Below are 72089 nucleotides of genomic sequence, written 5' to 3'. Positions count from 1 at the left end.
ACAGGCGGGTTTAATAGGAATTTTTATATAAATATTTTCTTATTTATATGAAATTTGAAATATTAAATTTTTATAGATTTAGTTATCTTCTGGGTTTTTTTATTAAATAAATATTACTTATAAATTGTTATTTTGTAGTGCAGGGTCAAATACTTTTTACTGTAGAAAAAGCTGGCTATACTGGCTATGCGTGCATGCTAAGTAGCTTCAGTCGTGTCCAACTCTACGACCACTATGGACCGTAGTCTGCAAAACTCTTCTGTCCATCGGATTCTCTAGGCAAGAATACTGGAGTGGGTTGCCATGCCCTCCTCCAAGGGATCTTCCTGACCCAGAAATCAAACATGCATCTCCTGTGGCTCCTGCACTGCAGGCAGATTCTTTACTACTGAGCTACTGGGGAAGTCGCTATACTGGCTATCAGTTCAGTTCAGTCGCTCAGTCGTGTCCGACTCTCTGCAACCCCATGAATTGCAGCATGCCAGGCCTCTCTGTCCATCACTAACTCCCGGAGTCTACCCAAACCCATGTTCATCGAGTCGGTGATGCCATCCAACCATCTCATCCTCTGTCGTCCCCTTCTCCTCCCGCCCCCAATCCTACCCAGCATTAGGGTCTTTTCCAATGAGTCAACCCTTCGCATGAGGTGGCCAAAGTATTGGAGCTTCAGCTTCAACATCAGACCTTCCAATGAACACCCAGGATTGATCTCTTTTAGGATGGATTGATTGGATCTCCTTGCAGTCCAAGGGACTCTCAAGTCTTCTCCAGCACCACAGTTCAAAAGCATCAATTCTGCGGCGCTCAGCTTTTTTCACCATCCAACTCTCACATCCATACATGACCACTGGAAAAACCATAGCCTTGACTAGATGGACTTTTGTTGGCAAAGTAATGTCTCTGCTTTTAAATATGCTATCTAGGTTGGCCATAACCTTCCTTCCAAGGAGTAAGCGTCTTTTAATTTCATGGCTGCAGTCACCATCAGCAGTGATTCTGGAGCCCAAAAAAGTAAAGTCTGACACTGTTTCCACTGTTTCCCCATCTATTTCCCATGGAGTGATGGGACCAGATGCCATGATCTTCGTTTTCTGAACGTTGAGCTTTAAGCCAACTTTTTCACTCTCCTCTTTCACTTTCATCAAGAGGCTCTTTAGTTCTTCTTCACTTTCTGCCATAAGGGTGGTGTCATCCGCATATCTGAGGTTATTGATATTTCTCCCGGCAATCTTGAGTCCAGCTTGTGTTTCTTCTAGCCCAGCGTTTCTCATGATGTACTCTGCATATAAGTTAAATAAGCAGGGTGACAATATACAGCCTTGACGTACTCTTTTTCCTATTTGGAACCAGTCTGTTGTTCCATGTCCATTTCTAACTGTTGCTTCCTGACCTGCATACAGGTTTCTCAAGAGACAGGTCAGATGGTCTGGTATTCCCATCTCTTTCAGAATTTTCCACAGTTTATTGTGATCCACACAGTCAAAGGCTTTGGCATAGTCAATAAAGCAGAAATAGATGTTTTTCTGGAACTCTCTTGCTTTTTCGATGATCCAGCGGATATTGGAAATTTGATCTCTGGTTCCTCTGCCTTTTCTAAAACCAGCTTGAACATCTGGAAGTTCACGGTTCACGTATTGCTGAAGCCTGGCTTGGAGAATTTTGAGCATTACTTTACTAGCATGTGAGATGAGTGCAATTGTGCGGTAGTTTGAGCATTCTTTGGCATTGCCTTTATCACTCATTAAAATTGACTTCACATTATTTTTTAAAAATCTTATAAATTTTTATACTCCATTTAGAGAAAAGAAAAAAACACAAACAAAATTGATATTGTTGTAGGAAATGGTTATAGAACCAACGCCTTTTGTAAAAAACTCCTGGATTTTAGAGCTATGTCATGGTGCCTTTAAAATGAGTTTCAAGGAAGAGAGAAACAAACATCTGTGTAAGGGAACTCTAATTCTTGACCTTAAGATTAGGCAAAGTAAAGTTTACATTTAAATTTACATCTCTCTATATATTTATATCTTCAAGTCTTGCAGACTCTTAACAGACTACATATTTTATTTGGTGTCATCTTAAAAACCTCTGCCCAAGCTTCTCTTAGAGAAGGGTTAGAAAAATTGTGTCTACTTAAGCTTAAAAAGTAAACAAAATTCACATTATTGTGGATTTTCAATAAAATTCCAATAAAATTCTAAGAGAAGAAGAGAGAACAAGAAAAACATTATTTCTGATTTTGCTTCATTGTGGCCTAATGCATATTTAGGGGTTGATATATGAAAGTAAATTGAACATTAATCATCACAAGATTTTCAAAATTTCCTTCAGCATGCAACCTGAGGCACCAGTAAGAGTTGAGCGGTTGTGAAGGGGTAGCAGTGTTTCCTAAAGGCAAACAGCCACCACTCTTTTCTCAACTTTTCTTTCCTTCCCCGAGTAAACCTCCTTCAACTCCCATTTCCATACCACTGTAGAGCAGTTAATGCTTGTAATATCCGGCTATACTTGCAACAGCCAGTGTCATGGAGTTCTATTTCAGTACCATGCCCCAAGCCTCTGTTCTTATGAAAATCTCCTGGAGAGCAGCATGGAAGCCATTTCTGCTTTCTAACTCAAAACCACCAAATAGCTGAGGCTATCTCTACACTCACTTTTGCCAATTTTCCAGAGTTTTGTATTTCTTGTGTTATAGCTGCTCTCTGTCCTTACTTTGCTCTAAGTTGTTTGAGCCAACACACAAACACACACATGGGTTAGACACATAAACACATCTGTATTATCCCAGCTTTCAAATATACTCTCATGTATATTACTAATTTGAAAGTATAAACACTAATTTGGCTGTATATTAATCATTTAAAAGGGATGGGCCTCAGGCTTGGCCTTTGAATTTCAAAATGTTTCCAGCCTGTAACATCATCAAAAAATGATGCTTTTGGCTAGAACTCATAGTCTTTCATTGCACTGTGGGCGTAAGACAAAAACGACTTGTGACCCAAGGACTATAAACCATCTGTATCTGACACACTGCAGCTCTTAGAGGTTCTCTTGGCAGTTGCTACTTTGATACCTGATCCCACTTCTTTGAGAGTTTGTCAGAGGCTCTGCAAGGTTGTCACAGGCAACTGTTAAAATGGAGAAAAAAATTAACTGAGAGGGGTTATAATTCTACCTATTTCACTTCTTGTTCTCTCAGCCTGAAGGAGAAAAAAGAAATACAAAACCATATTTAACCTTTATCATTCATTTAGCATATCTTGCTAGCTGACAAGGAGAGGTATAATGTTCTGAGAAGTGGAAATGTACCTAGAGTTGAAAGTTTTAGCAGCCATGACATAACATCATATGGTTCTCAGAAGGGTGGGAGTGTTCAGAGAAACTGTAGATTAGAGTAATTTATTACAATGTCTGTTAGAAAGTCATACCCTCTTTAATTGCACAAGCTCTAGTTAAGTCTAAAGGAAGGGAAGCTGTTGCCCTCTTTCAGCTCCACCTCATCAGTACTTTTCAGTTTTATAGATTAGAATTTCAAATCTTTATTGGCCAAATGCCAGGATAATTTAAGACACCATAATCACAGGGCTTTGAACTTTCAGAGGAATTAATGATCACCACGAAGAGTATGAATCAAAGCTTGGAGAGGCAGGGTTATGGACCTGTTCCCTTTCTTTACGGATGTACAGTTCATTTTCCTTCCTTCACTTTTTCCCGTTTGGATTCTTTTAAATCCTAAATGCTGGTCTTGAGACAAGCCTGAGGCCAGTACTTGGTTCCCTAGCCTGGGAAAACTGCTTTCAGTGATTAGAATTTTACAAGGAGCTAAAAGTACAAACGCATGTGTATATACTCTTCTCACTTCATAAACTTTCTCAGGGTCTGTGATCCCAGCCAATGTGCCCAAGGAAGGAAGCTCAGGAGAGCTCTGTTCTAAGCAGTGGGATTAGCTTTCCTTTTCTGCTTAATGTTCTCATTCACACATTCACTCAGGATAGGTAATTAGAGTTAGATTCAGGTTTGATTTTCTGTTTGTGACTAGGCAAAGGAGGCCTGTTTTGCATCTAGGCACTCAAAACCTTGGCTTCGCAGGTGACGCTAGTGGTAAAGAACTTGCCTGCCAATGCAGGAAACGTAAGATATGCAGGTTTGATCCCTGGGTCTGGAAGATCACCTGGCGGAGGGCACAGCAACCTACTCCAGTATTCTTGCCTGGAGAATCCCGTGGACAGATGACCTGGTGGGCTACCGTTCATAGGGCTGCACAGAGTTAGACACAACTGAAGCAACTTAGCAAGCATGCACACACTCAAGGCCTATGTTGTTTAGGGAGTAAGATCTCTTCTGCTTAGTTTACTAGCATTTTATATTAAAGAATGGAGTTTTACCTAGTAATAAAGTGGTAATCTGCCCTGAATTTTTCCTCAGGGATATTGAGAAACTGTCAAGTAAAGGATAAGAAAATTCCTATGTATCATGGTTTGTCTTGAATACTTGAATACTCTGTAAATGGAATTTTACAGAGATGTCACCTGAAGGAAGCCATGTTATCCATTCCAACTCCTTAACAAATGGCTCCAACTGTGAGCTCTTTCAAAGTCAGTTTGAGTAGAAGAGAGCCTCTTCTCTCCAGATCATGCCCTTCCTTGGGCAGCCTATATCTAGTCACTGAGGAAGGCAAAGATACAGAGGTCTGGACATTTCTACCAGACATGGGCACTCTGACTGGCAGTATTATCTCTAGAGCTGCCCTCTAGGTTTCTTGGGGCTTTGTTAGTCTTGCATCACCATTCACCATTTCCTCTGCCTGACACTGCTTCCTTTCACTCCCCTTTAAAGACTTTTATTTCCAATAAACATCTTGAACCTCAAACTCTATGTCAGCCTCCATTCTGGGGAACCCAATCTGTGATATAAATAAATAAGCAAATAAAATATATCTATTTGTGTGTGTGTAAGGAGCTCTTTTGCCCATTTCTACTCCCCTCAAACATAGAAATGAGATCACTATGTAACAGTTAACCTAACTCCTGATTTATGTTCTACTGAATGTGCACAGAACTTTGTCTAACCTGTTGATTCCTTTCCTACACTAAAAGAAGTAGGAATGAAAAATTAAATAGTGAAAGAATGACTAGCTCTCTACTTACTCCCTGGAGACAGACCATGTGGTCAAGATAACATCTGAAGAAAGATTATGAGAAGCCAACCTGTACACAATGGAAAATGTCACAGAACCTAACCTGTCTGAGCGATTAAGATTACTTCCTGTTTTTATCCCTTTAGAACTGTCATAGCTCAGCAGAATCTCTGAAGTTGGTTTTGGAATATGAGTCTGCCTTTTCCTCAGATTTTCTGATTAAAGCAATTTTCTTTACTACCAATCCTTGCCTCTAGAGTATTGGCTTTTGAGTGGTGGGCAGCTGAATCTGAGTTCAGTAGCGTGTGTGTGGTTTCTAGTAGAAAACAGAGAAATGGACTTCTTGCCCTTGGTTTTCTTAGTTAAGGTTCTAGTTAAGGTACTGTAGGACATAGGCAATAAACCAATTCAAGCATTTCTGTTTCTTCAAGTTTTAAATTACTTCCTCTGCATTATTTCAAAGGATTTAGAGATTGCTCGATCTTTGGTTACATTAGCTACCCCAGACAATGGTCAGAGCAATAAAAGGCTTAAGCGTTACCATATTCAATAGAGACTTAGCTTTTTTGAGACAACTCCTGTTGTGAGAAGGTATAATAGCTTGAAGCCACTTAAGCATGGGAGATAAAGGGAATGTCTCATGGTCATCTGATTAACGAGAACTGGGAGAGGAAAATTAGCATGGTCACATCTGTTCGCTTATGAAAATATCTATTCTACTAGATCTGGTTCAAAAGCTAGTAATTCTTTCTAATATGCTGCTGACAGTAGCTATTTATAGGTACTTGTGAATGTAAGTCAGCAAGAAGGATGGGGCTGGAGGCAGAGAGAAAGAGAGAGAGAAAGGAAGGGAGAAAAGAGATGGGAGATGGATGTTGAGGCTTTGAGGGTTGATTAATCTGTAAGGGTCACCAGGACCATTAGCTATTACCCACAGATTCCTATAATAGCTATGTCATTGCTCATTTATGACCATTTATAAACAACTGTAGAACCTGACAGTAATTCTCCTACATCAGTCATATAATAACCACAAAACATTAGTAGCTAAATTTTAAAAATTGCTCCAGGTCTTTGATACCTCACCATTTCTCTCTGTGAAGTATATATTCTCCTCTGTTAACTGGATAGAGAGGTTTTTATGGTGATTAATTAAATCTGTACAATAAACAACACAGTATATATTACACTCTCAATAATTGGTAGCTATTAATATACTGATATTATATTATTGATGCAATTATCCCCTTTTTACTCTCTTAACTTTCTGAGTGCCTCTATTCTGCTACCTTCTGGAATTCTTCCACCTTCTAAATCAATATGATTATATGGGATAGAAATATTATATTATTCTCCTGATTTTCTCCTGTACTCATTTTCCCTCCACTCCCTTTATACCTTCCCCTTTCTTCTTTCCTCTTCTCTCCTAATCTTCTCTGTTTTATGGTATAAACTACTTTCTCTAATTAATTATTTTCCAACCAAATCATGGCTTCTAACTTGTTCTCCAGTTCTGCATATCTCTAAATGCTGAAATTTATTTTCTGATAGTTAGTAAAATAGAATATGGAAATGATGTGTGCTAAGGTGCTGAACTGATTGGTTCATCTCCCACTGCCCTTTTCATTAAAAAAAAAAAATTTCACTGGGAGGCAGAGGAAAAACTATTATTTTGCCCTCTAAAATCACAGTAATTAACAATTAATGATAATTTTCAGTTTGCTGTGGACTTTTCATGCCTTATGGTTCTACTCACCCCATGTTAATGATGAAGAAGCAAATATTCAGAGAGGCTGAGCACCTTAGTATGCAGATGGAACAGGATCTGGTGTTCATTCCATTTGAAACCAAGATTGATCTGTGTAAAGAAATAAAATATGAAATCACTTAAAGCTGCCTCTGTTTCTGTCAGCTGTAAATCAGGGTCTATGGCTACTATAATCATCAACATCAGGTAATTACTAAGCTACAGTGAAAAGGACACATACTTATGGGTTAAACTGATGTGGGTTCAAATCCCCTCCTACCAATTACTCATTGAATGAAATTGGGCAGATTATTTACCTTTTTCTGAGCCACAGATTCTTTGTGTATTGTTTATATTACTACTCTTTGTATCTCAGCAAAAAGTATTTTTTTAAACTATTACTAGCCTTGTAAGGGAAAAATGTAGTACTGTCAGTTTTTGATACTACTACTACTTTGTCTTGATTAACATTTTCATAAATATTTTGTTGATATATACCTATATATTCCTATTTACACTTTGTTCATTTATTTCTTCTATTTTATACATTTATTTTTAAATAAAATACACAAAATTTTAGAAAAAAATATATTCATGTATCCATAAAGACTAAAGAAATATTAATATTTTTATATTTTTCAGATGTGTATATTTCTTTTCAAGAAATAAAACATTGACATATAGTTAAAGCTTTATTCTCCATATCTTTGTATTTCTTTCCTTCCCAGAGATAATGACATTTAACTGTATTAATGCCATGCATATTTTTATTCATCAAATATGCTACTATTTGATATGTTTCTTCAGAGTTTAATAGAATTAGTCTGAAAAACAGCTATGTCTGTGGTTAGACTTTTACTTACCAATTAAATATTTATGTCAGTTTTATATATATTTTTAAAATATTTGAAGTTCAGTTCAGTCGCTCAGTCATGTCCAACTCTTTGTGACCCCATGGACTGCAGCATGCCAGGCCTCCCTGTCCATCACCAGTTCCCGGAGTTTATTCAAACTCATGTCCGTTGAGTCAGTGATGCCATCCAACCATCTCGTCCTCTGTTGTCCCCTTCTCCTCCTGCCTTCAATCTTTCCCAACATCAGGGTCTATAACATGAGTCAGTTCTTCACATCAGTTGGCCAAAGTATTGGAATTTCAGCTTCAGCATCAGTTCTTCCAATGAATATTCAGGACTGATTTCCTTTAGGATGGATTGGTTTGATCTCCTTACAGTCCAAGTAACTCTCAACAGTCTTCTCCAACACCACAGTTCAAATTATTCATTTTTTGAATCATTAAATTCAAATGATTTCATAATTTTAAATGAATAAAATAGTTCATTTTCCTAATAAATGTTTGGCTAACTTTTTACTACAATGGGCATAATTTTATGTGATTTTTTTCTCACTCCGTCTGTAGTTGTACTCTTTCAATCCCACTGTTTGTTGTTGTTGTTCAGCTGCTCAGTCATGTGTGACTGTTTGCAACCACATGGACTGCAGCACACCAGTCTTCCCTATCCTTCACCCTCTCCTGGAGCTTGCTCATACTCATGTCCATTGAGTCAGTGATGACATCCAACTATCTCATCCTCTATTGTCCCCTTCTCTTTCTGCCTTCAGTCTTTCCCAGCATCAGAGTCTTTTGTAATGAGTCAGCTCTTAGCATCAGGTAGCCAAAATATTGGGTTTTCAGCTTAAGCTGTGACATCCCACTGTTACTTTTCTATAATTTTTCTTCTTTAGTCAAAATTATAGATTATGTTATTATTCTTAAATTTGTAGATTATAGTTTTGACAATATTGTATTTGATTTCTTTACTTTCTATTTTATAAGTTTATTTTTTATATATTCATCACTTTTTAAAATTTGCTATATTTTCAGATTGTATGAGCTAAATGCTTAAGTCACTCTTTATATATATTTTTTATTTTCTAATATGTAAATGTGCTGTTGCAATGTACTTTTCCTCAAAGTCAAATTTTGTTTGATCTCTCCTATAGAAATGTATAATATTTTCATTTTCCTTCAATTCTATTTATTTCACTTCAATTAACTTTTAATTTAATTTACATTGCCTATTAGTTATTTAAAAACATGTTTTGATAATTCCAAATGAAAGGGTTTGGATATAATATTTTTGCCATTGCATTGGCATCACAGTAATATCTCTGTAATATTGAGTAATTTGCATTTTTTGAGCCTTTCATTTTGGCTTAGTAGATTGGCAACTTCTTGTAAATATACCTCAGGTGCTTGAAATAGGTGTTCATTTTCTAACTATTCTGTGCAGTGTTCTACTGTGCCCGTTAGAGGAGGATTAGTGTTCATATTTTTTATATCTTGACTATTGCTAAAGCTGAGCGCCAAAGAATTGATGCTTTTGAACTGTGGTGTTGGACAAGACTCTTGAGAGTCCCTTGGACTGCAAGGAGATCCAACCAGTCTATCCTAAAGGAAATCGGTCCTGGGTGTTCATTGGACGGACTGATGTTGAAGCTGAAACTCCAATACTTTGGCCACTTGATGCGAAGAGCTGACTCATTGGAAAAGACCCTAATGCTGGGAAGGATTGGGGACAGGAGGAGAAGGGGACAACAGAGGATGAGATGGTTGGATGGTATCACCGACTCGATGGACATGAGTTTGGATAAACTCCGGGAGTTGGTAATGGACAAGAAGTCCTGACGTGCTGTGATTCATGGGGTCGCAAAGAGTTGGACACGACTGAGCAACTGAACTGAACTGAACTGATAGTCTCTTTGAATGGCTATTGAGAAAGGTATATATTCAGCTTTAATTGAGTTGGATTTGTCCATTTATTATTGTAATTCTGTCATATCTTGCTTTATGTATTTTGAGAATATGTAATTCGTGGCATATTTCTTGATAAATGATAGAACCCATAATGCATTTTTTCTTTTCTTATCTAACTACATTGTTATTTGAAATATTATTTTTGCTTTAAATTCTATTTCATGTGTTATTATTTATCTTTTGATTAGTTTTGAATATCATATTTCTTTTTTCATCTCTTTACTTTCTACCTGCTTTATTTTGCTTCAGATGTATATCATTTAAATACATATAGCTGTTTTGTTTTTCTTAAAATTGTCATTTTTACATGATGAATTAAACAGTTCATTTCTTTATGTGTGATGATTGCTGATATATTTAACTTCATTTATACATTATTTAATTTTTTAATTATCCATTTTCTGAGTTTAGCTTTTTATTCTGTAATGTTTTATTAGCTTATCTATTTATCTTTCTTAACATTACTGATTTGAAAATGCTTTATCTTATGTTTATTCTTTTCCAAATATTTAACATGCCAAAAATAAAAAAGTATTAATATTATTTTAAGATAATCAATCTCTTACTTTTTGAGAGCAACAACAAAAAACATTTAGAATGTTTTAAGTCTAAATTCTCCATCCTATATTATATTGCAATTTTCCCTTGTCATTTTATTATGTATTATGCTGCCCTCCTCCAAATTTAGTATTATTGCTGTTGCTTTATATTTAATATACTTAAGATAATCTCAATATTTAAGAATTTGTTATATTTTTAAAATTATTTTACCTCACTTATTCACTCTGAATAATAAATTATTTTAAGTTTCAAAAGACAATTTTATATTTTTCAGCCAATGAATCTTATTCATTGTTAATTGTTTGTGTATACATGTGTGTGTTTGACCTCACTTTTTAAAAGCAAAAAAGCTTTTTATTTTGTACTGGGGTATAGCTGATTGACAATATTGTGATAGTTTTAGGTGAACAGCAAAGTTACTCAGACATACATATACATGTAACCAGTCTCCCCCAAACTCCCCTCTCATTCAGGATGCCACATAAAATTGAGCAGAGTTCTATGTGCTGTACAGTAGGTCATTGTTGGTTATCCATTTTAAATATAGCAGTGTGTCCATGTCCATCCCAAACTCCCTAACTATCCCTTCCCTCCTCACCACCAGCAACCATAAGTTTGTTCTCTTTCTGTTTTGTAAATCCATTACTATCATTTCTTTTTAGACTCCACATATAAGGGATGTAAATCAGACACAGAAGAAATATTGTATGACCTCATTTTTAGTGGAGCTTTTTTGTTAGTAGGTTCTATGCCCTGGCTAGACATAGGAAGTTCCCTCAATCTGAATTTGCCTGATCTTTGGGATATCTGAGTTGACTGATATTTTCCAATGCATCTGATGTTTTCATTGTGTTACTTAATCTTCTATATAAGTTCAATAGAAGTTGATGTAACATGCTAGCATTTTTTTCCACCAGGATAGCATTTCTGCTTTCAAAATTAACATAAACGTTTTTAGAAAAATGTAGCAATGAACTATAATAAATCAAATTCAGTTGTGGTGTTACAGGTCATTATAAATCCCAATAAAATTGTTATTTTTCCTAATGAAAACATTATTGAAAACAATGACTCAATCTTATTGCTTTGCCCATGGAGGCATGAAAAACAATATTAAAAATAAAATTATTTTTCTGCTTTGCTAGTATTTATTTTCAAAATCCAATTACAAAAAACTTGGACTATGAAAAAGTAAAAACGCATATTAATTTATCAGTAACAGCTTGTCCAACTCTGTAGTAATAAAGTTTTCATTCCTGAAAGAGGAAGTTTTCATTATTAAAATTATAAGGCTATAGCAATAGAATTTTAATTTAATAAATATTTATCAAGTGCCTAGTTCAACTCCAGAATTATGTTAAGACAATAGGCAGGCAGTCAGACATTGCTTCTGTTCTCAGAAAGTTTTATAATGTAATGATTGTAATGAGAGAAGTATGTATAGATTTTCAAGGTTGTACAAAGGAGTAGGCTTTAATTCTGTTCCAGGAGTGAAATAACTATCAGTTCAGTTCAGTTCAGTCACTCAGTCATGTCCAACTCTTTGTGACCCCATGGACTGCAGCATACCAGGCCTCACTGTACATGACCAACTCTCGGAGTTTACTCAAACTCATGTCCATTGAGTCAGTGATGACATCCAACCATCGCATCCTCTGTGATCCCCTTTTCCTCCTGCCTTCAATCTTTCCCACCATCAGGGTCTTTTCCAATGAGTCAGTTTTTTGCATCAGGTGGCAAAAGTATTGAGTTTCAGCTTCAGAATCAGTCCTTCCAATGAATATTTAGGACTGATTTCCTTTAGGATTGACTGGTTGGATCTCCTTGCAGTTCAAGGAACTCTCAAGAGTCTTCTCCAACACGACAGTTCAAAAGCACTTCACAAATTTATAAAAAACAACAACAACAACAAAAGCATCAATTCTTCAGCACTCAGTTTTCTTTATAATCCAACTCTCACATCCATACATGAAAACAGTAAATAAATGAAACATACAGTTTCATTTATCTACTGGAAAAACCATAGCTTTAACTAGATGGACCTTTATTGACAAAGTAATGTCTCTGCTTTTTAATAAGCTGTCTAGGTTGGTCATAATTTTCCTTCCAAGGAGTACATGTCTTTTAATTTCATGGCAGCAGTTGCCATCTGCAGTGATTTTGTATCCCCAAAACATAAAGTCTGTTACTGTTTCCACTGATTCCTCATCTATTCGCCATGAAGTGATGGGACCAAATGCATAATCTTAATTTTCAGAATGTTGAGTTTTAAGCCAACATTTTCACTCTCCTCTTTCACTTTCATCAGAGGCTCTTCAGTTCTTCACTTTCTGCCATAAAGGTGGTGTCATCTGCATATCTGAGGTTATTGATATTTCTCCCAGCAATCCTGATTCCAGCTTGTGCTTCATACAGCCAAGCATTTCTCATGATGTACTCTGAATATAAGTTAAATAAGCAGGGTGACAATATACAGCCTTGATGTACTTCTTTCCCTATTCGGGACCAGTCTGTTGTTCCATGTCCAGTTCTAACTGTTGCTTCCTGAACTGCATACAGATTTCTCAAGAGGCAGGTCAGGTGGCCTTGTATTCCCATCTCATGAAGAATTTTCCACAGTTTATTGTGATCCACACAGCCAAAGACTTTGGCAGAGTCAATAAAGCAGAAATAGATGTTTTTCTGGAACTCTCTGGCTTTTTTGATGATCCAGCAGATGTTGGCAATTTGATCTCTTGTTTCTCTGCATTTCTAAATCCAGCTTGAACATCTGGAAGTCATGGTTCATGTACTGTTGAAGTCTGGCTTGGAGAATTTTGAATGTTACTTTGCTAGCGTGTGAAATGGGTGCAATTGTGCAGTAGTTGGAGCATTCTTTGGCATTGCCTTTCTTTGGGATTGGAATGAAAATTGACCTTTTCCAGTCCTGTGGCCACTGCTGCGTTTTCCAAATTTGATGGCATATTGAGTGTATCACTTTCACAGCATCATCTTTTAGGATTTGAAATAGCTCAACTGAAATTCCTTCACCTCCACGAGCTTTGTCCCTAGTAATGCTTCCTAAGGCCCACTTGACTTCACACTCCAGGATGTCTGGCTCTAGGTGAGTGATCACACTACCATGATTCTCTGGATCATGAAGATCTTTTTTGTACAGTTCTTCTGTGTATTCTTGCCACTTCTTCTTAATATCTTCTGCTTCTGTTAGGTCCCTACCATTTCTGTCCTTTATTGAGCCCATCTTTGCATGAAATGTTCCCTTGGTATCTCTAATTTTCTTGAAGAGATCTCTATCTTTCCCATTGTACTGTTTTCCTCCATTTCTTTACACTGATTCCTGAGGAAGGCTTTATTATCTCTCCTTGCTATTATTTGGAACTCTGCATTCAAATGGGTATATCTTTCCTTTTCTCTTTTGCTTTTGGGTTCTCTTCTTTTCCCAGCTATCTGTAAGGCTTCCTCAGACAGCCATTTTGCTTTTTTGCATTTCTTTTTCTTGGGGATGGTCTTGATCCCTGTCTCCTGTACAGTGTCATGAACTTCCATCCATAGTTCTTCAGGCACTCTGTGTATCAGATCTAATCCCTTGAATCTATTTCTCATTTCCACTGTATAATCATAAGGGATTTGATTTAGGTCATACCCGAATTGTCTCATGGTTTCCCCACTTTCTTCAATTTAAGTCTGAATTTGGCAATAAGGAAATATCTATAGATAATCACAAAAAAAGCAATTTGCCTCCTAGAAGTGGTTTGTAAAGTTATTTCCAGGAGAAAAAAGGTAAAAACGCACAGAGACATGTATCATTATGACATAGCAGGTGAAATAAAGTCATGTGATGTTGCTTGATATATGGATGAGTGGGAAGCTCTAACAGATGAATTTGGAAAGAGGGTATGTGGCCATACCTTGTAAGTGATAATTTGAGGGCATGACAGGTCATAAGGAGCTTCTCCAGGTTAAATCACAATTTTATAGTCGGCCATTTGACAGTATATATTCAAGGTACTGAGAACAGAAGAAGAAAACTCATAAATTATTTCGAGAAGAAATGTTGATAGTAATTTGGCGCACATTTAACAAAATTTGAAAGTATTCTCTGATAGTTATAGAAATGACTGCAGAGGCTGACCAAATATTTCCCAGGACTGATAATCTTTGACCAAAAGGCATTTCATAGCATGCCTGGTAACAATTGACAAGGTGCAGATTGTGGAATCTACATTTTTGGTACTCAATTAGAGATTAAAGCATACTAGTAAAATGATGTCAGCCTATTTTAGATACACTCATCTATTAGAAGAATGTGTCTGAGATCAGAATAAAATCATGTTTTTAATAATTTATTTTCTTCATTCATTTAATATTTTGAGTATTTACATTCCATTAATATGTATCACATATATTAATATGGATGGATTTAGTCTTTGCTAGTATTAATTTTGTACTGTTTAAAAGCATGGGCTCTGTAAATAGGAATCCCAGAGTTTAAATTTTGGCCTTGCCATTTGTTAAGTATATGAATTTGAACAAGTACTTTCATTTTCCTTAATTTCAATTTTTTCATTTTTTCAATAGGGATACATGTAAAATGTCACTTCCTTGTCCAAGACATAGCAAATACTGATTGTTCCTGTTTTTTTAATAGTCCTATTTTCATCATTAAGGTTTTGTACAGAAAGCACTTTACCAGTCTTACCAATGATCTACTACCAAAAACCATGTATAAGTGGAGGACAATATTTTATTACTTGCTCACACCATGTGTAAAAAGAAAATAACTTTATGAATATTCTCTATTTGCCCATTTCTGTGCCCATTAATCTCTTTTTTAAACCTTCTACATGTACTCCTACAATGCCATCTCAAAGGACATTAGAGAATATAAAAGATACTGTTTATAAATTCTATTTCAGTCATTTTGATAATCTTTGGGAGCTACCTTTTTATCAAGTTTTAATGAATTATTCATATTACCTTAATATGGCTAATAAAATTCCTACTCTTGTGGTAAGAGAAATTTCAACTCTTTTTTGTTTATCTTTCCAATTTTAGCACTATCTCTAATCTTCAGTTTCTTTTAAGAGACCTATGTCCATTTGGTATGAGTGAACTTAGGTAAAATTAAATAGCATAATATATATATATATATATAATATATCAAATTAATTAGCACTCCTGAAAGCAGTAATATATAGCCATATGCTGAAAGTTAATACATGAGTATGTTATTCTTGATTCCTCTTTGATTTTTCATTCATTCAGAAGTATTTCTTGTGTGCCTATTAGATGCTTGGAATGCTTTTAGACTCTAGCATTGAAACAACATGAAATCTATTGGGCAGAATCAGATCATTAGAAAACAGAAATAAAAGATCTAATATGTTAGAAGGACTTAAGTACCATTAAGAAAAATAGAACCAGGGGAAATAGAGAGGGAAGATGTTCTTGGTGGTGTTGGCAGAAATGAGAGATGGTGAAGAGCAACTTTGAATAAGGAGATCAGGGAAGAACTCCCTGAGAAAATAACACTTAAGATCTGAAGAACATAAGGGAATAAGCCTTATGAATAGCTGAGAGAAGAAGTAATGTAAGATGCCTCAGTGTGGTATACCGTGGATGTTTTTGAAATACAAGCTCAGTGGTTGCAGGTAGAGGAGTAGGAAGCAGGATCAAAGGGTCATAGGGAGAGATGATGAAAAGCCTTTCAGGGTACTATAATGACTGGTTTCACAACATTGTTAGGAAACTTTCTCAAAAGATCCTTATATACCATCTGGGCTGCATGATCATATGACATTTGGACCCATTAAGAGAGGCAGTATGAATATAATAAACAGTAGAAAATGCAAGAAATTATTGTGTAGATAAAAATTAGATATAGATTTTTTGATTTCTTTGTTTAGGTGCTAAGTCGTGTCTGACTCTCTTGCAACCCCATGGACTGTAGCCCACCAGGCTCCACTGTCCATGGGATTTCTCAGGCAAGAATACTGAAATGTGGGCTGCCATTTCCTTCTGCAAGGGGATCTTCCTGACCCAGGAATCAAACCCATGTGTCCTGCATTAGTAGGCGGATTCTTTACCACTGAACCACCAGAGTTGTATTTTCTAGCTTACTATGTAATTGCTATACACAGTGAAGTGAGCAGTGTGTGTGTGTCACTCTGCAGAAACTACGTAGCAATGGAAAACACAAAAGTACTTTGCTGTGAGCCATGCTAAATTCTCTTACTGCCAAAGATGAAGGGGATAACAGAGGCAAAATAATAGTAGACATTTTAGAGATCATTAAAAAAGTCAAAATTAAATCTGCAGACTACACAAACTCCTATTTTCACCCTTCCACAAACATTTCTTCAACAAATAATTGTTTTGTCTTAGTCTATAAGAGTAAGGATAAGAAAGAAACCCTTGCCAACAACAATCAGATAAAGGGATAAAGTAACTCAAGCAAAGGCTGAACCATTTGTGAAATCAATCAAAAAAAAAAAATGGAGGAAGACGTTAGATAAGCATGTTACTTAGTTTCAAAGAAATAACAATTGATATCTTTTTTCTAAAGAGAGTCTAAAAGTTCATAAAAGAATTTGTAAGAGAAGGGCCTTAAAGCAAACCATCCATTTGGGAAAAAATAAAAGAAAAAAATGTTTTAGTGATGAAATTCATTAATGCACCAAAAATAGAAAAAAGAGAGTGAGAACATGTAAATGGCATGAGGAGAGGCTTGAATAAATTGTAAAGAATGAAATGGGAAATAACAGTGATTATAAAATAATTATAAAGAAGATGATGTGTATGGAAGACAAACAAAAGTGACATAGCCACCCACGGTGAATCTGAACAAGAAAACAGAGTAGGGAAAATATCCAAAATATAATAAAATAAATCTTTTCTGGACAAAAAAACAAACAAACAAAAAACTGAATTTGTGTATAGATAGGACATGGAGTAAGCCAGAAAAAGAATCATGCAGAATGATTAACTTAAGCACATATTAGGACAAATTTACTGTATTTTTAGGATGAATAAAATGTTATGACTTGCAGAAGAAAAGTGAGCCATGCAGAAGGAAACCTCAAGAAGACCTCAGGCTTCTCCACACCTATCCAGAAGAGGTCTACTGAGGTCTGGGGAAGGATGTGTTTCAAGCACTGTTTTCCTAGTAGTTTTTCAAGTATAAAGCAAAAAGTTTTTTTATATATCCACAAAATCCAGGGAATGAAGTACTCATGATTTCTACCTGGAAAACTACTAGAAATAGTAACAGATCAAATAGGCAAATCAAAATAAGCAATTTAATAATAGAGGTGTTGTAATAAAATGATTGACAATAATTGCTAGATGTATTGAAATACCCAAGTAAAATTGATCAATCATGGCATTCATGGTAGTTTTTTTTTTTAAATGAGTGTATTTTAGACACCAAGAGACCCATCTAGCATCCCGAAAAACTCACCTTCTACTAGGTAGTCTGACTTTTGACACACCTAATCACCAGTCTCCAGCAGCATTATTTCCACTGGTGGAAATGGGTGGAGGCCACTACTTCTACTAGTAAGGCTGCTAAAGTCATTGAGCAAGCAGGCTACTAACCTGAGGTGGCTCTAATGCTTTGGTAGCCTATGTAAGGAAATGAAAACCTAAGCCAGAGTCAATTCTTATGAATGCATTTGTATCCCAGAAAGTGAAATTTTCTTCCCAGGTGACTCTGTGGTAAAGAATCCGGCTGCCAGTACAGGACACACAAGAGAGACAGATTTGATCCCTGGGGTGGGAAGATACACTGGATGAGGAAATGGCAAACCACTCCAGGATTCTTGCACAGGAATCCCATGGACAGAGGAACCAGGTGGATTACAGTCCATGGGGTCACAGAGTCAGACATGATTAATGATGCACACACACAATGCAAAGAACTGGGCTTTCCCAAATGAAGCAACTTTTTAAGCTATCAGTTCAGTCACTCAGTCGTGTCCAACTCTTTGTGACCCCATGGACTGCAGCATGCCAGGTCTCCCTGTCCATCACCAACTCCCGGAGTTTACCAAACTCATGTCCATTGAGTCGGTTATGCCATCTAACCATCTCATCCTCTGTTGTCCCCTTCTCCTCCTGTCTTCAATCTTTCCCAACATCAGGGTCTTTTCCAATGAGTCAGCTCTTCACATCAGGTGGCCGAAATATTGGCGTTTCAGCTTCAACATCAGTCCTTCCAATGAACACTCAGGACTGATTTCCTTTAGGATGGACTGGTTGGATCTCCTTGCACTCCAAGGGACTCTCAAGAGTCTTCTCCAATGCCACAGTTGAAAAGCATCACTTCTTCGTCACTCAGCTTTCTTAATAGTCCAACTCTCACATCCATACATGAATACTGGAAAAACCTTAGCCTTGACTAGACGGACCTTTGTTGACAAAGTAATGTCTCTGCTTTTTAATATGCTGTCTAGGTTGGTCATAACTTTCCTTCCAAGGAGTAAGTGTCTTTTAATTTCATGGCTGCAATCACTATCTGCAGTGATTTTGGAGCCCCAAAAAATAAGGTCAGCCAGCCACTATTTCCATGGTTTCCCCATCTGTTTGCCATGAAGTGATGGGACCGGATGCCATGATCTTAGTTTTCTGAATGTTGAGCTTTAAGCCAACTTTTTCACTCTCCTCTTTCACTTTCATCAAGAAGCTCTTTAGTTCTTCTTCATTTTCTGCCATAAGGTAGTGTCATCTGCATATCTGAGGTTATTGATATTCCTCCAGGCAATCTTGATTCCAGCTTGTGCTTCTACCAGCCCAGCGTCTCTCATGATGTACTCTGCATATAAGTTAAATAAGCAGGGTGACCATATACAGCCTTGATGTACTCCTTTTCCTGTTTGGAACCAGTCTGTTGTTCCATGTCCAATTCTAACTGTTGCTTCCTGACCTGCATACAGGTTTCTCAAGAGGCAGGTCAAGTGGTCTGGTATTCCCATTTCTTTAAGAATTTTCCACAGTTTATCGTGATCCACACAGTCAAAGGCTTTGGTATAGTCAGTAAAGCAGAAATAGATGTTTTTCTGGAACTCTCTTGCTTTTTCGATGATCCAGAGGATATTGGCAATTTGATCAATTGTTCCTCTGGCTTTTCTAAAACCAGCTTGAACATCTGGAAATTCATGGATCACATATTGCTGAAGCCTGGCTTGGAGAATTTTGAGCATTACTTTACTAGCGTGTAAGATGAGTGCAATTGTGCAGTAGTTTGTGCATTCTTTGGCATTGCCTTTCTTTGGGATTGGAATGAAAACTGACTTTTTCAGTCCTGTGGCAACTGCTGCGTTTTCCAAATTTGATGGCATATTGGGTGCATCATTTTTACAGCATCATCTTTTAGGATTTGAAATAGCTCAACTGGAATTCCTTCACCTCCACGAGCTTTGTCCCTAGTGATGCTTCCTAAGGCCCACTTAACTTCACACTCCAGGATGTCTGGCTCTAGGTGAGTGATCACACCATCATGATTCTCTGGATCATGAAGATCTTTTTTGTATAGTTCTTCTGTGTATTCTTGCCACCTCTTCTCAATATCTTCTGCTTCTGTTAGGTCCACACCATTTCTGTCCTTGATTGAGCCCATCTTTGCATGTTCCCTTGGTATCTCTAATTTTCTAGAAGAGATCTCTAGTCTTTCCTATTTGATTGTTTTCCTCTATTTCTTTGCACTGATCACTGAGGAAGGATTACTCATCTCTCCTTGCTATTCTTTGGACCTCTGCATTCAAATGGGTATATCTTTCCTTTTCTCCTTTGCTTTTCACTTCTCTTCTTTTTACAGCTATTTGTAAGGTCTCCTAAAACAGCCATTTTGCTTTTTTGCATTTCTTTTTTTGGGGATGGTCTTGATCCCTGTCTCCTATATAATGTCATGAACCTCTGTCCATAGTTCATCAGGCACTCTGTCTATCAGATTTAGTCACTTAAATCTATTTCTCACTTCTACTATATAATCATAAGGGATTTGATTTACATCATACCTGAATGGTCTAGTGGTTTTCCCGACTTTCTTCAATTTAAGTCTGAATTTGGCAATAAGGTGTACATGATCTGAGCCACAGTCAGCTCCCAGTCTTGGTTTTGCTGACTGTATAGAGCTTCTCCATCTTTGACTGCAAAGAATATAATCAATCTGATTTCGGTGTTGACCATTTGGTGATGTCCATGTGTAGAGTGTTCTCTTGTGTTGTTGGAAGAGGGTGTTTGCTATAGCCAATAAATACTTAAACTATTGCCAATCAAATACTTGCCTTGCCTCGTGTCTGCTTTGTAAATGTCTCTCCCCTACCTTCTGTCAATAGAGTGCTCTAGACTACTTCCACCTTGGCACTGCCCAATTATAACTGTTTGTCTAAATAAACTCTTGAAAATTTTAATGTGCTTTAGTTTATCTTGTAACAGTATTAATTGGGCTTCATCTCAGACAGCTGAATAAAACTCAGTATGTTGGTACTATTTTGGTCCCTGGAGTTATAAGACAACATGGCTTTATCCCGGTTCCTTTTTTGGCTTTGTTTAGTGGTTTAGCTGACTGTTAATGATTGATGCTTTTAAATGAATCTATAATTTTAACTGAACCCACAATTCCTTTGTCTGACATACCTAAAAAAATCAAAATTTTAATTCCCACATGAGTGGCTGCTAATAGCTGGCAAGTAATTCAGTTTGGAAAAAAATAATGCAAGTTCATGGGCATGTGAGACATTCTGGAGGCAAGTAACCAGGAGTAAGAACAGAGTAGCCAGAAATAAAGTCATGCTATCTTTACATGAGAATAGGCCCAGTGTATTCCCTTGGTCATTTTCATACTGCTGGATTCCTTGTGATGTATGACATCACAACACACTGGCTCTTATCTAGAGGAACTGACCCTATTTGTCACTGGAAGTTAGATTTCATTTTGGACTTCTCCCTGCTTGCAATAGCAAAATCACCCTTACAGAAGTGATTCCCATTCAGTTTGTAGCTTGGTTTCCTGGATATTGGAGGCACTTCATTACTCATCATTAGAAGTTTTACTTGGTATGCTAATTATTGTGAAACACAGTTAATATCTAATTTAGTCCCAGAGAAGGCACGGATTTTGAATATAAAAGCAACCTACTACTCTGCCCTTTAGCTGCAGTCGGAACAAAGGAAGACTCCTTAATTCTGTGCTCCAGACTCTTACCAATTCCTAAGTTATAATAGTATTTTTCAATACCAGAATGATCCTATAACAAACGTATTCCCTAAACCATTATTAACAACAGCAGTGTTCTCCTCGGTTACTAAGAATTGGAATTAAGGAGAAGGCCCGAGGATACTTTAATATTGGACATCTCTATGCTTAGGATCATTAGGATTATTACTACATAAAGCCAGTAAGTTAATGATTGGTGTAATATGAGCATTTTATTTATGGTTCAGTGAAAATAATGAAGGGCCTTAGGACATGCAACCAGTTATGATAATACAATGGATGGAGAAACAAAAAGTTCTTTCAAAACTAAGGAAAATATAAATTCAAACCTTGTTCTTTACACCTATTATTAAAGTCATGAAAGTCCATCTAAATATCTTTGTGAGGATGTAAAAAGAGAAGTCAAAATGGAAAATGTAATAAAACCAAAGGATAGAAATCACAAACCAGAAAAAAAAAAAATCACCATACTGTATGGTCTGAAGTTTTCCAATAAAATTGGTTTGGAGCAGCTACATAAACCAATTTGGTTCATTGACTTTTTGATGGTGTACCTTTTGTCTTTTCAGATCTTATATTGAACATAATATATCACTATATATGGAATGGATACAGTTTTTATTAGAGAGAGGCTGGCTTTCATTAGATCATATCAGGTTGAAAAATTGTGAACTACAGAAAAAAAAAAATAATTTGAGTCTCCCTGCCAGACACAAAAAATACTCATTTGAAATGTTGAATTGCAGAGTTTTTATCAGAGCACATATTTCATAAATATCTCTATATGAAATTTTCATAAAATCATCACCTGTCAGCTATAAATTTATTGATTTTAGATTTAAAATGTTGCAAAAAATACAATTACATGTTGTATATCAAGTTTTGGAATGTCTGCTCTTTAGTAAATTTACTTCATTATTTGAAATGTTAAGAAAAAAAAAATTTCCTTGAAAATCCAAACTCAGTATTAAATATATTTTTGAAACAAGATTTACCTCAAATTTCACATCTGACATAATTAGTCACTTGAGATAATAAAGGACACAGGCATTTTCTAACACATCCAGGGTGGCCAGAGGCAACAGTGTGGCTTCGAAGCCCTCTGCTCCAGCAACAACTATAGCAGGGCCTTGGTCCAGGACCCCAGGTGCAAGTTGACCAACATCCAGTGGCCACTGAAGATTTACACATTAAGAGTATCAGCAGTGGGACAATCAGGGTGCCGAGCATGTCCTTGGGCTACATAGAACAGCTAGTCAGGGGCTGACAAAATGCGGTCCACTGGAGAAAGGAATGGCAAACCACTCCAGTATTCTTGCCTTGAGAACCCCATGAACAGTATGAAGGCAAAAAAATAAAATATGACACTGAAAGATGAGCCTCCCAGGTCAGTAGGTGTCCAATATGCTAACTGGAGAAGAGTGGAGAAATAGCTCCAGAAAGAATGAAGTGGCTGAGCCAAAGCAGAAGGATGTCCAGTTTTGGCTGTGTCTGGCAGTGAAAGTAAAGTCCGATGCTGTAAAGAACAATATTGCATTGGAACCTGGAATGTTAGGTCCATGAGTCAAGGTAAATTGGGTATAGTTAAACAAGAGATAGCAAGAGTGAACATCGAAATCTTAGGAATCAGTGAACTAAAATGGATGGGAATGGGCAAATTTAATTCAGATGATTATTATATCTACTACTGTGGGCAAGAATCCCTTAGAAGGGATTGGAGTGGAAGAAATAGAGTAGACCCCAGAGTCAAAAAAAGAGTATGAAATGCAGTACTTATGTGCAATCTCAGAAATAACAGAATGATCTTGGTTCATTTTCAAGGCAAACCATTCAACATCTCAGTTATTCAAGTCTGCCTCAACCATTAATGCCGAAGAAGCTGAAGTTGAATGAGTCTATGAAGGCCTACAAAACTTTTTAGAAATAAAACACACACACACACACACACACACACACAAAAGATTTCATTTTCCTCATAGGAGACTGGAATGCAAAAGTAGGAAGCCAAGAGATACCTGGACTAACAGACAAGTTTGGCCTTAGAATACAAAATGAAGCATGGCAAAGGCTAACAGAGTTTTGCCAAGAGAATGCACTGGTCATAGCAAAAACTCTCTTCCAACAATACAAGAGACAACTCTACACATGGACTTCACCAGATGATCAATACCAAAATCAGTGATTATATTCTTTGTAGCTGAAGATGGAAAAGCTGCATACAGTCAGCAAAAATCAAGACCTGGAACTGACTATGGCCCAGACATCAGCTCCTAACTGCAAAATTCAGGCCCAACTCAAACAAAGTAGGGAAAACCACTAGGCCATTCAGAAATGACCTAAATCAAATCCTTTGATTATACACTGGGGGTGATGAATAGATTCAAGGGATTAGATCTGGTAGGCAGAATGCCTGGAGAACTATGGACGGAGGTGTGTAACAATGTATAGGAGGTGGTGGTCAAAATCTTCCTCAAGAAAAAGAAAGGCAAGAAGGAAAAGTGCTTTTCTGAGGAGTTCTTACAAATTACTGGGAAAAAAAGAGAAGCAAAAGGCAAAGGAGAAAGGGAAAGATATAACTACATGAATGCAGAGTTCCAAAAAATAGGAAGGAGAGATAAGAAAACCTTCTTAAGTGAACAATGCAAAGAAATAGAGAAAAACAATAGAATGGGTAAGGGTAGAGATCTCTTCAAGAAAATTAGAGATACCAAGAGACCATTTCATGCAAAGATGGGCATTATAAAGGACAGAAATGGCAAGGAACTAAGAGAAGCAGAAGAAATTAAGAAGGGGTGACAATAATACACAGAAGAATTATACAAAAAAGTTATTTATTAATGACTCAGATAACCATGATGGTGTGGTGACTCACATAGAGCTAGACATCCTAGAGTGTGAAGTCAAGTGGGCCTCACTACAAACAAAGCTAGTGGAGATGATGGAATTCCAGGTGAACTATTTCAAATCCTAAGGGATGATGCTATGAAAGTGGTGCACTCAATAGGACAGCAAATTTGGAAAACTCAGCAGTGGCCACTGGACTGGAAAAGGTCAATTTTCATTCCAATCCCAAAGAAGGGTGATGCCAAAGAAGGTTCCAACTACCACACAATTGCACACATTTCACATGCTAGCAAAGTCATGCTCAAAATCCTTCAAGCTAGGCTTCAACATTACATGAACTGAGAACTTCCAGATGTACAAGCTGGATTTAGAAAAGGGAGAGATGAACCAGAGGTCCAATTGCCAAAATTCATTGGCTCGTAGACAAAGCAAGGGGATTCCAGAAAGCATCTATTTCTGCTTCATTGACTATAGTCAAGCCTTTGACTGTGTGTATCACACAAACTGTGGAAAATTCTTAAAGAGATGAGAATACCAGACCACTGTACCTGCCTCCTGAGAAAACCTGTATGCAGGTGAAGAAGCATCAGTTAGAATTGGACATGGAACTTGGACTGGTTCAAAATTGGGAAAGGAGTTATGTCAAGACTGTATATTGTCACCCTGTTTATTTAACTTACATGCAGAATATATCATGAGAAATGCCCTACTGGATGATACCCTGTTTATTTAACTTACATGCAGAATATATCATGAGAAATGCCCTACTGGATGAAGCACAAGCTGGAATCAAGATTGGTGGGAGAATATTAGTAACCTCAGATATGCAGATGACACCATCCTAATGGTTGAAACTGAAGAGGAACTAAAGAGCCTCTTGATGAGTGTGAAAGAGGAGAGTGAAAAACCTAGCTTAAAACTCAAAATTCAAAAAACTAAGTGAACAAAAAAAAGCTCGTTTTTTTTTCAGTTCTGCTAATGAGTTCTCCCCAGAACTGCCATTGTCATGTCTTTGTACATGTAATGAGCCACAGCTAGTCTCCACTTCTGCAAGATACCCTCCAATACTAACAGGTAGGTCTGATCCAGTCTCTTATCAGGTCACTCTTTTTTTCTCCCAGAGTCCTGGTGCACATGAGACTTTGTGTGCACACTCTAACAGTGGAATTTTTGTTTCACCCAGGCCTGTGGAGTTTCTGGGCTTTGTACTGGAAAACCCATCCCAATAATTAGAGAAAGAAACACTACTCGCTGCTATGCCAGGGCTTTCATGGTGACTCAGATAACAAAAAATCTGCCTGTAATGCGGGAGGCCCAGGTTCGATCCCTGGATGAGGAAGATCCCCAGGAGATGGAAACAGTAGCAGACACCATTATTCTTGCCTAGAGAATCCCATGGACAGAGGAGCCAGCGGGCTATGGTCCATAGGGTCTCAAAGTGTTGAACATGACCAAGTGACTAACACTTTCACTTTTGCACCAAAGAACCTATCAAATAAAAAAAGTGCAAATGGGTAAAGAATTCACACTGTATTACTAAAGAGGAAATACCAATACGTAGGATATGAGTTTATTAAACATGCTACAACAGAAGGGACAGAGATAAGATGGCAGAGTAGAAGGATATGAGCTTAAGATTTCTTATTGAAACACCAAGATGACAACTAATTGCTGAACAACCATTGACAGAGAAATGCTGGAACCTACCAAAAGAGGTACCCTGCATTCAAAGACAAAGAAGACACAAGGAAATGGTGGGAGGGACACAATAACAATAAAAATTAAATTCTATTCCTGCTGAAAGGGTCATCCACAAACTGGAAAATAAATAATTATACCACAGAGCTTCTCCCATTTTAGTGAAATTTCTGAGCACCACATCAGTCTTCCCAGCCTGGGAGTCTGGCAGTAGAAGTAGGAGCTCCGATAGAATCTGATTTTCAAGACAAAGCAAGGTTTGAACCAGGAATTCCAAGCTGGACAAGACCGAGATCCATCTACCAGTAGGCAGGTAGCTCCAGTAGGCACCCAGCTCCACCTGCCAGTAGGCAGGTACCAGTCTCTCCCACTAGGAAGTCTGCACAAACCTATTAGCATCATCCATAAGATGTTAGACAGCAGAAGGAAGAAGAACTACAATTCTGTAGTCTGTGTAAGAGAAACTGCAATCACAGATAGTGAGGCAAATGAGATGGCAGACATATATGTCCCAAATGAAGGAACAAAATAAAACCCTACAAGAACAACTACGTGAAGTGAGATATACAGCCCATCCAAAAAATAATTCAGAGTCATGATAGTAAGGATGATCCAAGATCTCAGGAAAAGAATGGAGGCATAGATCCAGAATATACAAGGAGTATTTAACAAAGACCTAGAAGAATTAAAGAACAAGTAGTTGAACAGTATAATGACTGAAATGAAATATACACTAAAAGGAATCAATAGAATAAGTGAGGTGGAAAGCAGATAAGTGAGCTACAAGTTAGAATGGTGGAAATCAATACTATCACAAAGAATAAAGAAAAAAGAATGAAAATAAACGAGAACGGTTTAAGACACCTGTAGACAACATTACATGAACCAACATTCACATTACAGGGGTCCCCGAAAGAGAAGAGGGAGAGAAAGTACTTGAGAAAATGTTGAAAGTGATAATAGCCGAGAACTTGTCTAACATGGGAAAGAAAACTGTCATCCAAGTCCAAGCAGCACAGAGAGTCCCAGGCAAAATAAGCTCAAGGAAAAATAGGCTGAGATACATCGCAACCAAATTGACAAAAATTAAAGACAAAAAAAAAAAAAAAGAATGTTAAAAGCAGCAAGGGAAAAGCAACAAATAACATGCAAGGGAATTTCCTTCAGATTATCAGCTGATTTCTCAGCAGATAGTCTGCAGATCAGAAGGGAGAGGCTTGATATATTTAAACTGATGAAAAGGAAGAACCCATAGCCAAGAATACTCTACCTAGCAAGACTCTCACTCAGATTTGATGCAAAAATCAAAAGCTTTACAGATAAGCAAAAGTTAAGAGAATTCAGAACCACCAGGCCAGTTTTGCAATGAATTTTAGAGGATGTTCTCTAAACAGAAAAGAAAAGACCATTACTAGAAACAAGAAAAGTGTGAATGACAAAGCCTACAGGTAAAAGAAAATGTAGTAAAAGTAGGAAATCATCTGCACACAAATATGATTTCAAAACCAGAAATTATGAGGTGACTACAAATGCAGGATATTGGAAATGCATTTGAAAATAAAAGACTAGCAATTTATAACAATTTTATTTATATACAGATACTATATCAAAGTCTTATGATAACAACACCAAAATATCTACAATAGATACACATACACACAAACAAAAAAAAAATAGTTCAAACACAACACTAAAGTTAGTAACCAAATGACAAGAGAATAAAAGAGGAGTAGATGAAAAAAAGCCTTTGACTGTGTGGATAACAATAGACTGTGGAAAATTCTGAAAGAGATGGGAATACCAGACCACCTGACCTGCTTCTTGAGAAACCTGTATGCAGGTCAGGAAGCAACAGTTAGAACTGGACATGGAACAACAGACTGGTTCTAAATAGGAAAAGAAGTACGTCAAGGCTGTATATTGTCACCCTGCTTATTTAACTTATATGCAGAGTACATCAAGAGAAACACTGGGCTGGAAGAAGCACAAGCTGGTATCAAGATTGCCTGGAGGAATATCAATAACCTCAGATATGCAGACGACACTACCCTGATGGCAGAAAGTGAAGAAGAACTAAAAATTCTCTTGATGAAAGTGAGAGAGGAGAGTGAAAATGTTGGCTTAAAGCCCAACATTCAGAAAACTAAGATCATGGAATCTGTCCCATCACTTCATGGGAAATGGATAGGGAAACAGTGGAAACAGTGTCAGACTTTATTTTTTGGGGCTCCAAAATCACTGCTGATGGTGATTGCAGCCATGAAATTAAAAGATGCTTACTCCTTGTAAGGAAAGTTATGGCCAACCTAGATAGCATATTAAAAAGCAGAGACATTACTTTGCCAGCAAACGTCTGTCTAGTCAAGGCTATGGTTTTCCAGTAGTCATGTATGGATGTGAGAGTTAGACTGTGAAGAAAGCTGAGCGCTGAAGAATTGATGCTGCCACCACATTGAACTGTGGTGTTGGAGAAGACTGTTGAGAGTCCCTTGGACTGCAAGGAGATCCAACCAGTCCATCCTAAAGGAGATCAGCCCTGGGTGTTCATTGGAAGGACTGATGTTGAAGCTGAAACTCCAATACTTTGGCCACCTCATGCGAAGAGTTGACTCATTGGAAAAGACCCTAATGCTGGGAAGGATTGAAGGCAGGAGGAGAAGGGGACGACAGAGGATGAGATGGCTGGATGGCATCACCTACTCAATGGACATGAGTTTGGGTGGACTCCGGGAGTTGGCGATGGATAAGGAGGCCTGGCGTGCTGCAAATCATGGGGTCGCAAAGGGTCAGACACGACTGAGCGACTGAACTGAACTGAGAGGAAAGAAGAGCTACAAAACAAATCCAGAACAATTATAAAATGTCAATAACATACATTTGGAAAATTATGTTAATATTAACAGCTTAAATGCTTCCACCAAAACACATATACTAACTGAATATATACAAATATTAGACCCATATATATGTTGTCTACAAGTGACTCACTTCAAATCTAGGGAGAAATACAGACTGAAATAGAGGAGATGGGAAAAGTGTTTCCATGCAAATGGAAATCAAAAGAAAACTGAGGTAGCAATACTCATATAGACAAAATAGATATTAAAATGAAGACTGTTACAAGAGACAAAACAAGACACTACAGTATGATGAAGGGCTCAATCCAAATAGAAGATATAACAATTGTTAATATATACATGGACCCAACACAGCAGCCCCTCAATATATATGGCAAATACCAACAGCCATAAATGGAGAAATTGACAGTAACACAGTAGTAGAGAGTAACTTTAACATCCCACTGTCATCTAAAGACAGATCTTGCAGACAGAAAATCAATAAGGAAAACACATGCCTTAAATGATACATTAGAAAAGATGGATTTAGGGCTTTTCATTAAAAAGCTGAAGAACAAAAATTTTTTTCTCTAATGTGCACATGCACACACAGCATTCTCCAGGAATAATCACATGCTGGGTCACAAAGTAAGCCTTGGTAAATTTGAGAAAATTGAAATTATGTCAAACCACTTTTTTTAATTGCAACAGTATAAGATTAGAAATCAACTACAAGAAAAAAGAAATAAAATGCAAACACCTGGAAGCTAAACAATAAGCTACTAAAGAACCAATGGCTCACTAAAGAAATCAAACAGGAAATCAAAGAATACCTAGAGACAAATGAAAATTAGACCACAATGATCTAAAACCTGTGGGACATGACATCACTAATTAAAAGAAGGAATTTTATAGCAATATAACTTACCTCAGGAAACAAAGAAAATCTAAAAAAAAAAAAGCAACTAGAGGAAAAACAAAATCCACAGTTAGTAGAAATAAAGAAATCATAATGATCAGAAAAGAAATAAATGAAATAGAAACAATGAAAGCAATGGAAAAGATGAATGAAACTAAAAGCTGATCCTTTGAAACAATAAACAAATTGTTACTGTTAAAACTTTAGCCAGATTAATGAAGAAAAAGGGAGGGGGATCAAATCAATACAATTATCATTTTTAAAAATAGAGGCTACAACTGACAACACAGAAGTACATAAAATCATAAGAGAATACAAGCAATTGTACATCAATAAAATGGACCACCTGAAAGACATGGACAAAATCTTAGAAGAATACAATCTCCCAAGACTGAACAAGGAAGAAATAGAAAATATGAACTGAAATAGAATATGAACTAGAAAATATGAACTGATCAATCACAAATACTGAAATTGAAACTGTGATTTAAAAACTCCCAACACATGTCAATGTATGATTCATGTCAATGTGTGGCAAAAACTGCTACAATATAGTAAGGTGATTGGCCCCCAACTAAAATAAATAAATTTATTTGAAAAAAATAAAAAAATAAAAAATAAAAATAAAAAAATAAAAACTCCCAACAACCAATGTCCATGACCAGATAGCTTTACAGGTGAATTGTATAAAACATTTAGAGAAGGGTTGACACCTATCCTTTTGAAACACCTATATTGCAAAAAATTGCAGAGGAAGGAACACTCCCAAACTCATTCTTTGAAGCCACCACCATCTTGATGCCAAACCAGGCAAAGATATCACACAATAAATAAAATTATAGGCCAATGTTCCTGATCAGCAGAGACACAAAAAATCCTCAACAAAATGTTAGCAAACAAAATCTAGCAATACATTAAATGGATCACACACCATATTCAAGTGAGATTTATCCCAGGGATGTAAAGATTTTTCAGTATCCACCAATCAATCAGTGTGATATAGTAATCAACAAATTAAAGAATAAAACCCATATTATCATCTCAATAGATGCAGAAAAAGCTTTTGAGAATGACAGTTAATTATAATAAAAACTCCCCAGAAAATGGGCATAGAGAGAACCTATCTCAACATAATAAAGACCATATATGACAGAGCCACATCTATCATATTCAATGGTGAAGAGTTAAAAGCATTTCCTCAAATATGAGGAACAAGACAAGGCTGTCCACTTTCACCACTTCTATTCAACATAGTTTTGGAAGTCCTAGACACAGCAGTCAGATAGGAAAAATAAGTAAAAGGAACCCATTTTGAAAAGGCAGAAGTAAAACTATCACTGTTTGCAGATGACATGATACTATAAGAGAAAATCCTAAAATGCTATCAGAAAACTACTAGAGCTTATCAATGAATAGGGTAAATTTGCAGGATACAAAGTCAATGTACAGAAATGTTTTATTTCTACACACTAACAATGAAAGATGTATGGCAAAAACTATCACAATATTGTAAAGTAATTATCCTCTAATTAAAATAAATAAATTTATTTTTTAAAAAGATGTGTTACATATATACAATGGAATATCAAGCAGCTATTAAAAAGAATGAAATAATGCCATTTATAGCAGCATTGATGGACTTGGAGATTATCATATTAAGTGAAGTAAGTCAGACAGAGTAAGACAAATATCATTTATCAGTTATATGCAGACTCTAAAATGAACTTATTTACAAAGCAGAAAGACTTATAGAGTTAGAGAATGAACTTATGGTTATCACGGGGGGAAGAGTGGGTGAATGGGTAAATTGGGAGTTTGGGATTGACATTTACACACTGCTATATTTAAAATATAGCGAATATTTAAAAGAAAGTGAAGAGGAACTAAAGAGCCTCTTGATGAGGGTGAAAAAGGAGAGTGAAAAAGCTGCCTTAAAACTCAATATTAAAAAAATTGGGATCACAATATCCCATCCCATCATTTCATGGCAAATAGAAGGGGAAAAAGTAGAAGAAGTGATAGATTTGCTTTTCTTGGGCTCCAAAATCACTGTGGATGGTGATTGCAGCCAAGAAATTAAAAGATGGCTTGCTTCTTGGAAGGAAACATGATACAAACCTAGACAGTATATTAAAAAGCAGAGGCATACTTTGCCCGAGAATGGTCCATATATTCAAAGACATGGTTTTTCCAATAGTCATGTATTGATGTGAGAGTTGGGCCATCAAAAAAGTTAACAAAGCCAAAGAACCGGTGTTTTTGAACTGCAGTGCTGGAGAAGACTCTTGAGAATCCCTTGGACTGCAAGGAGATCAAACCATCAATCCTGAGAACAATACAGTCAATCAACACTGAATATTCATTGGAAACATTTTTGCTGAAGCTCCAATACTTCGGCCACTTGATACAAAGAGCTGACTCACTGTAAAAGACCCTGATTCAGGGAAAGGTTGAAGGCAAAAGAAGAGGGTGGCAGAGGATGAGATGGTTGGATGGCATCATTGACTCAATGGACATGAGTTTGAGCAAACCCTGAGAGATAGTGGAGGACAGGGAAGCCTGGTGTGCTACAGTCCACAGGGTTGCAGAGTTGGACATGACTTAGTGACTGAACAACACAACAATATTTAAAATAGATAACCATCCAAGTCCTACTATATAGCAAAGAGAACTCTGTTCAATATTGTATAATAACCTAAACGTGGAAAGAATTTGAATAAAAAATAGGTACTTGTATCTATAAAACTGAATCACTTTGCCATATACCTGAAACAAATACAACATCTTTATACTACGTTACAATGTAAAAAAAACAAAACAAACAAAAAAAACGGTGTCATAACAAAGTACCACAAAATGGGTGGTTTCAGAACAATAGAAAAACAATGTCTCTCAATTCTAGAGGCCCATGGTCCTCCTGAAGTCTGAGAGGAAAAATGTTTTCTCTGCTTCTTTCTTGGCTTTTAGAAATTTGATGGCAAACTTTGGTGTTTCTTGGCTTCTGCTTCACCATTTTGATCTTTGCCTTCATCTGCACCTTGAGCTCCCCCTGTGTGCCTGCCTGTATCTAAATCTCTCTTTTTATAAGGGCACCAGTTATACTAGGTTAGGGATCCTAATCTACTCTACTCTGGTAGGGTCTCATCCTGATTTAAGTGCTTAGCTATGACCATTTCCAATAAGGTCACATGAGGGGGTTTGGGAGGTTAGAATTTCAACATATAAATTGTGGGGAAACATAATTCAACCCACAATACATTTAAAGCACATAAATGCACATAGTTCAGTTCAGTTCAGTCACACAGTTGTGTCCAACTCTTTGCGACCCCATGGACTGCAGCACACCAGGCTTCCCTGTCCATTACCAACTCCTGGAGTCCACCCAAACCCATGTCCATTGATTCGGTGATGCCATCCAACCATCTCATCCTCTGTCATCCCCTTCTCCTCCCACCTTCAATCGTTCCCAGCATCAAGGTCTTTTCCAAAGAGTCAGTTCTTCCCATGAGGTGGCCAAAATATTGGAGTTTCAGCTTCAACATCAGTCCTTCCAATGAATATTCAGGACTGATTTCCTTTAGGATGGACTGGTTGGATCTCCTTGCAGCCCAAGGGACTCTCAAGAGTCTTCTCCAACACCACAGTTCAAAAGCATCAATTCTTTGTCACTCATCTTTCTTAATAGTCCAACTCTCACATCCAAACATGACTACTGGAAAAAACATAGCTTTGACTAGACAGACGTTTGTTGGCAAAGTAATGTGTCTGCTTTTTAATATGCTGTCTAGGTTGGTCATAACTTTTCTTCCAAGGGGCAAGTGTCTTTTAATTTCATGGCTGCTGTCACCATCTGCAGTGATTTTGGAGCTCCAAAAAATAAAGTCCGTCACTGTTTCCCCATCTATTTGCCATGAAGTGATGGGACCAGATGCCATGAATTTAGTTTTCTGAATGTTGAGTTTTAAACTAACTTTTTCACTTTCCTCGAGGCTCTTTAGTTTTTCTTCACTTTCTGCCATAAGGGTGGTGTCATCTACATATCTGAGGTTATTGATATTTCTCCCAGCAATCTTATTCCATCCTGTGCTCCATCCAGACCAGTATTTTGCATGATGCACTCTGCATATAAGCTAAATAAGCAGGGTGACAATATGCAGCCTTGACGTACTCCTTTTCCTATTTGGCACCAGTGTGTTGTTCCACGTCCAGTTTTAACTGTTGCTTCTTGACCTACAGATTTCTCAGGAGGCAAGTCAGGTGGCCTGGTATTTCCACCTCTTTAAGAATTTTCCACAGTCTGTTGTTATCCACACAAAGGTTTTGTCATAGTCAATAAAGCAGTAGATATTTTTCTGGATAAAGTGATAAGTGAAGTCGCTCAGTTGTGTCCGACTCTTTGCGACCCTATGGACTGTAGCCTACCAGGCTCCTCCGCCCATGGGATTCTCCAGGCAAGAATACTGGAGTGGGTTGCCATTTCCTTCTCCAGGGGATCTTCCCAACCCAGGGATCGAACCCGGGTCTCCCGCATTGGAGGCAGATGCTTTAACCTCTGAGCCACCAGGGAAGTGGTTATTTTTCTGGAACTCTCTTGCTTTTTTGATGATCCAACAGATGTTGGCAATTTGATCTCTGGTTCACACAAAAACTTCAAATCTAGTTTGAAGAATAACAATATGACAATTCAAAAAAAAATGAGTATTTATATTATTAAATGATGATAAATCACTTTCATAAAGTCCTGGTGACTTTATATGTCTGTGATGTCTTCCTAGGTTGAGGGGTGGGAAGGGAGGAAACCTATTACTGTGTACCAAGTGTCTTCAAATAATGTATTTGGATGAATCAATTAACATGTGTAAATATCCTCCAAGAAAAATTTTAAAGCAGCTATATATTTTATAGAAAGATGTTCTTTAAAACATTTATTTATAAAATATTGGAGAACTAATTAACTTTAGGAACTGATGAAATAAATTGGTTATATGCATACATAACTAAATATTAAATAATTTTAGCTAACTTTTGTGTAGTACCTACTGTGTGCCAAAAATTAAGCATTTTATATATGTTCACTTAGAGAATCCTCACAAGGACCCTATGAGGCACATGCTACTATTATATCTGCTTTATTTTTGGTAAAGTTTATATGTAAAAAATCTAAATAACTTGCCTAATGTCATTCAGCTTTGTAAGTAGCAGAGTTGAGCTTAAAAGCAGGGAGTCTGGTCCCACAATCTATTTCAAAAATGCTTTGCTATATTTTTACAAATTGATATTAAAATATGCATGACTTAAGACTGTTTAAAGGGAACAACATCGAGAATTGTTGACACGTTTTTCAATATTTGCACTGAAAAATAAGTCAAGAAGATATGCCAAGATGTTAATAATTGTTGCCTTGGAGTTATGTGATTATCAATGATTTTTTACTGCAACTTTTACTTTTGTATTCTTTCTAATGTATTCAAAATTTTTAAATAAAATAAATATACTTATTAGGTGTTCATACGTATTTTTGACATTTATTTACTGGATTGAATTGAACAGTAAGATATTTGGTAATTTGAATGTTCATTTCTTTCTAGATAAACTTATTTAATTCAAGGTTGAGGTGGTTGAATACACTGACAAAATACAAATAGATTACATGTTTTACGTAATTAATCAGGAATCACTCTCAGAATTTAGTTTACATATCTTCCTTGCACAACTATGGAATACTCCAGGTATTTTGTGTAACCTATTTTCATATATGGCCCTGTGTCCCTGATAGAGGGGCATATGCCAGAGAAATTTTAGCCTGTTGTCAGGTTTCTGGATACTTAATTTCAGTTACTACCACACAGAATCTTCCCAGGTGGCTGCAGTGGTAAAGAATCTGCCTGCCAGTGCAGGAGGTACGATTCAATCCCTGGGTTGGAAAGATCCTCTGGAGGAGGAAATGACAAACCACTCCAGTATTCTTGCCTGAGAAATCCATGGACAGAGGAGTCTAGCAGGCAGAGAGTCCAACACAACTGTGACTGAGCACACACACACACCCACACACCACACACAGAATCATATTCACTAAAACATTTGAGGAGGGGTGGATTGGAGATTTGTAGCATAGACTAACAAGCAGTCAGTTAAGCACACTTAGTCCAGCTAGATTAAAAAACAATCGAAGTAAAAGTAGAATAATATGAAATGGAGAAGAGAGGAAACAGGACTGTCCTCTTTTCCCCCAATTTTACATTGTGTTTCCCAGCATAAGTGCATATTACACTTATTGCATATTTTTTTCTGTTCACCTAGAAATGTCTGCTCATCCTTAACTGTGGTGGTGGTTTAGTCATCAAGTAGTGTCCTACTCTTGAGACCCCATAGACTGTATCCTGCCAGGCTCCTCTGTCCACGGGATTCTCCAGGCAAGAATACTGGAGTGGGTTGCCATTTCCTTCTCCAGGGTGTCTTCCCAACCCAGGAATCAAACCCAGGTCTCCTGCCTTGCAGGTAGATTCTTTACCAACTAAGCTACAAGGGAAGCCCATTAGGCTTATTGCTTGAGTATTAAAAGGTGATGGAGGGAGGAATTAGTTAAATTGATTGTTATTAAATAATTATCTTTGTTTCTGGTCTTATCATGACAAAGACAAAATATGACACTATCTGGTCCTGATATGAACTGCTACATTTCCAGTTGTATGCCTCAACCCAGCATTTTTAAAAAGTTTACTACTTCATTCAACATTTCTTGGTAGGAATATGATAAGCTGTAGTGTAATAGAGGCTTACATCTCTAAAATAATTTAGGAGGACTTCAGAGAAGTCCCTAAACCTTGAAAAAAATTCCAAGCATCGGCCAGTCAGTAACACTTCTGAGAACAAAAAATCAGAGTTACCACAAGGGTGGTAATTTGAGTGCCAAGATTTTGCCCAGATAGTGCTTTCTGAATCGCTTAAAGAAAAAGTAAACAAACAAATGAACAAACCTACAAACTGGAACAAAGCTAAACGAGTTTTTCTGATGAGAGGAAGCATGTGAAGGTATTGTTGCCTATACTGTAGAAGACAAAATGTGAAAGAATACAGCTTTGTCATTGCTTCTAAAGACTGGACCTATAAGATATCCTTCCTGCAAAATGCCCAGAACTAGTCTTAGTGGAAGCTGTGAGTTTGGTTAAGTTTATCATTATTCAACTTGGCTTTTCAATTATGGATCTTTTACCCTTTTGTTGCACAACTTAAAGTCTGAGAAAAACACAATGCTAACCATTCACACTACTATGTGGATTTAAGGATGTTGTTGCTTTTTATTTCCTTCTGTGGGATATTTACATTTTATATTAAATTGAGAAGAGAATTTTCTCTTTTAAAGAAATTTCAGGCACAGGTGAGAAGAGAGGGTGAGATAATACATTTTGGCTTGGAGATCTTCCTGGTACTATAATCATCTCAAACAATAGTTGTGCCCTCTACCTGCACATAAAACTAGCCTTGAGTTGGATGATTCAGACTAGATCACTTTTATCAATATTGTCTGTGCTCACATTATTAGATTAATGGGTTGGTTGGGTCAGCTTTCATTTTAATATGGAAAATATTAACATAATCTAAAGCATATAATTTTAACTTAGTATACCAAAGATGTTAGTAAGGCCAAAGGTATTAAGAAATTGTCCTGATTCATATAATATATATGCAGAGTGCCAATGCATTATTTATAATGTGAAACAGCATGGATCAGAGAATTTTTTTTTCTTTACGTACACTCAGTTCCTTAATTTAGCATCAATATTTCCTTCATTCAAATATCAACATTTAGCCACATGTGGCATATATTACAACTAACTGTCACCTGTGATAGCTTATTGTTCACTATGGCTTAGATATGAGATAGAACACAACCAACCTTCCAAGTGTAATGTCACATTTCAGATGTCAAAATTTGGAGCCAATTAAACTATGGAAGAATGAGTAAAAAGGAAAAACTGCATAGATCTGAGTCTAAGAAGTTAAAAAAATACATGTAAAAAGAAGAATGTGGATTGTGCCAGATTCTGACTGATACTATTTCCCTCCTCTCCCTGACTAATTAGCTATTTTATGAAAATTTGACTTTGCCCTCAAGTCTCAATCCTAACCATTGAGTTTTTGTTCTCTTTTTCTATTCTAAAAACTTCCCTTGATTACCTGATGACTATAATTCAGATTGATTTGTCCAAGTTTCTGGGGTTCATGTCCATCCTCTCTCTTCCCACAGACTTTCAAAACAGATCTATTACTGTGCTGACAATGCTGAAAATTTTTGTTCATCTATTAATATATATTAATGCCTCTTATGTGGCATAGATTATTATATATTAGGGATACAAAGATATAACATAATCAATCAATAGGAGTTGAGTGAAGGAGTTCTGTCTACAATAGAAAGTTTTACCATGTCTAGGTCTATCCCAGATTTGAGGGAGGAAGCCCAGAGAACCATGAGGAACACGTAGGGACCCCCAGGTTAGGTTGGTGAGAGATGGGGCAGCATTAGAAGTGAAGCATTGTTAAAGAAATGTCTTGAGAAAAGATTATGCTTGAGCTGATCATATAAGAATTGCTTTCTTGCCAGTGTTATGGCTTGACTTTGTTAAATTAACATTTGTTAAGTGGGTCACAGGGTATAGAACAGTGAGTCAGGGTTCAAGAGAAATATTACTTTCAAATCCTGCAAGAAGTACACAGCATGCCATGAGAACCCACACAGGCAAGTTAAAGCAGGGGAGAAGTAGAGAGGGCAATTGGACCTAGGTACATGCCTTTGTTAGGGTCCATGGATGCAGTGCTTTGGAGTTCCCCTTAGGTTGGATTGGTGAATTCCAAGTCATATGAACAGGGTTTTAGAAAACTCCATATCTAAGGAATATGCAAGGGAGGGAAGGCCCTGGGAGGCAGGGGAGATTACTGATCACATGTACTATTGGGGAAGGCATGTCAGAACCTAGTTTTCGCCTGTGACTGGTGGGCTCTTATCTAGGTCATATGTTTGCATGAGGAGGCTAGTGTCAGTTTAAAGCCTGCACAGACCACTTGGTCCAAGAAAATGGAGGTGAAGGCAGCAATACTATAGTTTAGTTAACTCTCAACAGGCAGACTCACTTCTTGTCAGTAAGTTGGAAAAGCTACAGCTGTTTGGTATTTAAAATCAGCAATAAACTTAAAAATAATGTGAGGGACTCCTATGAGTGTGGTAGATGAGAGGAGCATTGAACCAGGTACTATGTATCAAGATCTTTTAGTTCAAATTCCAGTTTTCCTTTGGATAAACTTTTCAACCAAGGGCAAATTCACATTTTCATGTTTAAATTTTCATCTAGGTAATGCCAGAGATTTGGTGTTCTCTGAAATCTTATATTTCCTGAGCTACCTTTCAGAGGTCTTCCTGGGACGCTGATAACCCTTCTGGTAGTAGCATTAGGAGGTAAATCTCATTAATAAGCTTTGGGTCTTTGTGCCACATAACTTCATTTCCCTTTAGCCTAACAAGAAAAGATAAATATAACATCAACTGGCCAGCCTTTGCACTGTTCTTTGACTGATAAGTAACATATTGACCTGGGATCTTTCTCACTATCAACAGAGCTTTGCAGGGGACTATGTTAAGAGAGTTTTAAAACAAAGGTATTTATGTGAAAAAATTTGAAACAACTGTGTGGTTCTCTTTATCTGTCATTCATTTTCAGAATCTTGTACCACATGGGTATTACCCGACAATACTATTTTAACAGAATTATAGAGACTATAGCAGAAATAAAAAAAATCAATCAAAAGCCAAGAGCAGAAATGAAACCATGGAATCTTTGGATTTGATATTGGAAATTGTAATTTCATCAGTGTGGTCATAGAAAGAGCTTCAGCTCTAATAGCATGATTTTAGAGGTATTTCAGAACATCAAGAATGAGAGCTGAGCAAACACAGAGCAAGGCCACTTCAGACATGCTTTCAAATACTTGGAAGCTTAAGTCAGCTCTAAAGCTATTACTGTGCATTACAAAAGTTTCAGTACCACCGCTGCACTCTTGGTGATGATAAGTGTCCAGAGTTGGGTGGCTTAGGATTCCACACCCAGAATACTTATTTTAGGTAATGCTTATTCATGTAACTAATTTGATACCCTTACTTAAGGGTCAGAAGCAGAGGGAGAAAGAGATTTGTCAAGGTGTGGGAAATATAGAATTAATATTTGTAAGTTGCATTTCTACTGTTCAGTCAATGAACTAGGCCATGATATGAACTTATTGTCAGGAAACCAATACTGAATAACTGAAAAAAAAAAAAGTTCCAGAACTGAATGCTCTGATGACAGTAAAAATCAATATCTATTCACAACCTAGAAGCTTTAAAGATTGGAAAACCGGACCCAATTATTTACATAAAATGCAAACTAAGAGACTCTTGCTTTAAGAACTGTGAAGGATATGAGATTTTACCGTTTTGGGACACTTAATTTAGTCTGCTATAGTTTTACGGATGTTGGCAGAAGACATGAGAATCCTGGGACAGAGAGGAGAGTTTTGTCATGGCACAGCATGAGTTTAACATTCATATCAGTTTTTTTCATTCCCCAAGACTGACAAGGCAACCCAGGCTAGCTCAGGTAGATGCTGCTCACCTAGTGGATTTGCATCATGGTTGAGGAATCCTGAGTTTAGCTAACTCCATTTTTTTTTTAATTGGGCTGCAAGCAATCTTGTTCAACCTTTGCTCACTCAAGAAAGGCAGTATGTCTTCCAAGGCTATTTGTAATATAAGCATCCTTGAAAAGATAGTCCAAACCCAGAGCTATCAGTGCCTCTGTTCCTAACATTGAAGAAAGGTGGGAGGAGAATTGTCTCTCTGGAGACCTGTCTCCTAAAGCGCTCATGGTTTGGATAATTTTAGTGCAGCAGGCATGCAGTTGGTTAGTTTATTAAGTTGTGGGCTTATTTCAAAATGTTGAAAACTTATTCTCCAATTTTCCTTAATATCTTTTTTTTTTCCTATTGTATAGGTCTTTCAGTGTTTCATAGAATTCTTTTGCTCATGTGGCCATTATTCTGCTGATAAGCATTTTGTGATTATATTCTTAGTTGTTCTGGGTTATCTGATTGTGAAGTCAGTAACGTTTCTAATTGCTGTAAGACTGCTACTTCTGTATATCTTGCTATTACTCTGAATATCTTAATAGTTCTAGTGTTCAGTGAGAGCTGCTAATGCTTATATAAGTTAACATGTGTGTCTACATTTCTATATTAATTTTAGAAAAATAATGCAAATCAAAATGAAATATGCATCCAATTTTTCTAGAAAAATTTGTCGTCCTCCTGTTTTTTTATTGAAACAATGTGGCAAGAGCAGGATGAATCATTAGAGAAGTCCATTTTAATACCACCCAGGTGTGCAATGGATAAGAAAGGACCTGAGCCCCAAAACATTTGTATCCAGCAAACACCACAGCAGAGTCACAGTTACACTGACTGCTTCTATTTCAATGGCAAGATGAATGACTTGAGACAACAATGTTCTTTTTATAACTTCCTCAAAAGCACACAAAACAAGCCATCTCTCTTAGCAGACAATGCCTAAGTGTTTGCAAGTGATATGAACAGTAATTTGTTAACAGATACATATAATGATTTTTATTTATCCAAATGATGCCAGTTATTTATTTCTTACACTGGGTAGATTATGAGTGGCTTGCATAACAGGGTTTCAGAACCAATCTGAAGTTAAGGACAATGACAAAACCTCTAGTCACATCTGAACATCCTGTGCAAGTCCTCTACTATAATACTCATCTCACTCTCACTCTAGTGAGGTCAAAATGTAATTCAAACGATCAAACTACTGTTTCCATGTAAAGTATTTAGATATATTGATTAGGGATTACTAATTAAGATACTTGCAGGACTCAGACACTCAGGATGAATCAATGAAATGGGTCAGCAGGAAAGGAAGTTCACATAGAATTCAGTGTCAGAGTGATAATAAAGAATAGTGGAGACATGGAAAGTGCACACTTTCTCTAAAGAAGAGTATCTGTCACCCAGATTCAATTATGAGAATGTAGCATGGTAATAGTTTTCCAATATTTAAGATAACTCAAATTTTTATACAAAATTCCATTTGTTTTAGGTTAGCTTGTGAGCTGCCAGTTTGGGGTCCTTGTTTTTGATAGGAAATAGTATTTGGAAATAGGTGCTATGAAGTCCTTTCATTTACTAATGAGCTATGAAATTAACTGTCTTGGTCTAAAGCAAGTTCAGGCTATTTCTGAGAATGAAGAATGCATCATACCTCCAGGGCTGGCTTATCATGCACAGCTTTGATCTTGCGAAGAACGCCTAAATTATTAGTCTTTCTCATGTGTGGTTTTTGGAATCAAAGTTCTCCAATTGACAGTGGAAATAAATGGAGAGGCTATTTAAAAGCAAAAATTAATTAGTTTGTTGAACTAATATCCTCAATGTCATTGAACAAAGTTGGGTCCCCAAAATGTAAAACAAGCACCTTCTTGCATAGATCCTTGCAAATTTGAGCTTGGGAATGGTTGCAAAGGAAATCCACACATGGTTTTGAACAAATTCAATTGATTTACCGATCTCTGAAAAGAACCTACTTTCAGTTTAAATGTTAAAATACAGAATCCAACCAATGATAAAGATTTACATAGCCCATTCCTCTAAAAGGGATAACTAAGTTTAGGTGTTACAGTCAAACTTTACTTTAGATGCAAAGTTTTTTCTTTTTCTTTTATTTTTGTATTAAACAGGTAAACTACCTTTTAAAATTTTTCTTAACTATTATATAATGTTTTGGAAGTGCTTGTAAAATTTCCACAATCAACCTGAATCTTAATAATGGGGAAATTAATCCTTCCAGGTATTAATTATGTAAAAAAGCTCTCTGGGGTTTGAGGAGGTGTTTGTTATAGCACTGAATTAATGATTAAATAATAATTATAGAATATAGTGAGTAAGATGAATATTGCAATCACTGCTACTTACAGAATATTCTAATGTGAAATGTTCTGACAGTCTGCCTTTGGTTGGCTCTCAGCCAATAGGAACTCATAGAAAAAATGGGAGAAAGCAAGTATAGTAAAAGAAAGAACTTAAAAAAATCAATTGTATTTATCTTCATATTGCTAAATCTGGAATCACTAATATGCTGAAATGTACAGAAGAAAATGCATAAAATTAAGGTTTGAGGGATGTCACCTCAATGTCTTCAACCCTTGTATTTCTTCTCTACATTAGAGATGTACTTATTTGACTATCTTAGGAGTTCTAACATAATTGTAACTATATTATTCAAACAGGATGATATTTTTCGGGGATGAGTTTAGCTGGCATTGAGAAAGCAATAAATATCCTAATGATACAATATGCTATGATTAAATGGAGATAGATCTAGAATACTAAGTCACTTGCAGGAAGTCTAATCTCTCCTCTCTACTTGGAAAAATCAGAAAATTTCACGTCTCTGAAAACTTGCAGTCCCAGTGTTCCTTTTTTAATTCTCTATATTAATAGTTAATTTCTCTTAGTTTTCCTTTAAACATGATTAAAATTTCTATATCTTAGAAAACAAACAAAAACACCTTTGACTCCCTCACTCTGAAACCTCAAGTATCTCTTTTTACCCTCACAGTCAAACTGCTTAAAATAACTGTTTATATTCTCTACCTGTATGACCTTTCGTTCACTATTCAGACTGTTCCATAATGGTTTAAATTCCCATCAATTTACATACATAGTTCTACTATATTCCAAATGACTTTCTTGTTTATGGGTCTTAATCATATCTCTTCTTTAAAAAGCAAGCATAAAATCTGTACTCAAGGTTTCTCGGAAAATATTTTCAAACAGTTCTCTTTGCATGGAAAAACCAATGGATGTTGTTACATGTTACCTGCTTAGAGGGGTTATCTTACTTGACCTCTCTGCTAAATAATGTACATTCTTCTGTTTGTACTAAGACTTAGTAGCTACTCTCCTACATAGCATAGCCCTAAGCTTTTGCCTAGTGGACTCATAGTTATTTTTGTCATCTCATCTTCTGCACTATTTCTCAAAAATGGCTTCTGTGATAATCTAGGTAGTCTGTTTTGATATATAATGTTATAATATAATTTCTTCTCATTAATAACACTCATTTCATTATAAAATTTTACATTTACATAGAAAAATAATTTGACATTTTATTAAATCAGAAAATATGTCTTTTTTCCACTCTTTTCCAGACCCTCAGCTTAATATCTGAGTCCTGATAGGGATCCAAAATATACATTATATTAATGGATTCACAATGACTAAATAATTGAATGTGAAGGAGGGAAACAGAAATACTGGAATGGAAATGCAGTGACAAGACACATTCTATGATATAAAATAAATAGTACACATTTCTGTATTTGAAATAGAAAACCAACAAGGACCTATTGTAAAAAAATAAAAATAAAACAAATTGTATGGGTTTTTACTGAGATAGGCTTAGATTCTCATCCTTTAGCTGGGTAATTTGAGTTTGTTTTTTAGCATTACAACTGTCATTAGTGCTGGATCTAATTAGGTACGTATAAAAAATAAAATTGATTAAAACAGTGATATAACAATCGATAAAGACACTTTGCTATGCTGATATTTATCTGGGAACTACTGACAGTTGAACGTTTGCCAGGAGGATAGCCTGGGACTCTGTTAAAACTCATTATGCATGAATAGACAGATGTAAGAATTCATTATATTTCGAGTCCTTCTTTGATTCACAGGAAGGACTCTGAGGACTCAAAAGCTGTTATCCCATGATTACAGTTTAATGCAATTAAAGGATACAGGTTAAAATCACAAAGGGAAAAGGTATGTGGTGTAGTGTCTGGTACAAGTGCAAGCTTCCAGGTGTTCCTTCGCAGTTTGGTTGCACAAGCCTGCTTAATTTTTCCAATAAGAGTGTGTGATAATATGCACTAACCACTGCCAATACAAGATGCTCACCTAAGGCTTTGTGTCCAGATTTTGTTGGGGATCAGTCAGGTAGGCTAACTGGACTCCAGACCCCCACAGCAGAACTGGATGTTCATCATAAATCATGTTGTTATATTAAACTATCTAATCAAAGCAGTCTAGCACAGCCCCAAGCCTCAGGCTTGCAAAGACTCTTATCAGGCAGAACATTTCAAGGGCTATTCTTCAGCAACAGGAAGCGGGCAAAGAGTCAGTCCTGAAAATATGGCTTTTGGAAATGTACAGGATTTGACCAATATAGGCCTGCTGAATTAACCCTTTCCTCTAGAATATCTAAATTCAGCAATACCAAAAAGAAAGGGATGTTCTTTCTCAACAGCCTAGAACCCATTCTCAGAATATTTTAAGTTTCATACCCAAAAAAAATTCCAGCCAAGAGAAATAGAATATCATGACTGGCTTCAATTTTTAATTAATGAACTCCTTATTGCCAAATTCAGACTTAAATTGAAGAAAGTGGGGAAAACCACTAGACCATTCAGGTATGACCTAAATCAAATCCCTTATGATTATACAGTGGAAGTGAGAAATAGATTTAAGGGACTAGATCTGATAGAATGCCTAATGAACTATGGATGGAGGTTCGTGAAATTGTACAGGAGACAGGGATTAAGACCATCCCCAAGAAAAAGAAATGCGAAAAAGCAAAATGACTGTCTGAGGAGGCCTTACAAATAGCTGTGAAAAGAAGAGAAGCAAAAAGCAAAGGAAGTAAAGGAAAGATATACCCGTTTGAATGCAGAGTTGCAAAGAATAGCAAGGAGAGATAAGAAAGCCTTCCTCAGAGATCAATGCAAAGAAATATAGGAAAAGAATAGAATAGGAAAGACTAGAGATCTCTTCAAGAAAATTACAGATAACAAGGGAACATTTCATGCAAAGATGAGCTCAATAAAGGACAGAAATGGTATGGACCTAACAGTAGAAGATATTAAGAAGAGATGGCAAGAATAAACAGAAGAACTACACAAAAAATATCTCACAACCCAGATAATCACGATGGTGTGATCACTCACCTAGAGCCAGACATCCTGAAATGTGAAGTCAAGTGGGCCTTAGGAAGTATCACTAGGAACAAAGCTAGTGGAGGTGATGGAATTCAAGTTGAGCTATTTTGAATCCTAAAAGATGACTCTGTAAAAGTGCTGCACTCAATATGCCAACAAATTTGGAAAACTTAGTAGTGGCCACAGGACTGGAAAAGGTCAGTTTTCATTCCAATCCCAAAGAAAGGCAATGCCCAAGAATGCTCAAATTACCGCACAATTGCACTCATCATTCTCCAAGCCAGGCTTCAGCAATACGTGAACCGTGAACTTTCACCTTTTCAAGCTGGATTTAGAAAAGGCAGAGGAACCAGAGATCAAATTGCCAACATCCATTGGATCATCGAAAAAGCGAGAGAGTTCCAGAAAAACATCTACTTCTGCTTTATTGACTATGCCAAAGCCTTTGACTGTGTGGATCACAATAAACTGTGGAAAATTCTGAAAGAGATGGGAATACCAGACCACCTGACCTGCCTCTTGAGAAACCTGTATGCAGGTCAGGAAGCAACAGTTAGAACTGGATATGGAACAACAAACCAGTTCCAAATAGGAAAAGGCTGTATATTGTCACCCTGCTTATTTAACTTTATGTACAGTACATCATGAGAAATGCTGGACTGGATGAAGCACAAGCTGGAATCAAGATTGCCTGGAGAAATATCAATAACCTCAGATATGCAGATGACACCACTCTTATGGCAGAAAGTGAAGAAGAACTAAAGAGTCTCTTGACGAAAGTAAAAGAAGAGAGTCAAAACATTGGCTTAAAGCTCAACATTCAGAAAACTAAGATCATGGCATCAGGTCCCATCACTTCATGGCAAATAGATGGGGAAACAGTGGAAACAGTTGTTGACTTTATTTTTGGGGGGCTCCAAAATCACTGCAGATGGTGACTCAGCCATGAAATTAAAAGACACTTACTCCTTGGAAGAAAAGTTATGACCAACCTAGACAGCATATTAAAAACCAGAGATATTACTTTGTCAATAAAGGTCCATCTCGTCAAAGCTATGGTTTTTCCAGTAGTCATGTAGGGATGTGAGAGTTGGAGTATAAAGAAAGCTGAGCACAGAAGAATTGATGCTTTTGAAGTGTGGTGTTGGAGAAGACTCTTGAGAGTCCCTTGGACTGCAAGGAGATCCAACCAGTCCATCCTAAAGGAAATCCGTCCTGGGTTTTCATTGGAAGGACTGATGTTGAAGCTGAAACTCCAACATTTTGGCCACCTGATGCAAAGAGCTGATTCATTTGAAAAGACCCTGATGTTGGGAAAGGTTGAAGACAAGAGAAGAAGGGGACCACAGAGGATGAGATGCTTGGATGGCATCACCAACTCAATGGACATGAGTTTGGGTAAACTTTGGGAGTTGGTGATGGACAGGGAGGCAGCATGCTGCGGGTCATGGGGTCAAAGGGAATCAGAGATGACTGAGTGACTGAACTGAACTAAAATGAGGGGGATACTAAGCACAATTGGTGTTCTGTTAGGGTGGGATAAGGGGAGAAATGGATATTGAACCAGGCAAACATGTTTCCCGCAACATGCTTTTTAATACTGTTGATTCTGATAGAACAAAATTAGAGGTATAAGCAATGAGACTATTTTTGGACTGTTTTAACATAAACACACACACATACACACATAATATATGCACACACGCATATTACATGTATGTAATTGAGAGTTAAAGTCACTCAGTCATTTTCGACTCTTTGCAACCCCATGGATTATATAGTCCATGGATTCTCCAAGGCCAGAATCCCCCTTCTTCAGGGGATTTTCCCAACCCAGTGTTGAACCCAGGTCTCCCGCATTGCTGGTGAGCCACAATGATTCCCAACCGAGCCACAAGGGAAGCCCAAGAATACTGGAGTGAGTAACCTATCTCTTCTTCAGCGGATCTTCCAAACACAGGAATCGAACTGGAGTCTTATTACCATCTGAGCTATCAGGGAAGCCACAACATGTATGTATAAGCCCATCAATGTGTACATATATGTATATATTGAGGCTTCCCTCGTAGCTCAGTTGGTAAAGAATATGCAATGCAGGAGACCTGGGTTTGATCCCTAGGTCGGGACGATCCCCTGGAGAAGGAAATGGCAACCCACTCCAGTATTCTTGCCTGGAGAAGTACATTGACAGAGGAACCTGGCAGGGTACAGTCCATGGACTCACAAGAGTCAGACAGGACTTAGTGACCAAAGCACCACCACCATGTATATATTACCCATGTGTATCTATACATATGTATATATTACCCATGTGTATCTATACATATGTATATCTTTTTCTATATACCTATTTAAGTAATGCTCTTTTAGAAGATAACAGAAATAACCTGAAATCCTATAATAGATTACTTTTATTTAAATATTCTTACTGTCAAACTTTGAGATCCTTTGCATTACCATCTTTTTTTTTCCTGAATAAACGATCTTCTCATTTTTGTATCCTTATCTCTAAGCTGCTTTTCAATTCCCTAGGAAATTATTGTTAAAAACTCATGAAATATTAATCCCCCTCTGGATCTAGATTCACTCATTCCCAGTAGCTTATGTTCCTTTATCCAAGCTTTTAGAGAAAATTGATGTACATAAAAATTATCTTTTGTCCTGAATACCTTTTATTTATCTTTTAATGCTTCCTGCTACTACCCTTTGTCCTGGTGACTAATGTTCTCATCATCCAATCTAAAAAAAATGAATTAATTTATATATTTTTTTATCTTAAAATGTCTTTATTTCCTGCTCACAATTATTTAACATCTTGCCTGGATATACAGTTCTAGTTTGACAATCAGTATCTCTCAGCATTTTGAAATTATGAAATTATGACATTTTGAAAAATGTGCTTGCAGTGTTTGCAGAAAGCTCCCAGGTGATTGTGGTATATGACTAGGGCTTTCTATGTTTTCTTCTTGTTATTTTTCTAATCTAACTTTATAAATATTTGAAAATTTTTAGTTTGACTTAAAAAATGTTCAATATTTGACTCAAAGTAATAGTGAACTCTTTTTAAACTCTATATGAACAGTTTAAGAAGGGAGATCCTCAAATGCAATAGTTAAATACAAACTACACACAGTTCTTCATATATTCCTTGCCAAGCTGGCTATCTATTGTTTTCTTGCCTTCCCCTTTAGAAAGATCTCAACTATAACTTTAAAAACATGGGGAAATTAGAAAATTAAAAAGAAAAATAGAATCTTGTTGAGGAGATAGTATACTTAATTACAAGTCAGAGTATGACTGAAGAATTTAAGGATTTTCATAATTGACCTCAACATGCTTATCAACTGCTGTGACTGACCTTTGTCCCCTTTATTCCTCTCACCTCCACATTGTACACAGACCCATATTACAAATTCCTCAGTGGTCTAAGGATTTTTTTCAGTCCTTTATTTCTTTTCCATTGCCATTTCCTCTGATTGGCCTGTCCCTATCTATATTATCTTGCGTGCTTCAGTTCAGTCACTCAGTCGTGTTCAAATCTTTGTGACCCCATGAACCGCAGCACGCCAGGCCTCGCTGTCCATCAGCAACACCCTGAGTCCACCCAAACCCATGTCCATCAAGTCAGTGATGCCATCCAGCCATCTCATCCTCTGTCGTCCCCTTTTCCTCCTGCCTTCAATCTTTCCCAGCATCAGGGTCTTTTCCAATGAGTCAGCTCTTCGCATCAGGTGGCCAAAGTATTGGAGTTTCAGCTTCAACATCAGTCCTTCCAATGAACACAAAGGACTGATCTCCTTTAGTATGGACTGGTTGGATCTCCTTGCAATCCAAGGAACTCTCAAGAGTCTTCTTCAACACCATAGTTCAAAAGCATCAATTCTTCAGTGCTCAGCTTTCTTTATAGTCCAACTCTCACATCCATACATGACCACTGGAAAAACCATAGCCTTGACTAGACGGACCTTTGTTGGCAAAGTAATATGTCTGGTTTTTAATATGATGTCTAGGTTGGTCATAACTTTCCTTCCAAAGAGTAAGCATCTTTTAGTTTCATGGCTCAGTCACCATCTGCAGTGATTTGAGAGCCCAGAAAAATAAAGTCAGCCACTGTTTCCCCATCTATCTGCCATGAAGTGATGAGACCAGATGCCATGATCTTAGTTTTCTGAATGTTGAGCTTTAAGCCACCTTTTTCACTCTCCTCTTTCACTTTCATCAACAGGCTCTTTAGTTCTTCACTTTCTGCCATAAGGGTGGTGTCATCTGCGTATCTGAGGTTATTGATATTTCTCCTGGGAATCTTGATTCCAGCTTGAGCTTCTTCCAGCCCAGCATTTCTCATGATGTACTCTGCATATAAGTTAAATAATCAGGGTGACAATATACAGCCTTGACGTACTCCTTTTCCTACTTGGAACCAGTCTGTTGTTCCATGTCCAGTTCTAACTGTTGCTTCCTGACCTGCATACAGGTTTCTCAAGAGACAGGTCAGGTGGTCTGGTATTCCCATTTCTTTCAGAATTTTCCACAGTTTATTGTGATCCACACAGTCTAAGGTTTTGGCATAGTCAATAAAGCAGAAATAGATGTTTTTCTGGAACTCTCTTGCTTTTTTGATGATCCATCGGATGTTGTCAATTTGATCTCTGGTTCCTCTGCCTTTTCTAAAACTGGCTTGAACATCTGGAAGTTCACAGTTCATGTATTGCAAAAGCCTGGCTTGGAGAATTTTAAACATTACTTTACTAGCATGTGAGATGAGTGCAATTGTGCGGTAGCTTAGATAGCTCTTGTTCTCCTTTTTTTTCAGTTAGCTCATCCATAACATTTGCCAGCGACATTTTTATTTTCCTAGACAGAATTTCTTATAGTCCTTCTTCTGAGGTTACACATGATCAAGTGTGTATCTCTACAAACTTGTTTCACATTATATACACATTTGTAGGGGCTTCCCTCATAGCTCAGTTGGTAAAGAATCTGCCTGCAGGAGACCCCAGTTTGATTCCTGGTTTGGGAAGATGCGCTGGAGAAGGCATAGGCTACCCACTCCATTATCCTTGAGTTTCCCTTGTGGCTGAGCTGGTAAAGAAATAGCCTGCAATGCGGGAGACCTGGGTTTGATCCCTGGGTTGAGAAGATCCTCTGGAGAAGGTAAAGACTACCTTTTTTTTAGGGATTCCCTGATAGCTCAGTTGGTAAAGAATATGCCTGCAATGCAGGAGACCCCGGCTGGATTCCCAGTTCAGGTAGATCCGCTGGAGAAGGGATAGGCTACCTACTCCAGTATTCTTGGGCTTCCCTTGTGGCTCAGCTGGGAAAGAATCCGCCAGCAATGTGGGAGACCTGGGTTTGATCCCTCTGTTTGGAACATCCCCTGAAGAAGAGAAAGGCTACCCACTCCAGTATTCTGGCCTGGAGAATTCCTGGACTATATAATCCATGAGGTCGCAAAGAGTCGGACACTGCTGAGCGACTTTCTTCGAACCTTCAACACTTAGTGCAACATCAGGCTCAGAGTAGATGATCAGTAAATCTTTGGACTGAGAGAATTTTAAAGAAATTCTATGAAGATAAAATACCAAGAGCTGTTGTAAGTTAGATAAGATAGTTATTCATATGTGAGTGGGGAGGAGAGAAGTCTTGTGACTTAGAGATGTCTTCACAAGGAGTAATATGCTATAGTGGTCCTTATAAATAGAATTCTCCAGTATCTGAAGAATTATAGGAAGACTATTATAAATAGGAATTAACAGAATAATTTATTTCATTAATTATATATTTTTCTTCTAGCAACAGAAACTCATAAAGACAGCTTAAATAAGATAAATCTGTTAAGAAGGTACATACATATAGGCAGGGCTTACAAATGTCCTACCTGAAGGAAGCAGACTCTGCTGAGGCTCACTCTTTCTCTCTCTCTTGATTACAAACTTTCTCTGTTATTCTAGTCTACTCCTGATTGGGTAGGTACAGGTTATAAGAAGAACATGATTTTAAGCCAGTCATCTCCAAAAATATCATCCTGGAGTGGATCAAATAGGAAGCCTCAGAGAGCCCACAGATACTCAATAGCACTTTGATCAATAAATGAGATCCCATATTCTCTATACTTGTCCTCAGAATTAACCCTTTATCTGGCTGAGGCCTGTTTTCATTCCCCTTCACCCCTACCTCCTTTAAAATATACACATTTTTCTCTCTGACACATATTATGGATTTACTGTGTTTAAGTTTCTCCTCTAAAACTTTCCTAACCAATTTCTAATGGTATATTCAGGAAGCCTCTTTGAGCCTATCAACTGAGCCTCACTAGCCAGACTGTCAACATGGTCAACACTACATTAAGGTCAAGAAAGTCTACTAGAATCCTCTTCTTTATCAGCCTTTGTAATTAGCCTAAGATTCATGTCATGGTATTTTGCCTAAGAATTCCTTTTATTCTCAGAGCTATTTTATAATCCATCATTTTATGCGGTAGCTTCTAGCCACATGTTTTCTTTTTTCAGTTTAAAAATTAATGAAAACAGTATAAAATTAGAGCTTCAGTCCTTCAGTTATATTGGCCATATTTCAAATACTCAACAGCCAGAAAACTCTGTTGGTACCATTGCCTTCAAGAATAGAGTTAATGGACCCAGCCACCCTTTCAGTCTCCAAAGAACCCTATATGGATTTCTTAAAAGAAATCTTATTTTTACCAATCCTATTTTTAAGGTAAATTTTCCATATTCTTCACAGAGATGTGCCTGGACACTAAATAATCTGTATTGTAAAATTAATATGAAATTATTATTATATCACCATAATCCTATGGACAGAGAAGACTGGCAGACCACAGTGCACAGGATTGCGAAAGAGTTGAACATGATTCGGCAGCTAAACAACAACCATATAAGGCTCAGTGGTAAAGAATCTGCCTGACAATGAAAGAGATACAGGTTATATCATGGGGTTGGGAAGATCCCCTGGAGGAGGAAATGACAACCCACTTCAGTACTCTTGTCTGGGAAGTCCCATGGACAGAGGAACCTAGCTGGCTACTGTCTACAAGGTTGCAAAGAGTCAGAGATGACTGAAGTGACTAAACAACAACAAAACATGAGACATTAATTTAGGATGATTTGATAAATGCTTTTTTCCTAGTTGTGACATTTTTTTCTATATGAATAGAAGTTTAACAGTATAAAAGTCCTGGCCCTACTCAGCTCCACTAATTATTTCTATTCAGGAAGGAAGTGTTTACCTGATTTATTGATTTCCCTGAGATGAGGAACTGAACAGACTGCTATGGCTCTTTCTCTGGGAAACAAATCTGCCTTCATGGAGCATATGCTGTTGATTGTTTTTAGTCAAGCAGTGTCCCTCCCTGGTGGGGATACCTACAGTGGTCCATGGCCACTGATGACCAAGTCTGCCAGCATCAATAAGCCCACTAGACCAGAGATTTCCAATATCCATCTAATCACTAATCATTAACCAAGGTGGTTGTTTTCATCTGTCCTATCTCTTATCTTTTAATTTCTTGAAAATTCTCATAAGCAAGAATCTTCCTGTTCATGAAATACCACCAAACCCTGACAGGTAAGAGGAGGAATTTCTCTGAAAGGCAAGCAGGTGCTATTATTAAAAATAATATTGCCTCTGCATGTTGTTTCCATTTATTTGAAGAATGTTCTCCTACTATCCAAACTACAAATATTTATATTTACTTTTGAAGAGAGGTGAGGAAATTACCTCATCATATAGAATTTTAAATATTTATAAACTCATTCACCTCTTTAGAAAAAAATGAAATAATTCAACTGCTGGTCTTCTTTTCAGACTTATAAAGTATGTAAAATTTCTTTGTCCAAACTAAAGCAGATTGATTATTTGCAAGCAACTTATTTTCTTACATGAATCCTAAATTGTCAAAACATTACTTTTTTTTAAAATTTGACCTCTCTAGGTATGTAAGAAGTTTTTCCCTAGATTAAAATCAGTAATCAAAAGAACTTGTAGATTTCTTAATAGAAGAAGTATGAAAATACAAGAAAATACTGCAAGAGTCTTTTGAAATTTAATTCTCATACCACTTTAAATTTAAAGTGTAGATTTAATTTTTTTGCTAAAATAGTATGATGAATGTCACATTGAAAAAAATTATACACACACACAATTTTACATCATTAATTTGCAAAGAAAATAAACAATCTAACACAAATCTAACTCACCTTTGGCAGAAAATCAAGAATTCCCTGACAAGAGTTAACCCTAGCTTGGCAACAAGAGCTATAGGAATTCTGATTTGATGTGCTTCTATGAACCTATGTAAATCATATTACCAACTTTTATCATCACTGAAATGACAAGTTAAAAACCTCAATTGCAGGCTAAAGATGACATAACCTTTGTCATGTCAAAGTCAAATCCAAAATATAAACTTATTATTCAAGCCAAATACCAGCAACTTACTCATTTAAGTATACTTGTAAGCCGAATTAACTTTCTTCTTTTCTGTTTTACTTGTCCAATTTGCATTTAGGCCCTTTTTATTTTTTAAGGAAGCCATTGTTTTCATTTCGTACTTGGAGTATGGCAATATTCTTTTTTTAACTTGACCTTATATTTTTTGATTCCCTTGTAGTTATAGCTCAGCTGGTAAATAATCCACCTGGGATGCAGGAGACCTGGGTTCGATCCCTGGGTTTGGAAGATCCCCTGGAGAAGGAAATGGCAACCCACTCCAGTATTCTGGCCTGGAGAATCCATGGACTGTATAGTCCATGGGGTCCCAAAGAGTTGGACATGACTGAGCTACTTTAACTTCTATCTTTTGCAAAGGAAATCTATTTCCAATACAAACTAAAGCAAATGGCATGAAAATATTGTGTATTTATGTTCATTATATGTGGAAAGGGGGAAATAGACAGGTCTATAATATATCAGTTCTTAAAATTGTATATAAAACAAAAAAAAATAAAAGCAAAAGCTGAACTTTTTATTTGATTAACACAATAAATAAAAAATTATTGTTGAACAATATTTTACTCAGCCTATGAAATTTTGGACATATAATGTTGGAAATTGGTCATTATTTTTGCAGGTTTAATTCAGGATACTAGCTTGCTGCTTTTTACTTGGAAGAAAATAACAGAATAAGATGTAGCTAACTTCAAGTATATTAATATATAGTGACATGTACTTTAAAAAATTGTGAAACCAAGGAGCCAAGAACATGTAATGGAGAAAAGACAGCCTTTTCAATAAGTAGTGTTGGGAAAACTGGACAGCTACATGTAAAACAATGTTAGATTATTTCCTCATACCATATACATAAATAAACAGAAAATGGATTAAAGACCTAAATGGAAGAACTGACATCATAAACTCCTAGAAGAGAACATGAGCAGAACACTCTGACATGAATTGTAGCAATGTTTTCTTGGATTTGTCTCCTAAGGCAAAAGAAATAAATGCAAAAATAATAAATGCAAAAGTAACTGGGACCTAAACGTAAAACTTTCCATAGCAAAGTGAAAGTGAAAGTTATTAGTTGCTCAATCATGTATGACTCTTTGCGACCCCATGGACTATAGCTCACCAGGCTCCTCTGTCCATGGGATTCTCCAGGTGAGAATACTGGAGTGGGTTGCCATTTCCTTCTCCAGGAACTCTTCCCTACCCAGGGATTGAACCTGGGTCTTCTGCACTGCAGGCAGATTCTTTACCACCTGAGCCACCAGGGAAACCCTATGAAACCATTGAAAAAGACAACCTACAGAACACTAGAAAATATTTGCAAATGATATAACTGACAAGGAGCTAATATCCAAAATATATAAAAGGCTCATAAAACTAAATATCAAAAAGGAAACACCACACTCAAAAAGTGGGCAGAAGACCTGAATAGATGTATTTCCATAGAAGACATACAGATGGCAAATGGGGACATGAAAAAATGCTCAACACCACCAATCAAAATATGCAAATTACCAATGGCATTTTTCACAGAACAAAAACAAAAAATTGCACAATTCATATGGAAACACAAAAGACCCCAAATTGCCAAAGCAATCATGAAAAAGAAGAATGGAGCTGGAGGAATCAACCTTCCTGACTTCAGATTATACTACAGAGCTATAGTCATCAAGACAGTATGGTACTGGCACAAAAACAGAAATATGGATGAATGGAATGGGATAGAAAGCCCAAAGATAAACCCATACACACCTATGAGTATCTTATTTTTGATAAAGGAGACAAGAATATACAATGGGGCCAAGATAGCCTCTTCAATAAGTGATGCTGGGAAAACTGGACAGCTACATGTAAAAGAATGAAATTAGAATACTTCCTAGCACCGTACACAAAGATAAACTCAAAATGTATTAAAGACCTAAATTTAAGACCAGAAACTATAAAACTCTTAGGGGAAAACATAGAATATTCTATGACATAAATCACAGCAAGATACTCTATGACCTCCCTCCTAGAGTAATGGAAATAAAAACAAAAATAAACAAGTGGGGCCTAATTAAACTTAAAAGCTTTTGCATAGCAAAAGACAATATAAATAAGGTAAAAAGACAACCCTTAGAATGGGAGAAATCAATAGCAAATGAAACTGACAAAGGATTAATTTCCAAAATTTACAAGCAACTCATACAACTCAATACAAGACAAACAACCCAATTAGAAAGTGGGAAAAAGACATAAACAGACATTTCTCTAAAGATAAACAGATGGCTAACAAACACATGAAACGATGCTCAACATCATTTGTTATTAGAGAAATGCAAATCAAAACTACAATGAGATATCATCTCACATCAATCAGAATGGCCATCATCAAAAAGTCTAAAACAATAAATGCTGGACAGGGTGTGGAGAAAAGGGAACACTCTTTCACTGTTGGTGGGAATGTACATTGATACAGCCACTATGGAAGGCAGAATGGAGAGTCCTCAAAAAAACTAGGAATAAAACCACCATATGACCCAGAAATCCCAATCCTCAGCATATACCCTGAGGAAACCAAAATTGAAAAAGACACATGTACCCCAATATTCACTGAAGCCCTATTTACAATAGCTAGAACATAGAAGCGACCTAGATATCCATTGGCAGATGAATGGATAAAGAAGCTGTGGTACATATAGACAATGGAATGTTACTCAGCCATAAAAAGGAGCACATCTGAGTCAGTTCTAAGGAGGTGGATGAACCTAGAGCCTATTATACAGAGTGAAGTAAGTCAGAAAGAGAAAAACAAATATTGCATATTAATGCATATATACGAAATCTAGAAAGATGTTACTGATGAAATTATTTGCAGGGCGGTAATGAAGATAGACATAGAGAACGGGCTTATGAACATGGCAGCAAGGGAAGGAAAGTGAGGGTGGAATGTATGGAGAGAGTAACATGGAAACATACATTGCCATATATAAAATAGATAGCCAATGGGAATTTGCTGTATGACTCAGGGAACTCAAACCAGGGCACTGTAACAACCTAGAGTGGTGGGATGGGGAGGGAGGTGAGAGGGAGGTTTGAGAGGGAGGGGACCTATGTATACCTATGGGTGATTCATGTTGATGTTTGGCAAACACCAACACAATACTGTAAAGCAATTGTCCTTTGATTAAAAATAAATAAATTTTAAAAATGCAAATCAAAACCACCATGAGATGTCACCTCACACTTGTTAGATGGCTATTCTCAAAAAGTCTACAAATAACAAACATTGGAAAGAATGTGGAGAAAAGTACATAGTACTTTGTACATTGCTGGTGGGAATGTAAATTGGTGCCACTATTTTGGAAAACCATTATGGAAGTTTCTTTAAAAACTAAAAATAGAACTATCATATGATCCAGAAATTCCACTCCTGGGTATATAACTGGAAAAAATGAAGTCACTAATTAAAAAGGATACATGCACCCAAATATTCATAGCAGGACTTTATCAAGATATTGAGCAGATAAAGATGTGGTTATGTATTATATATATATACAAACATACATATACATATATATGCATTATATATATACACACATACATATAAATATATATATTATATACATGCACACATACATATAAAAATATATATATATATATATATATAATACATACACATACATATAATGCAATATTACTCAGCCATGAAAAGAATGAAGTTATGTCATTTGCACCAACATGGATAGAACTAGAGAATAATATGCTTAGTGAAATGAACCAAAGAAAGACACTTATACGTGGTATCTAACAAAAAATGTAAGTGAATATATATCCAAAACAGAAACAGACTCACAGGTAGAGAAATCTAGTAACTACCAGAGGGGAGAAAAAAAGGGGTAGGGGCTGGGATATAAGATTAAGAAATACAAGGTACTATATATAAAATAACAAGAATATATTATATAGCACAGGGAATTATAACCATTATTTCATAATAAATTTTAATGGCATATAATCTGTAAAAACATTGAATCACTACACTGTACAACTCAAACTAATATTGTATGTCAAATGTACTTCAATTTTAAAAAGTTAGCACCTTGTTGAACATTTAACCATTTATTGTCTTAAGTTGCCTGCTACTGTACTCTAATACATCTTATTACTATGGTAGACCATGTATTAGAATGTTTTATAATTACTTAAGTATCTGTTTCCCAGTGTTCACCAAGTCTTAGTAGAGAACATAGTAATACTGTAAGATGAATAACCTACTTGGAGAAATAATATGGTATATGAAGCAGCTAGAAAACAATATCATCCAGAGTCCAGTTTGAGATGATATAGTATTTAGAGAAGAGAACGTCACACAGACAAATCAACTGGATGAGACTTGAAGGAAATGGATGTAAAGGAAAGGCAGCATCTGGCTTATCTGAGGAGCAGCATAAACAATAGCAACAACATTTGAACATTCATGGTTATCCACAGAGATACTAGCCTCACTGAAGGGTGCTGGGCAGAGCACTGTCAAGTGAGACTGAGTATGAACTGAAGGATAAGGAATATTAAAGAGGGACAACCTAAGTAAAAGTGAGGTTTTGAAAATATCCACCTGGAAGCAGTTTGAAAATAGCAAGGGTTTGGTGGCAGCAAATATCACTAGAAGTTTATTGTAGTTATAGAAATGCAAAGCTATCAAATTCTGACTAAGATGATATTAAAAAATGTAAAGGAAGAAACACACATGAGAAACTATAAGAAACATATTAAGTAAATAGTTGCACAGAGGAAGTAAAAGTTTCTTCCTAATACTAGGGTTAGTTCTGAGCTCTGCTATATTACATGAGTAATTATATCCTTTCTACTTAGTCTTGCAATTCAAAATCAGTTGCATCTTATGTAAGGAACACAGAATACAGATATGAAAGCATTATTTTTTTCCTTTTAACTTATTTCTCCATACCCAGACTATTTATATCAAAGTCAGAAATGTTAAAAATAGAAAATATTTCTTACAAAATATATATTTACCAAGTTTAAGGTTTTTATTATGCTTTTCCTGAAAAATTAATTCCTAAATTAGTCCAAACATGATTTGTTCAAATTGTTTTATTAATTTCCTATGTAATAAAAAATTCATGTGATACCTTTAATTCTGCAATAATTTGCCAGTGAAATCAATACTCTTATGCAACATTCAATCCAGTACAGAAAAATTCAGTACAGAAAAAAACAAACTCGGCTGCTACAAAGCCTGAGGCAAAGCAAGAAAAAGAGTGTCTAATTTTATCAAATAGAACCCTTACTTAAATGCTGTAATCTATTCCTTCACAACATTCAGACAAAGATGCCACAACTGATAGCTAGAAAAGAGTTAAAGAAACAGGAAAATGTGCCTGATGGATAATTGATTTACTTCAGCAGCAAAAAACTATCACTGATTTCACTAAGGTTTCAATTAGCTTTTCATCCATTGCAATTTTAAAAATTAATTTTCAATATAGTTTTGAAAAAACATAACTCAGACCAAGCAAGCGAAATAGGTCAAAATGATCCTTTAAGAAGAATTTTGCTTTATTTTGACATACACATCTGGAAGCATATATCACCCTGTGGAAGAATACTGTTTCTGATTTAGGAGACCAGATTTCATGATTTGAAAAGCCTCAATCCCTATGGCAATAATTCTAATGAAACTAGAAGGAGAAAAAAATTACATACACTTGTGTTTGAGAGTTATGATTATTGTCATAACCAAAACTAGCTACCCTGGAGCAGCAATAAATGTAAGCACTAAGCCATGTGTTCAAGGTTTGAAAGAAATCAACAAGTAACTAATGATAGTCTTGCACAGACATGTGGTTGTTATTTTTTTTTCTATAAGTAGACAATGCTGTTTATGTATTAAAATGGAGAACTTCAAGAGGAGATAAATCTGTGAATGCATTGAAAATGCAGGCCATGAGCCATTTTAGATTGATATATTTAGTGTCAAGCATTAAGGGTATAAGTTGGTAATTAAAAGAAAATTTGTAGTCAGCTTGATATTTCTATGGCTCCAGAATTCATTGCATGAATTAAGGTGAGTATTACCCGGGCTTCATTTTTTTCATCTGTCAATAGGGATAAAATATAGTTTATTATGAGGATTGAATATGAATATTTCTAAGCTTCCTAGAACAGGACTTACTTCCTGGCACTTGCTGGTGACAGCAGTACTAATTATATAATAACTATTATTATTTATTTAGGAATATGTCTGACAGAGCCAGGCATGGCTTTGTCAATTGGAGGAGCACAAGATATACTGAAGAAAGTTCAGATGTGAAACTAGATCTGCTGGTTGAAGTAGGAAAACAACTGAGGTGATGGACTCAGGACAAATGGGAATAAATTCCAATCTTGCAGTTAGAACTTGACCTGTGGCGGGAAAAGTCACAGGTAAGTGAGGACTTGCTAACTCCACAACACTCACTGAGAGTGGAGGATCCAAATAGACAAGAAGAGGTAAACTAACTGGGGATCCAAGTTCGGCAGTAGTTTCAAGGCTGACCTTACACTGGGGTTGAAACCTAAAGTCATGGGAAAACTTTAAATGTCCTGAAGTATTGTATTTCATATCCTCATAGCAAAGCAGTATTTTGTAGAATTACACATCAGCTATCAACCTCTCAATATAACAAGTTCAGTGGATTTGTTTTCTTCTCTTCTTTTGAGCAATTCATTAGAATTTGAGGACCATATTACAACAGATACAGAAAATTAAAATCCAACTCAGAGTGGTTAAGAGACTAAGAAACACATGGGAATTGAAACTAAGGAAGTAAAAAATTCTTCTTGAGCCTCTATTACATCTAAATCTTATGTACATGTATATGTATATACTTAAATTGATAGCTTTTGAACTGTTTCTCTCTCTCTCTATATATATATATAGGTATATATATAAATCTATATATATATATATATAGGTAGGTAGATATATGTGATTGTAAGTCTTTCATACTTTCACACTCTGAAACTTGCAAAGAAAATTAAGGAATTAAGGATGTGAACCTTACTCAAAACACTCCAGCTTCTTGTTGCATGGCTAGAGGAGTAGTGCCTCAGGCACTCATGTCCATAACCAGCTTAAACTGTTTCCTCTTTTAAACTGCCTAGTTCAATTTGAATTTCCCTCTTTCCTTTCATATCACTACCCTGGATATTCTCAAATCTACTTAAATTTAACATTCTAATTTCTTCCTCAAATACATCATAGCCACTAAACACAGATGGAGGAAAACATATCACCACATCCAATGTGTCAGCTGTGGACGGGCGTGCTCAGCTCAGTGCTACTCCCCTTTCAGGAGAACCTGCTGCAGTGAACACGCTGACCCAGAGCCTCCACTTGCAACACCTGTAGGTTCTCTCCTGGGTTCACACCAAATCTGGGCTTCTCTGAGCCAATCATTGGGTATACCAGGACTACTATTGCTGGGCTATTTCTGCCCAATATGGACTCTCCCATCATCAGCCTCTGCTGGGGGACCTCACATTGGCCTGATCAAGACATTCTCACATCTGCACTGCAGTCAGAAGCTCTCTTACCCAATGTTCCTGTCTTTCCTGTCATTGTACAGGTGTCAGACCTGCATGACAGTCTGAAGACTCCCCTCACCTATGCTTAACCCATCCCTATATTCTCTGCAGACATTTTTCCCAATAAATATCATGCATGTTTAATTCCAACTTGGCATCTGCTTCTTGAAGGACCTGAACTGATTCACTAACTCTAAATTGCTGGCCATGTCTCTCAGAATCTGTCCTTAATTTTAATCCTTTTGTGTTTCCCTAGTCAATTCACATACCCTATCTTTCTTTCTCCTCAAAGTAACAAAACCTCTTCCACCACTCTGCTCCTGGGGAATTCCTTATTTTCAGATGTTCACTAGTAAATATTTCACTGACAAAATAGAAGCATTCAGAAACACCCAATACCACATGCAGCATCTTACCTACTGTGATTCTCATGTAGTCTATCTTCTCTCCTCCTGCTGCAGTGTATTTATTCCTGCCCAAGATAAATCCCTCCAACTATGCATTGGATTCCAGCCTATCTGACTTATTTGTGATACTGTTTGCTTTACTTTCTGATTTATCAGGTTTTTCTCTCTTGAACAGTTTGTCATAAGCAAATGTGCTGTATTAGCACCTATTAAAAATCCTCCTGACCCTCCAAACCTTCTGAAGCTACCATCTATATTTATAGTCCATCTTTATAGTCCACTTATTTTCTTGAATCCACACTAATTTATCATTAGTATAATATATTGGGTTGGCCAAAAAGTTCATTCACATTTTCCCATAAGATCTTATGGGAAATCCAGTATATTATTTTCTCTTTTGGACAACTCAGTGTATTATTTGCTCTTGCAAATATCAGGATCATCTATCTTAAATCTTTCAGTTAATTCTCACACTTCACCTCATGCAAACAATCAGCAACATTTGATAATGCTGATCACTTCTTCTTGAAAAACTTTCTTCACACTGGTTCTAGACATCATTTTTTCTTAGTTCTCTTACTTCACTTACTGCTTCTTTCAGCCTCCACTACAGGCATTTCTCATCTTCCACTCGTGTACCAATCAAAATGCCCTATCACTCTGTCCCCATAACTTCTTATAACTACATGTTGTGATGTCTTCCATTACTATAGCTCTAAAAGTCATCTTTAGGACTTCCCTGGTGGCCCTGTGGTTAAAAATCTGCCTGCCAATGCAGAGGACACAGGTTCCATCCCTGGTGCAGAAAGATTCCACATGCCTCAGGCAACTAGGCCACATGTCACAACTACTGAAACCCGCACACTCTAGGGCCTGCACATCGCAACTGCTACTGAAGACTGTACTTGGCAACAAAAGAAGCCACCGCAGTGAGAAGCCTGCACACTGCAACTAGAGTGTAGCCCCTGCTCACAGCAAATAGAAAAAGCCTGTATGCAGGAAAGAAGACCCTCAACAGCCAAAAATAAGTAAATAAATAATACATAAATAAAAAAATTTTTAAAGTCACCTTTAATTTGATGACTCCCAAGTTTTAGGAATCTCTGAGTTCTCACCTCTGCCCATCTTCAGAACTCCTATATCCCACTGTTTATGCAGCATCTCCACTTGGTCATCAAATATGTATCCCAAACATAACACATCCAAATATAAATTCTTGATCACCCCCAAGCATGCTTTTCATTTCCTCAGTTCCATCAATATCAGCAACTTTCTTCCAGTTACTTCAACCAAAAACCTTAAAGGACCTTGAAAATGTTATCCAAAAATATTCTTTGTTCTATTATTTTCCTGTTGACTCTGAAGTCAAAATAAACCCAGCTCAAATATTCTTACCACTTCCACTTACTGCTACCATTATGATCATAACACCAACACCATCTTTTTCTATGTATTCTTGAAATGTATTCTGAATACTCTTTTATATTATCTCCTAATATTTTATCCTCATCTTTAAATGTTATTTACTCTTTTAAAATGTGCAAAACATATCACTTTTTTCCAAAAAATCTCCAAGATTCTTATTATTGAGGAAAATTTAAAGATGTTAACAGATCCTACAGATCCCTAGAAAAGGGTTTCCATTTTTCTCTTATGTCTCTGATGTCACCTATTAGAAAACTCACTACCTTATTTATTCTATATCAGGATGTTGAACTCCTTGCCTTTCTCTCATCAGTTTTTGTCTCTGGAACATGGACTGTTTGGAGGGAACTTCCTCTAGATATCTGTATAATTTACTCCTGTACTTCTTTCACTTCTCTGTTCAAATATCTAGAGAAGCTGTCCTTGAAAATAACATATAAATTAACTCAAATCCAACTCTGTCACTCTGTCTTCCCTTTAGATTTTGTTTCACAGTACTGAGCACAAGTAGAAAATCTCTATATTCCAGTACACATATCCTAACCACCCAAAAGTGTAAGTTCCTTTATGGAAGGTATTTTGTAGGATTCTCTGCTATATATTTTGAATTATGTTGATGGCATATATAGCAGTGGATATTTATTAAAGGAGTAAATGCATAAAGTAAATAATGGGACAAGCACAGAGAAGGAGCAGGGTGAACTAGTTATTAGAACTGGAGTAGAAATTAGAAAGATAACCTGGTTAATAAGGACTGATTAATAATTCTAACCTGATTATTCTAATTAAGGTACAGAGATAGTTAGAAACTTGGTCATTATTATTAGCATTTAAGATTTTTACAACTAGGCTACTAGAAACAAACTTAAATGTGCAGAAAAGGGTTAACATAACTGTGCAAGCCCACTATCCTTAGAAGGCCTACTTTCAAGGTTCACCCTTTGCCCTTGGTGTCTGGGAACTTGGCTATCAAGGGTACTCCTACCATCCCCAAATGACAAAGATCATGTATCATGTCTGCAGTATTTGTGCAAGCAATGTGCTTTAAACTAGTCTGCTTTCCTGGGAATTTGGAAGATTGGTAAGTGCTAGGCAGGGAGTGCCCAATGAAAACCTAGGGCACAAGTCTCTAGTCAGCTTCCCTTAGCAAAAAGACAGCACACATGCCACTGAATTTTTATTGCTAGGGAGGAGTATGCTCCATGTGACACCTAATGAGAGGGAGGGAGTAAGAAGTCTGCAGACAGACTCCTCCACACTCTACTTATATCTCTTTCCCTTATCCAGTTGTTTACCCTAACTACATCTGTGTGATAAATCTTTAGGAGTAAAACTATATTTTAATTCCCATGAATCATTCTAGGGACTTTCAATGTGGGGATGGTGTTGTGGACACAATCACTATTAACAAACACCTGCAAAACACAATAATAAAATGCATCCACTGTAACAAACTCTGAGGTTGAGTGGAAAATCTCCACTAGTCCACCTGCCAATGATCAACACAGGTTCGATCCCTGGTACAGGAAGATTCCACATGACTCTGGGCAGCTAAGCACACATGCCGCAAAGCTGAAACCTGCACGTCCTAGAGCCCCTTCAGATTTTAAGCCACCAACTGTTAGACATTCAGGTTTCAAATCTCTAGGAAATTTAAAAATTGGTTCTCACAAAGGTAATAAGATCTGTCTTCAGTACAACACAGGAAAACCAAAACCCAACATGGTGTAATGTAACCTTGAATCTAGGCCTGACATAGACCTAATCTTCATATTTCTGAGGCTACTAAAAACCTATTATTATCTAATGTGCACAAAAGTACTGAGAAGAACCACACAAATACCTTAAACCAAAAGAGGCAAATCAATAAATGAAACTTTGCATAAACTTTTGCTTAAATTTGAATCAATTATTTTATGTTCTGTTCTTTAATTTTATTGACAACTTTCAGTTCAGTTCAGTCGCTCAGTCGTGTCCGACTCTTTGCGACCCCATGAATCGCAGCATGCCAGGCCTCCCTGTCCATCACCAACTCCCGGAGTTTACCCAAGCCCATGTTCATCGAGTCAGTGATGCCATCCAACCATCTCATCCTCTGTCGTCCCCTTCTCCTCCTGCCCCCAATCCTTCCCAGCATTAGGGTCTTTTCCAATGAGTCAACTCTTCGCACGAGGTGGCCAAAGTATTGGAGTTTCTGTCCTTTTCATTATAGGGGACTGGAATGCAAAAGTAGAGAGTCAGGAAACACCTAGCGTAACAGGCAAATTTGGCCTTGGAGTACAGAATGAAGCAGGGCAAAGGCTAAAGAGTTTTTTTGACAACTTTAGAGAAGAATAAATATACATTCCTATAAACTGTCCCAATACAAAAATATAGTTATATATTTTAGAGAAATGATATAGCAATCAACTGCTAAAACTCATAAATGACAAAGCCATCCAACTTGATATCTCACCAGCAGAGTTAATATAAAAGTGCAGTACGTACTTTTAAATTTTGTTGAAAAAAATGAAGAGCTTTATCCAAAGCAGAGCTTGTTCTCTCAGTCATTGCTGACTCCACAATTCCTTGAACAGCATCTGTCAAGAGTCACTCAATAAGTCACTCAATATTGAATTAATGAACATCTAGCTCACAAATAAGGGACACATGGTTAAACTGATTTTACTTTACTCTTATTCATCCAATTCCTGAAAATAACATAAGAAGATAATGAATGTTAGACATAACACATTCATTTCATGTGGCCATTACATTTTTTCAGTGTCACTCTGCTTCTAAGTTTTTGACTCAGCTGAGTAAATACAGAACACTGCTGTCTATTACTCATAACAGCTTTAAAAAAAAAAAACAAAAAACTTTTTCCTGAGTGCACTAGACTATGACTCTATCAGAAGTTAAGAGGGCATTAATATCTTTTATGTAAACTGAAATTCCAAGTAGTTTTGACACTGATCAAGTTAAGTGTGATAATGGCGAGAGTGATGAAATGATAGTAGAAATGATGTAATACAATAGAATTCGGAATTCTGGTGTGCTAAAATTAATTGTCCAAGGAAGTACTGTGCTCGCATTACAAAATGTTCTAAAGATAAAATTTCCAAAATTTAAATGAACAAGTAATAAAACCAGCTTTCCAATTGAGAGACTGTGTTAAAATAGCTATTTTTATAATTTTTGGTTTTTTATATATAAGAATATCCATTTTATGTGTCACGCTACTAATAAAAAATAAAATGCAACTTAAAGCCTACAGTTAAAAATGGTATGCCAAAGGCATCACATTTATAAAATGACATCACATATACAATTTGGTCTTAGAAAAATTGTGTTCTGCCATTTTAAAAACCTAAATTTTCAAAGTGAAAGTGAAAGTTGCTCAGTCGTGTCCAACTCTGTGACATCATAGACTCCACAGTCCATGGAATTCTCTAGGCCAGGATACTGGAGTGGGTAGCCTTTCCAGGAATGATGTCCCTTCTCCAGGGGCATCTAGGGGTGATGCCAATACAATTGTTAATGAAAATAATGACCTCAACAGCCCAAAACAATTGTGTGTAACTTTTTCATTATATGAAACAAGGATCAGTTTTAATGTTTACAGCTGAACAAAAACTTCTCCAGAAAGACTGGCTTCCAATTAAGATGTAGAAATGTAGAAAGTATTGCTTCCACTCAAGCAGGAAAAAGCCAAATAATCTACAAAATTATAATTTGCTCTTACCTAATACAACAACTGAAGTCACAGAGGAAACAAGTAGGCTGAAATCTGAGGAAATACAAGTGATGACGTATCTGGGGCAGAACATAGTAGGAAACTGGGGCTGCCATGTAAGCCAGTAAAAAGATTTCAGCTAAAAAAATTTACAAATTCTTAAAGACCAAGTGTAGGATATCTTCAGAACACAGAATTCTCAAGGGCCCAAGTCACTAGGGATTTTACATTCAATCTCAGAGGTTTTCATGGATGTCACAAGGCAACAAGAACAATTTTGAGCAGAGTGAGACACTCAAAAAGGCCCTCTGTGCTTCAACTGTGAATAAGAAAAGCAGCTGCCACTGTAGGAAAGCACAATATTCTGTCTGGAAATTTCCCTCCTACAGGGAAGAAATTTTTTGAGCTGTAATTAGAGAAAGAGGAGGGGGTGAGTATACAGTTGCAATTAGGGAAAAAACAATACAAACAAAACAATTCTACCCTTGGGATGAAAGTTGACTCTCCAGATCTGGTTATTAGAGGTACCTACATCCTAGCAAGAGGGACTAGAGTAAGATCATGGAGATAGCCCCATTCCCAGAACCAGGAACACCAAGCCTATCTAAACCTGAGACTGAACCAGGACAAGAGAATGCCCTCCCATGCCCCCACCAGGCTACTCTGTGGTGACTATGCAGCTGTCCATACCTAGGGTGAGAGATATGGAGAGGTACCTATTCTCATGTGGAAGAACACAGTGAGTTCAGTTCAGTTGCTCAATCATGTCCGACTCTTTGCAACCCCATGGACTGCAGCATGCCAGGCTTCCCTGTCCATCACCAACTCCCGGAGCTTACTCAAACTCTTGTCCATCAAGTCAGTGATGCCATCCAACCATCTCATCCTCTATTGTCCCCTTTTCCTCCTGCCTTCAATCTTTCCAAGCATCAGGGTCTTTTCCAGTTAATCAGTTCTGCAAATCAGGAGGCCAAAGTATTGGAGTTTCAGCTTCAACATCAGTCCTTCCAATGAATATTCAGGACTGATTTCCTTTATTATGGACTGGTTGGATCTCCTTGCAGTCCAAGGGACTCTCAAGAGTCTTCTCCAACACCATAGTTCAAAAGCATCAATTCTTCAGCACTCAGTTTTCTTTATAGTCCAACTCTCACATCCATACATGACTACTGGAAGCACATAGGGAAAGTCGAAAGGTAATAGGAGAACAGGATGACTGAAAAAAATCCTCTGACAATCCAACTCATACCCTATGCTGAAAAAAAAAAAAAACAAACCTGAAGCAAAATAAGCATTAGGGGTAACTACAGCTACAACAAAACCCACACTCATTTTTTATGCAAGCCTAAAGACCTATGACCAGCATCTTTCAAGTTCTGAAAGAAAAACAATCCAAGAACTTTGCAACATGAAAATATTTTCCAAAAAATAAAGTTAAATTACAACTTTCACGACAAAAACAGAGAATTCAGTACCATTTATTAGGACACATATCAAAGGACATCCTTCGGGTAAAATAAATATGATACAAAACTTGTCTGCATCTCAGGTAATCTGTAAAGTGGGGAAAAGCAAGGCTGAAATAACAGACTATCTGTGGTTTTTAACATCAGAGAATACCTACATATTTGGGTCTTATCTCCAGGAGGTGGATGAGGCTCTCACAGTGAAGAGCAGAGAAAATCCCCTTGTGCTTCTGGTGGGAGAAGAGGAAAAGGAGCTATTTTGAAATATGCCAGATCACCCTGTTTGTCTTTAAAATATTTCCCATCAGGTGAAACTATTTGGCTAGAGTCCAATCTGCCAGAATTAATAAGAGCTTAATTGACCTGGAGAAAGCAAAAACCAAATTCTAGGTCCTTTTAGCTTTCCATATAAAAGAAAAGATATACCAAATACAGCCCAGTGTAGAAACTGTGTCCCTAGGAAGAGGGGCAAAAAAACCCAGAAGTGTGTGTGAAGTTCACAGTTCACAGGTACAAGTTCACTCAAAAAGAAAGAGGTGAGGAAAAAAAAAAAAAACCACTCTAAAAGAAAAATGAAGAATGCCCTTCATGGCATTATTGATAGACTAGATATAGGTGAGAAAAGATTTTCTGAGCTTGAGGATATTTTAATAGAAACCACTGAAACTGAAAAGCAATGAGAAAAAGGACTAAAGAGAAAATAAAACAGACTAAACTAAATATTCTAAGCTGTTGTACAACTGAAAAGAAAAGTATAACACATACTGAATAGGAATTCCAGAAGAAGAAAGAGAAAGGAATGGAAGGAATGTCTGAAACAGTAATGATAGTAGAATGCATTGCAGAAAATGTTAAAAGTAAATACATTCTTCACAGCAAGGGCAAATGATTAAGGGCAGAAACTCAGATCCATATCAAGAAAGGAAGAGCATCTGAGAAGGAATAAGGAAAGGTAAAATTAAACGTTCTATTTTTCCTATTCATCATCTGTTAGATAAGAGTATGTGCAAAACAATAACAGTATATTCAATCATGTGTCCTCATATATATATAAATATATATATGCTTATGTATAAGTGAAATGAATGACAGTAATGATAAAAGGGACAGAAGGAAGGAGTAAGGATTATATTGTTATTATGAAGTACTCACTACTTGTAAATCAGTATGCTGCTGCTGCTAAGTCGCTTCAGTCGTGTCCGACTCTGTGCAACCTCATAGATGGCAGCCCACCAGGCTCCCCCACCCCTGCGATTCTCCAGGCAAGAACACTGGAGTGGGTTGCCATTTCCTTCTCCAACGCATGAAAGTGAAAAGTGAAAGTGAAGTCGCTCAGTGGTGTATGACTCTTAGCAACCCCATGGACTACGGCCTACCAGGCTCCTCTGTCCATGGGATTTTCCAGGCAAGAGTACTGGAGTGGGTTGCTATTGCCTTCTGTAAATGTTATTGAAACATCTAAGAATGGTAAAAACAAGTAAAATGAACTTGCAAAATGAAATCATGTAAAGTACTAAGCAGAAAAAAACTGAAAATGAGTGGAACACAAAAATAGGAATAAAGATCAAAGGTAAGAAATAGGAAAATAGTAACAAATATGGTAGATATTAATCCAACTATATTGATAATAATTTTAGACATCAACAGTTTAAATGCACAAATTAAAATATTGTCACAGTATATCAAGAAACAAGTACCAACTATGTATTGTCTAAGAAAAACACTTTAATATAAAGACAAGTAAAGATTAAATGAGTTAAGTAATACATACCTTGCTAACATTAATCTAAAAAAATAAGAGTACCTGTGTTAATTTCAGATAAAGCACATTTCCAAGGAAGGAAAGCTATTAGGGTTAAAGGAGGGCAATACAAAATGACAAATAGGTCATTTCTCCAAGAAGTCATAACAACCTTAATGTGTAGCACCCAACTACAGAGTATCAAAATATATGATGTAAAAACTTATAGAATTGCAAACAGAAAACATAGATGAAGCCACTATTATAGTCAGTCTTCAATACCCCTCTATCAGAAATGGAGAGTTTAAACAGACAAAATATCAGTAAGGATATAGTTGAACTTAACAATCAACTGGATATTATGGACACCTATAGACTACTTCCTACAAGAGTATAACACACATTTCTGTCAAGCTCATATGGAATATTTACCACGATAGGCCACATTATGGACCATAAAATGTACCTTAGCAGATTTAAACATATAGAAATCATTCAATGTCTGCTGTCAGCCCACAAAAGAATTAAACTGAAAATCAGTAATGGAAAGATAACTTGAAAATCCCAAGATATATCTAGATTAAACAACAAATTTCTGTGATATGGGTCAAAGAAGAAAATAAATTTATTTTCAAAAAAATGAAAATGAAAACAGCTATCAAGATCCATGGGAGGCAGTGAAAACAGTGCATAGGGGAAAGTGCATAGCATATATTAGATGCATATATTAGAAAAGAAGAAAGATATACGTTTCCAACTTAGAAAACTGAAAAAAGAACAAATGAAATCCAAAGTAAGTAGAAGAAAAGAAAAAATAATGAGCATGAGCAGATCTCAGAAATGGGTTTTAAGACTCCTTCTGGTGACTGGTAGCCTGCTTTCCAACCTGCTATATCCCAGGTAGTCCCTCGAGTTCTTTGGGGGTGTTCCTGCTGACTGGATAAATTCACTTATCAGAAAATGTATTTCAGGTCTCTAATGTGTAAAGAGTTACCCTAGGAGATATGGATTCACAGTCCATAATTTATTACTGTTTCAATTTTCTATTCTCTTAGAAAGAAGGCAGGGCAAAATATAAAAGACAAAAATAGAGACAAAAGAGTTAGGGATGGAGACCTATCCTGGGAGTTTTGAAGGAGAAGTTTCCACACAGTAGGAAACCCTCTCACAGGCGGGTCTGTGGGGAGTTTTGAAATCTCAGAAGGCAACATAACCAGGAGGAAAAGAAAAAAACAAAACTACGGAATACATGCCTAGCTGCAATTGAGGAAAAGAGAAGTTTCCCATGAAAGGCTCTAACCTAACAACTTAACCAACCGGGCCTGCTCACAGAACAAAGGATTGAGCAAATACCAAAGGGGACCTAGCCTGCTACATACCAGCCCCTCCCTGCCCGGAGGCAGAGAGGCAGGCTTGTGACAGCCAGAGCTGGAAGGCAAGGGGCTGCTACAATCTCAGCCCCAGAAACACCATCTTCCACCAAA

The 72089-nt window shown here is 36.8% G+C and overlaps 2 non-coding genes across 2 annotated transcripts; both read right to left on the bottom strand.

Moving 5' to 3' along the window:
* Positions 1-34268: 34268 nt before the first annotated feature.
* Positions 34269-34340, bottom strand: TRNAW-CCA (transfer RNA tryptophan (anticodon CCA)). The gene has a single exon. It is a non-coding gene; the product is annotated as a tRNA-Trp (tRNA).
* A 21138-nt stretch (positions 34341-55478) lies between these two features.
* TRNAC-GCA (transfer RNA cysteine (anticodon GCA)) lies at positions 55479-55550 on the bottom strand. The gene has a single exon. It is a non-coding gene; the product is annotated as a tRNA-Cys (tRNA).
* Between the last annotated feature and the right edge of the window lie 16539 nt (positions 55551-72089).

This window comes from Giraffa tippelskirchi, chromosome 2 (assembly GCF_054371585.1).
Source record: "Giraffa tippelskirchi isolate mGirTip1 chromosome 2, T2T-mGirTip1v1.2.pri, whole genome shotgun sequence".
Classification (NCBI taxonomy): domain Eukaryota; kingdom Metazoa; phylum Chordata; class Mammalia; order Artiodactyla; family Giraffidae; genus Giraffa; species Giraffa tippelskirchi.
The sequence above is the reverse complement of the archived record's forward strand: the minus strand, read 5'-3'. Positions and strand labels throughout refer to the sequence as shown.